We start from the raw sequence: 68,122 nt of genomic DNA on the forward strand, positions 1-68,122 counted from the left end.
AAAGAGAGCAAAAGGAAAATAATGCGTAATGGATCAAAACAAGACCAAAACCCAGCAGGGCAAATATTAACTCCTATGGCTTCATGTCTGGCACCCGGGGAACACAGTGCTGTGACATCTACTTCCACAGGCTTGGGCAGCCCCACCAGCCTGACTGCCTGAAGCTCATATGGCCACTCTCTTGGGCTGGCTCTGCTGGCTGCCTGCAGCTTCCCTCGGCAGATCTTCCACATTCCTAACATCTCTAACCTCCTGAGGCCTCCACTGTAGCTTCAGTTTTACACATCACCCTGTCTATGGGATTCTAACCCTAACATATATTACCTGTTCTCCCAGGCTTTCCTTTAATCTTGGAGGCAGTCTCTACGACCCCATAACTCTTGATTCTGTATGCCTGCAAAACCAGCATCACATAGACAATGCTAAGTTTTGTCACCTGTGTGAACTGTCCCTGGATCTGCTCTCACTATGGCTGTAGTGGCTTTTCTGAGTGCCCTGATGGCTGAGCATGGAGAAATAAACCTGGGGAAACAATTACCTAGGCAGCCCTGTGCGAGCAGGCTTCCCTGGCACTCTCTTCTCACATAAAGTATTTGAAAAAATGTACTTTTACATCCTTGGCCCTGTGATGGGGGGGTCTTGCTGATTCCTGAGATGCCCTCAAGACATATTTCCAATAGTCCTGGTGCAAAGTCATTGGCTTTATATTCTTTCTCCTACCTCTGGTTTATTTGTACAGATATTACAGGATGACATCAGCCCCTGCAGATAGGGGGCTGGGGGTCACATCAGTCCTTCTGCCCTCTCATTCACAGACAGAGGCCTTTACTATGGAGACTTTATGGGGATCTGGGCACCTTTGGGAACCTATGTACCTTTGGGAGCCTGATCTGGAGCCTAGGCCTTGATCTTTGAGTGGCAGAGCTTGCAGCCCTTAGTAGTGTGGGCACAAGCATGCTTCCTGAGCTTGGGGTGGGCAGTGCATGCCAGTTTCTTGAATTACTTATATATTATGGACATAAATCCTTTACCAGATGAACCATTTGCAAATATTTTTCCCATTCTGTGGGCTTTCTCTTCATTCTGTCATTTGCTGTGCAGAAGCTTTTTGGTTGGATATTATCTCATTTGTCAAGTTCTGCTTTTGTTTGCTTTGCTTAGGAGTCATATACAAAAAATCATAGTCTGTACCAATGTCTTCAAGTGTTTCCCATAAGCTTTCTTCTAATAGTTGTGGAATTTCAGGTCTTTGATCCATTAGGTCTAACCACTAACCACTTAGGTCTTTGTTCCACTTTGATTTGATTTTTTTGTACAGGGTGAGAGATAGGGGTCAAGTTCCAATCTTCTCCAGGTAGAGACCTAGTTGTCCAACCAAGAAAGCTGTACTTATTTTTCTTTTTTTTTTTTTTTTTTTTTTTTTTTTTTTTTTTTTTTTTTTTTGGTGTCTTTGTTGAAAACCAGTTGACTGTAGGTTCTTGGGTTTATTTCTGGGGTTTCTATACTGTTCCACTAAACTGTGTGCCTGTTTTATGCAAATACCATGCTGTTTGGATTACTATGATTTTATAGTATGTCTTAAAATCAGGTTTTGTGATACCTTCAGATTTCTTCTTTTTGTTCAAGATTATTTTGGTTATTCAGGGCCTTTTGTGCTTCCATATGAATTTTAGGATTTTTTTTTAGTTCTGTGAAGCATGTAATTGATGCTTTGATGGGGATTTTATTGAATCAATAAATGGATTTGGGTGGTATGGACACTTTCACAATAGTAATTCTTCCAATCCATGAACACATTAGGCATTTCCATTTTTTGAGGGACCTTCATTTCCTTTCACATTCTTTCACTTCTATAGTTAAACTTATTTCTAGGTATTTTGGGTAGCTACTTGAGACACAATTTCTTTCATTTTAATGGATGATATTCAATCCCTAGACCTTGAATAGAGGTTATTCTAGCCCAGGATCTGTAGTGTTAGGACTTCAGAGCTTATATCTTTTACAAAATACTGACCATTCAAGAGTAATGGGCTGCAGATTACAGCAGAAAGCCTCCCAGAGGACACCCAGTATTTAAGGATTTGAATGGGTAACTCTTCTGCCCAGAGACTTTGGTCTTTTTCAGTTCCTTTGACCTCCTCTATGTGTGCCGTTTCATCTGCCTGACTACTATCCTGGTGGAAAATGTTTACTCATAAGAGAGGACTGATATTTCAGGGTGAGTGGGCAGCAGGCACATGTTATGTCAGAGAGGAATTTCAGCATCATCAGATCATACAGGGTAAGACAGTTCTCTGCTCTCCCGGAGGACAGATCTTGCCTCAGGAGCAGCCCTGGATCTTGTGGTTTCCCTTTACATTCTAAATTCAAAACAGTTATTTTTCACACTTGGCAAAACACCCCAAACCAAGTTCTTCTCAAGACATAGTTGAACTCAGAGAGAATAAAAATAAAAATGAAAGAAACTTTCATGTAGACCGGTTGAAGGGGGAAAAGGTCTTGACAAGGTTCTGAGCAGAAGAAAGAGAGTAGGTGAGAACCCAGTGAGATCACCTCAAAGGGTCAAGCCAGGGCTCCTCTCCAGCTCAGTTTGACCACAATTGCTCTGTTTGTATGCACTAAAAGGATGAGGTGGATGGAGAGGCAGAGGAAGCAGAGGGCCCCAATAAAGCAAGCAGAATTCACCTCATGTAAAGCACATGAGGGAGAAGGCTTTTGAATCCATAATTCACATAACACACATAACCCATCTCTGACCATGACATACCTCAGTCCAACCCTGCAGCAATTTTCCATTTTCAGTAAGAAAAATTTCAGGATCCAAACATAAAAATAAGTCCCTGTACAAATCATCTGCCTATATCTGCAACATTCCTTCTGTACAATCTGACTTGTACAGAAGTCCAATTTAGGAGCTAGCCATCCTTGACTTCCTTTAGGATCCAGCCATCCTGGACCTCCTTTGGTTACCTGTGCGCTCCCTGCCATCACACTGTATATTCTGTTTCTTCTTCCTGGAAACACTTGTAATTCCACACAGAAGCTGGAGCTGAACAACTAGAAACTGGCTGTGGTGGTTTATTTAAGGGGGTACATCAAAGGCAGGAATAAGGTTTCAGGGGTGGAATCTTGCTTCATGGTGTCTTGCAGTCAGCAGGCTGACTGGCATCTTGGCAGGTCACCCCCTTCTCAGAGGGGCTGTGTGGGACCTGGGCAGAGCCTGAATAGGGTTCACAATGTCTCTGGGCAGTCTGCCAGAGGAAATGTCCCCTGGAACTTCTCAGACACCAGATTCTCCTATTCATTAGGCTGTGACGCCGATATGGTCCACACACTGATGGCTCTCGACAGGGGTATATATTTTGTATCTGGCAAGTGGAGTCTCTCTCTCTCTCTGCTTCCTTATCATCATGAGAGCCACTTCCCTCCACCACTGTCTTCCACATGATGTTCTGCCTCACCTTGAGCCCCTAGGAATGGAGCCTGCTACCTACGGATTGAGACCTCTGAAACTTGACCCCCATGTAAATTTTTCCTCCTCTACAGCTGTTCTGGTTGGGTCTTTTAGTCACAGCAGTGAAAAGGCTGACTAAAACAGTTTATTTGAAAAAAGTCATGAAATTTTTATACATCAAATTATAATGAATACAAATCTATAAAATCATGGTGAGAAGTGAACTGATTATATAAACTTTCCTGTGGGAGAATTATAAAAACTTGGAAAAAACTATATCTATATAAAGATACTGAAAGCATGTAAAAGTAGACAAATGAAGAGAGTTTTTCTTAAAAAAAAAAAAAAAAAAAAAAAAAAACCCTGCAGGTATTTCTATTAATATTGGGCAAAAAGGAGCCTTGCTTCTATTTAGCATTTAGTGAGCTCCTAACTAGCAAGGTAAGGAAAAAAAAAACAGGTTTGAGCATTGATAAGAAAGAAAAATAATTTTCAGACAGATTATCAGAAGTAAAAGTAGAGCAATGGGTCTTAATACAAAAATCAACATTTTAAAAAGCTATGGCACTTCTATAGTCTGACAACAAACAAAAACCAGAAAATTAAAATTAAAAAAATAAATGCCAGAAAGCTTCCTTGTGAAATCAAAATGGCAAAACAAGGAGCAGAATTACACCCTCCTTGCCCCATGTGAAACAACCCAGAAAACAGGCAAGATGTGTAAGATAACGGTGCTCAACACACTGAACATCAGGTAACAAAAGAATCATCACTGAGAGTCAAAAACAAGGCAAGACCACAGCTGCCCAGGTTCCCCCTTGAGTTTCCCCAGCCACAGCACAGAGACAGAGAGTCTCAGGCCATGTGACGACTGCCAAGGCCTCCTGACTCCTGGTGTTCCTGATTTTATAGACACTCCTCACTGGAATGTGGAAGGGACCTGCAGCCCACTTCTGACCTGCAGGCGGTGGCGGACTTGAAGGAATGCCACTCCAGTCCAAGTCCACCTGGCTTCAAGACCTGCTCCCTCTCCTGCTGGCAGGGAAAGCATCTCCACACTGAAAACTTCCTGTGGACAGGGCCAGTTGGCTAGGAACTGTAGGTGGTCTCTAAAACTTGAGTGTCACCTCCAGTTAACAGCCAGTGAAACAGCAGAGTCCTGCGTCCTAGAGCCACACAGAAGTGAATTCTGCCACTAACCGGAGGGTGCAGGTCTTTTCCCAGCCATGCCATGCATAAGGCTTCAGCCTGGCTGCAGCCTGGGAAAACACCAAAGCAGAAAATGCAGCTAAGCTGAGCTAAACTGCTGACCCACAGAGATTGTGAGATAGAGTATGCTGTTTTGGGTTGCTCTGTTTCTGGTAGTTTGTTCTGCGGTATTAAAAAACTAACGTGTAAAGGGGAGAGTCCAGCAGAATCCATGATTTGAGATGATGATGCTGGGATTCTGGAAAGACAGAAGTGGCCAGAGTTTACAGAACAGAGTATGAGGAGAGGAGAGCACTGTACAGAAAGAGAACTGCAGACACCTGTGGAGAGGGCCCTTGAGTCTTCAGTGCAGTACTGATCAGCATGTGCATGTGATAAAACTCCCTGTGGTCAAGGAAAGAACCACCCCAAGATGTTAAACCAATGAGAACAGACAGTACACCTGATCTTAACCAAAAGGCAGAGAGGCAAACACTCAAAAGTGTTAGAGGAAATAGTGTCCTGAACTTATGTGGGAGCAGGAAAGACTTCTGTCTTACCAAACATAAATGCTTATGATTTATGGGGCATTGAGTAGAGTGCACAGAAGACCCGTGCCTCAGTGACAGGGAATAGTTAGTCCAAAATTGAAAATTTCTCAGGTCTGCCTAAAAATATTGAAAGCAAGGCCTAAAACATCAAACTATTTCCACATAACTCAATACATTCCAGGAAAAAAGTCCAAGAATATTTATAAAAGTACAAAAATATTTAGCACATATCATGGTTGAAGCCAGATGCCTGGCATTAAATAAAATTACCAAACATGAAAAATAACACCGATTAATCAAGAGAACGTGATATCAACCAAGATCTAGCATAAATGTTAAAATAAGCAGACAAAGGTATTGAAACAATTAATACAGGTGTGAAATATATGGTCAAACCATTAGGTAGGGAAACTAAAGACATAAAGAGACTCAAATTTAACTTCTGGAAATGAAAACATGATATAGATGTGAAAAGTACACTGCATAGAACTACTAGACTACTAGAAAAAGAAAAACTTAGTGAATTTGAAGACAGAGCAATACAAACATTTTAACAGAGAAAACATAGAGGAAAAAACAGCCTCAATGGGTCAACCCCAAGTAGACCAATGTTCAAAAAACTGGACTCACTAAAAAGAAAATATATTAACAGAAAAAAATGTCTATTAAAAACAATGGCCAAAAATCATATAAATTAGAAAAGAACCATAAACCACACTCCCAAAAGGGTCAAAACACCTCAAGCAAATAAAACACAAAGAAATCTATGTAGAGGTACATTGTAATAGCTTTCTCAAAACTAGTGATAAAGGGAAAATCTTTAAAGAAGCCAGGGATAATATATATCTTGCATTCAGAAGAAAAAGATAAACTTGGCAGCATTTTTTTTTTTTTTTTGCAGAATTAATGTGAGAGAGCAGACCTGAAAAAAACATTTTTAAAATATTGGAAGAAAATCTGTCAAAATTAAATGATCTTTCAAAATTATTTTTCAAAAATGAAAGCAGATATCTTTGCAGATTTACTAGAGCTAAAAGAATCCATCACTAGCAAAAATGAACTATTAAAAAAGTATTCAAGAAGGAGAATGATATCAGAGAGAACTTTGGATCTATACAAAGGAATTAAGATAATCAGAAATGGTAACAACATGGATAAATATTTAGGATAGTTTTCTTATTAGTTAAATTCCTTTAAATATAATTGACTTGAAGCTATAATAATAATATAAAGTGAGATTTACAATATATGTAAAAATAAATTATATGCAATGATAAGACATAAGTCAGAAAAGGACAGATTATATTATTTAAATATTTATACCTCTACCAACTGGATTGCCTTGGGTAAAAAAAAAATCTATCTTCTCTGAATCTGTTTTCTCACCTGGAAAAGATAGACAATGAAATTATTATTTCAGAATTAAATGAGGTCATCAATGTAAAAGAAAATTATGCTCTATGTTCAGCAGTATTTCACTTAAAAGTAGACTGAGGCCAGTTGAAAGTATTTTCCCCAAGCCCTAAGTCTACAGCTTCTCCCTGAAAGGAGTTTGTCCACACATCAAGCACCCCAACTTCTACAGCTCCTGTGTTTAATGGAATTCACTGGTAAAGCTCTGGGATCTGGACTTTTATTTGTGGAATGCTCTTTCATTACAAATTCAATTTTTAAACAACACATATTAAGGCTCTTCTGATTTTTAGTATTTTCTCTTATGCTCATTTCAATAAGTTGTTCCTATAAAGGAATTTGCCTTCTATATTAAAGTTATTAGATTTTTTTGCATGAATTAATAAAATCTAATTATCCCCTTAATAGATACAAGAACTACAATATCTTTCCTCTTTGAATTCTGATATTGGTGATTTGTGCTTATCTATTTTTGATCAACCTAACTGGAGCTTTATCAATTTTTTTAAAACTTTACCAATGGGGCTGGGGATGTGGCTCAAGGGGTAGCGCGCTCACCTGGCATGCGTGCGGCCCGGGTTCGATCCTCAGTACCACATACAAACAAAGATGTTGTGTCCGCCGAAAACTAAAAAATAAATATTAAAAAAAAAAAAAAAAAAAACTTTACCGTGATCTAACTTTGATATTCCTGTGTTGTATTTTCTGTATCCTATTTTTTCTGTGTGTTCTTTTTTTAAAATAATATTTTAGTTGTTGATGGACATAATACCTTTATTTTATTTATTTATTTTTATGAGGTGCTGATGATTGAACCCAGTGCCTCATGCACACGAGGAAAACACTCTGCCACTGAGCCACAATCCCAGCCCTACTGTGTGTTTTTAACAGTGTTTTTGCAGAAGTTTTTATTTTTATGAAATCCAACTTATCAATTTTAATCTCATGAACTTGATGTTGGTGTTGTATTTTAAAAGTTATTGCAAAATCCAAGGTTACCTAGATTTTCCCCAGTATTATCCTCTGGGAGTTTTGTAGTTTTGCATTTTACATGTACATCTATGATCCATTTTGAATTAATAGTCTGGAATCACTTGTTGCAAAGACCATCCTTTCTCCATTAAATTACCTTTGCTCCTTTGTCAAAAATCAGTTGTATATAACATAATTATAGTTACAGGTGGATTTAAGTCTATCCTCTTGCTCCTCATTTTCATTACCTAGTCTTTTCTCTGTTCCTCTTTATCTCATTCTTTGGTATTAATTGAGTTCTAAAAAATTATTTCCTTTTATCTCTTTTGGCTCTTTTTTTTAAAAGTGGTTGCTGTAGCACCTGAAGTATTTATCTTTAACTTATTACTCTCTCCCTAGAATATAAAGCACACCACTTCAAATGAAACAGAATCTGATATCAGTGTGCTTCCGTTGAACCCCTACCCTTCTCATTTCATACTGACATTTTCACTTCTTCATGTGTTAAAAACATCACAATAACAGATGTCCATATGTAGAATAATAAACTTGACCCCTATCTCTCACCCTGCACAAAGTCAACTCAAAGTTAATCAAAGACCTAGGAATTAGACCAGAAACTCTGCAACTGTGAGATAAAAATATGGCCCAACACTCCAACATATTGGTACAGGAACCAACTTCCTTAACAAGACACTTAAAGCACAAGAAATGAAACCAAAAATCAATTAGTGGGATGGTATCAAATTAAAAAAGATTCTGCACAGAACCTTTATTTATTTATAAATAACTAGAGCCTTCCTTCTATTTATTCATAGTTTTTTAAATTAGTGATATATATGCAAAATTCAATATGGTAACTTCATATATGTATATAGGATAGTTTGATCAATTTCATTCCCGCCTCCCTGCCTCTTCCTATCCCTACTCCCTCCCCCTCTCTTCCTTTCTTCTACTCCTCTGATCTCTCCTTTATTTTCATGGGGTTACCTACCCCCACCCCCCACCTTATTTTGGCCTAGCTTCCACAAATAAGAGAAAACACTTGGCTCCTGACTTTCTAAGCCTGGTTTTTTTCACTTAGTATGATATTCTCCAGTTCCATCCATTTACCAGCAAATGCCACAATTTTATTCTTCCTTTCGGCTAAGTAAAACTCCATTATATATACATACCACATTGTCTTACTGTTTTATCTATTGATGGGCATCTGGTTCCATAACTTGGCTATTGTGAATTGCATTGCGATAAACATTGATGTGGCTGCACCCCTACAGTATGCAGATCTTACTTTTTTTTTAGAGAGAGGCAAGTTTTTATTATTTATTTTTTAGTTATTGGCAGACACAACATCTTTGTTGGTATGTGGTGCTGAGGATCGAACCCGGGCCGCATGCATGCCAGGTGAGCGCGCTACCGCTTGAGCCACATCCCCAGCCCAATATGCAGATCTTAAAATGTCTTTTTTTCATATTTATTTTTTAGGTGTAGATATCTTTTTAAAAATTATTTTTCAAGGTTAATTTTGCTGAATATAGAAATATTTGTGGATCCATTATTTTTCTTCATCCCTTTAAACATATTTTAATGATTTCTGGCTTGCATTTTTTTTCTTACGAAAAAAGCAGCCATTATTTTTATGTTCTTCCCTTTTGTGTAATGTGTCTTTGTTATCTGCTTGATTTTAAATTTTTATTTCTTTCTTTCTTTTTTGATTTTCAGAAATTTGACAGTAAAGTGCCTGTGTTTATTTTTATTTGTTTGTTTTTCTACTTTAGATTCATGAATTTTTTGAACTTATAATTGAGGATATTCATCAAATTTAAATATTTTTGTTCCTTTGATGTTAAAATATTTCTATCCCATCCATTCTTTTCCAGTGACTGCTTGATATTATTCCAGTGATTTGGGGTGCCATGTTAATTTTTTCAATTGTTTTCCTTTTTGTGCTTCTGTTTGAATAATTTCCCTTGATCTGTCTTCAAATTTATGCATCCTTTCTTCAATGTCCAATGTGCTAGTAGGTCCATCCACTTAAGTTTATTTCAGATAGTATATTTCCTAGTTCAGAATTAAATCTTTGGGGTTTATATTCTGTCCTGAAATTCTTCATTTCTTAGCCCATTATATTTATTTTTCTATGAATTTTTTTTATCATATTTATTATGATTTTTAAGTCCTTAACTGGTAATCCCACTGAATGGATCATCTGTGAATCTCATTGTACTAGTTAATATTCTGATTCTTTTTTCCTGATTCTTCGTATGTCATATAAACTTTTCTTGTATTTCAGACAATAACACTGATATCTGAAGTATGTGCTGCTCTCTTCAGTTTATGTCCTGGGGAAAGCAAGTTCATTTATCTGATGATCAGAGTAATCACCCATTTGCTCTAAAATTTGAGTTGAAACAGTCAAGGCCATGCCTAGGTTAGGGCAAGATATTTGATATCCGTACCTTTGTCACAGCTGGAGGTAGATTTGTAGGAGAAACATTGCAGACTCACCAGTGGATGGGAAATGCTTCTGTCTCTTTAAGTTTTCATCATCAGGCCCTCCCTACCTTCCTGAGCTCTGGGGTCTGAGTGACTTCTTCTGTGAGCTGGGCCAAAGGAGCTTCCTGTGCTCACATCAGAAGGGAAAGCAGGAGGTCCTGCTTCTCAGAGCCACTCCAGAGCCTGTCACCAGGAAAGGTGAGCCTAAGTCTAGAGCTGGAGGGAGGAAGGAAGGACCTGATCCCTGGGGAGGGTTCCTGCTGTGCTCCCGACTCTACTAAGCACTGTGCAGCCCACAAGGGCCATGTTTTGTCACTGTGCAGAGCAGCCAAGGTCGTGCTCCCAGGTTATAATAGATGATCCGAATTCCAAATAGAGCAAGTTCAGAGAAGGTTGGGGAGCATCTTCCCCAAGCACACACATTATGGGAATTATGGGAACTAAAACCTGTCTCTTCCCACGGTGAGTGCTGGATCTGCTTCCAAGAACAAAGCACAATTTAAAAGACATGAAACGTCCCCAGGTTGTATATTCAGCAAAGGCAAAGGATATTTCTGTGGCCCGTGAGCAATCTAACCTTGGGGCAGCGAGTTACTATGTGGAAACCTGGGTACACCTGAACTCTCCACCTCACTGACCACAGCAGGGGCCTTCAGGAGACATCTAAATCAGGACCTTGGTCTCCTATCCCTCACCCTCAATGTCCCTTAAATATCTGTTCCCTAATTCAAGCTTTTCCCACTCCAGCTGCAGAGACACCTCAATGTCCTCATCTATACGATGAAAGGATTTGAAAAATAACTGATTTCCAACTCTGAGTTATGGACTGACTACATCAGAAGGATCCCATTCTTTGAATCAGAATCTCTAATGGTGGGTGGGGGAAATGTGAATTTTGACAGAACACTAAAGTCATTTGAAAAACAAGTTTGGGAGGAAAGAAAATAATGAATTTTGACTTCTCCTAAAGTATTAAGAATATAGATTTGCACGTTTTATATTTGTGAATAATTAAGAACCACTTTCACCTCAGATGTCAGTGGGGCCTATTTCTCTCTTAAAAACTATTTAAAATAATATCAACCCCATTTGAAACTCTGTGGAAGTCCCACTGGCCTGGGTCCCCTCCAACATGCTCTACCACTTTCAGCTTTATCAGAGACTTCATCATCAGCTAAATTCTTCATCTTGTTCTATAATCTTGTGGCTGTTTCTTCATTTCCTGTTGATTACAGGAGTTTGTGGATTTCTATATGCAATATAATTAGCCACACAAATCCTATGGGCTGAACATGGAGACCTTGGGGAGGTGGCCAGGGAGCTCCTACAGCCTAGAACACCTTAGGGTTGAACGCAGCAAATCCATTCTCATAGACCCTCAGCCAGAGGCAAGCTGTTCAGCCCTCTCTCTCTCTGCTCTCCTTTGTGTTGGTGCCCAGGGGACAGAACACACACCCTGCAATAACCAGGGTGGCAGGCATAAGGAGGCAGAATTTGAAACGATGGGGAAATGTAGATAGGAACTCTGAATGAAACATGGGAGAGGATGGCTGGTCATAGGAGTGAGGGCACAGAGGGGGTTGGAACTGCCCTAAAGTCAGCTCTTTGTGGAGTAGCTGAAAGAGCAGGGATTAGCTGGAAATGAGGCTGGAGATACAGACTGAGGGAAGACCATGCATTTGTGCTCAGGGATTTGTGAGATCATGGAAACGGGACCAGAGTGTCCACTGTATGAAATAATGCTAGACTTGGGCATATCCCTTTACTTTAAAAGCTTCACACTTAGTGGTTGAGGGCAGGTCCCAGGCCCCCCAGCCACAGAGCACAGGTAGATGTGTTTGGACAAGGCAGGGCTTTGGCTGGAAGACAGCAGAGGCTGATTCTGCAGGTAGGCTTGGGAGGTGACTCTCTTCCAGTTTCCAAAAGAAGGCTTCCCATTTTCTCCTTGCTCCTTCTCCAGTCCAACCACCCTAAAGTAGGTCTGTAAGTCCCTTGGTAAACTTCCCAGTCCTCAGGATTTAACTAAGTGTCTTCTGGCTGCTGAATCCTCTGAGAATTTTTTATATCAGGAGCTCATGACATTGACCTTGAATTATTATCTGGGAAAATTAATACCTGAGGCTTAGTATAAATTACACAGAGTAAATGTGAAAACTTGCCTTTGGCTGTTTGCATTTGAGTCCCTGAAAAGAAAAACCCATTGAATGTTCTCATGGGTCTAAGCCACCCAGGTGCTGGCCCTTCTGTTGTTGTTCTCCAAAAAGTATTAGCACAATTTACTATAACTCACAAAATGTAACTGCCTCCTCTCTGGACACCTGCCCCTCCCCAAAGCACACACCTGTATGTTCCCACCCTCACGAGCAAGGGCCATGTCTTATAACAGTGACATCCTCAGTTCTTTGGACTTTACCTGGCACAACGAAAAGGTGGTTATGCTATTCAGAGGGATAACACGTGAATGAGCCAATCGTGTTTGGGACTTTCAGGGACATCTGAGAGGGTGGAAGATGGCAAGAGATGAAGAAGACCCCTATGGTAAGAACAGATCGCAGCAATGCATCCTGTGGTTCAGCTCAGGGTAAGAGGGGAGTGGGCTCACTCGTGACCAAATACACGTAAGTCCCAGAGGGGTCTCCAGCCTGGGGTGAACTGGCAAGGCCCTTGGCTGGAAAGCAGAGGAGCTGCCCAGTGGAAGTTGGTTGAACTGATGTCGGATTCTAACCCTTGGTCCTCCAGTGTCAGAAGACCACACCGGGTCCCGGCAGGAGCCTGAGCTGAGGCTCATCCTGGTGGGCAGGACGGGAGCCGGGAAGAGCGCCACCGGGAACAGCGTCCTGGGCCATAGGCACTTCCTGTCCAGGCTGGGAGCCACGTCGGTGACCAGAGCCTGCGCTGCTGCCAGCAGGCGCTGGAACAGGTGGCGCGTGCACGTCATCGACACCCCCGACCTCTTCGGCTCCGACGTGCACAACACAGACCCCGAGTGCTTGCAGAGAGCGCGCTGCTACCTGCTGTCGGCGCCCGGGCCGCACGCGCTGCTGCTGGTCACCCAGCTGGGCCGCTTCACCGCCCAGGACCAGCAGGCGCTGCGCAAGGTGAAGGAGCTGTTCGGCCAGGCCGTGGTGGCGCGAGTCGTCCTCGTCTTCACCCACAAGGAGGACCTGGCCGGCGACTCTGTGGAGGACTACGTGCGCTGCACGGAGAACCGGGCCCTGCGGGATCTGGTGGCCGAGTGCGAGGGCCGAGTCTGCGCCCTCAACAACCGCGCCACGGGCAGCGAGCGCCAGGAGCAGGTGGAGCAGCTGCTGGGCCTGGTCGAGGGCCTGGTGCGCCTGCGCGGGGGCGCACACTACACCAACCAGGTGTACGGCCTGGCGCAGGCGCTGCACGGCGCCGACCCGGAGGAGAGGCTCCGCAGGGTGGCCGCGATGCTGGCGGCTGGCGTGCAGAGGCCCCTGGGGATGAGGCTGCTGGAGGGGCTGTGGCAATGGCGGAAGTCCCAGAGGACCTGCTGGAGACTGGGCCTGGCCCTCCTGCTGGGGAGCGCCGTCCTGGTCTATGCACTGCTCTTCCGGAGTTCATGGATGACCTGAGTGACAGATATTGCAAGTCTTAAAATTTGTAGTAACTTAGCAATAAAGGAACCGACTGCTTAAGAGTTCAAGGGGAATATTAAAACTTCATTCCAAAGGAATCCTGTCGTTTTCATACTCAGAATTTTAGTGACATGAAAACAACTTTGATCACTAACAACTTTGCAAAGGCTAAAATCTCACTTTAAGTCTCCTTTTTAACAATATGTATGAAAATTTTAAAAATAAAGTTTTCTAACTGAAAGTCTTCCTTAAGACATTTTCTTCATCTTGCTGAATATTTCTTGTCTTAGAAAATAGTGAAGTGACCCATAGCTTGCACAGGGGACAAATGCATGGCCCTGGGAAAACAGGATTTTTATCTGGGGATTTTTTTTTTTTCACTGCTTTCGCCTTAGACTTCGTCCGTTTTGACCTCTTTTCTTCCCAAAGAAATAACTTGCCTAAAACTGTGCTTCTTACATATTTTTTTACCATAATGCATTTTAAAAGCTTTACAAACACTTCCACATACTCATATTTAATGTGGTTAATGTTGACAGCCTCTATTTCATTTTTTAATGCCCATAATGAGGCAAATGAAATACCCTGGTCTAAAGAATGCATTTGGGGGCACTTACTCATTGTCTTTCATTTGCATATGCCTTGTCCCTCTAATGAGATTGTGGATGCCTTAAAGGAAAGGTTTTTGGTCTGCTTCTGGCAAGTTCTATCTGGACTTCCACTCACCAGGCCTCTTATGGTGTATAGCCTCAGAAGATGATGGTAAGTTTAGGACACATCAGATATTTAGCATATGATTTATGGCATCTCTAACTCTCCCTCCACCCTTGGGTCTGCTATGGGCTCAAATAGCTGCCCAGTGTCTTGACCTGGGCATTTCTGAACCCTCAGCTCCACCTCTTGGATTTACCCTCAGAGGACATCTGCTTCTGCTATGGAGCATCTTGGGCACATGTGGCCTCTTTGGCACATCCTGAGCCAGAAGACTCTTTGCTCACCCTCATCTGACTCCTCTTAAACCTAAAAAGAGTAGCCTATGACCTTGCCCAGACACAAAGGAAACAACGACACTGATAAAACAGAAATGCCTGTGTTTTATACTTTTCCATGCTCTTTGTGCCTGCTCTTTAATTTTCAGAAGAGCACGCTGAGCTGGTCAGGGCATGGATTTCCTTCCCTTCCCATTGTCCAAACTAGAAGACCAAAGTGCATCTACTGATAGCAAAACTGACAGAAGAATGACGGCCCACCTAATACAGGATGTCTTCACCTGACCTCTTTGGGTTTAACTAATTTACCTGTAAGCCCAGGCATTTGATTTGCAGGACATCTGTTTCTTTAAAAGGATTATTTATACCCTACACACTGGGCCCACTCAAGATCTTCTGCAAGGAAAAAAAAAATTTTAGAGTGAATGTAGATGAGGAAAAGAAACCAGACTTCAATATTTTGCTTCAGCCCCTCCTAACTCTGATTGGAAGTTCCATGTCCACATTTCCTGCTAGTCTTGTTCAGGGGGACTTCCTATCCCAGGGCCAGAAGAGGCACGAAGGGGCAGAGGGACATGATGGGGGAGAACACCCATGAACAAAGTGTTCAGGGACCACAAGTGACTCATTTGACTGGTCTAAGGGTTTTCCCAGGATGTTGGACTTTTAGTGGTAAATTCAGTCGTGTTCTGGGTAAGTTGGAAGGGTGGGTCCTCCTGGGACCCCAGCACGATGGCTCAGGAGAAAACATTAAATGCTGCACTTCATCTCTGCCTGACTTCACCTCTTCCTCTATCAGAAGAAAACCATTATCAATCATTTTCATCCTAACTTCTGTCCTGAATTGGAGATTCGAGGCATAAACTGAGGGCCCCTTGATCACTCTAAGTGGGTAGGGAAGATGGCTGCTCAAAATGTCCGAGAGATATGGCTGTGATTCCCTGAGCTCAGAAAAGCTGATTCTCACATGGCAAGCAGTCATCCACCCTGAATGCCTACTGCACTCAGGCCTTCGGAACCTCTGTCAAGTGACCAGAGCATGCTGACAACTGAGCATGTTCGGTGCTTTCCACCCAGAGAGTCACATGAGGAGCACTGGAGGCCAGCATGGGGTAAAGACCTTCTGCCATGACTGAAGGAGGCTTGGTAGAGGAGAACATGGAACACAAAGAAGCAGGTGGAGAGTGATTCTCTCTCTGTTCAGGCTGAAAGGGGATTGACTTTAGTGTCACACAGAACAATTGTTGGGAAAACGGTCATTTCCTAGGTGTCCAGGGTTTCCCGTAGTTTGTTGCAGATCTGAATAGATGAATGTCAGGAAGGTGTGGAAAAGAGCACGATGTCTCCTCCTGGAACCTTCATGTCTGGATAGCTGCATGTACCTGTCTAAGTCTCTATCCTAAGAGTAGCCTGCTAAGATTGCTGTTCCAGAATTAACTACAGAAGGAAGTGAAGGAACTGTTGGAGCATTTACTAGTAGGTTTTATTCATTTATTCAGTAAGTATTTTGAGCATTTTTTAGGGCTAAGCACCTTGACTTAAAGATAGTCACTGACCTCAAAGGAACCCGTGGTTCATCTGGGAGACTGCTAGCAGTCAGTTAGTACTTTTCCTCATTGACTCTCTGGGGCTCTCTGAGCTGGGAGCCCAGGAACTGCTAGAAAGGAACACTGAAGACTTCTAGAGAATAGGAAAACTAAACCAAAAAAAAAAAAGAACAATGATAATTCCTCCTGATGGAAAAAACAGCAGAGAAGAATTACCTCCTCCCTTCTTAGAGCATTGTTTAAAAATAAAACTTGTAATTAACTGTTGATTCTTCCTCTTTCTCTGCCCCTTTGATATTTAAAAAAAAAAAGGTTTTTTTCCCCCCTGTAGTAGGGATTGAATCTGGGGGTCTGTATCACTGTACTACATTCCCAGGCCTTGGTAGCTTTATCTTTGTAAATTTTGAAACATCTCGCTAAATTACCTAGTCTGGCCTCAAACTTGCCATCCTCCCACTCAGCCTTCCTAATCACTAGTATTTTGGGTGCCTGTCACCAATCCTGGCCTTTTAAAAGTTTTTGCCAATTTGAAGAACTAGCACCTGGGAGGCATCTCTGTGAAGGCAAGCGTTGAGAAAGATGGCATACCCCCATCTCCCTATCTCCCTGGGAAAGCAGGAGCCTAACTTAACTTAGGTGGGGGCCTAACTTGCCCAGTTTCCTCTCTCCAGCTTGTCATACGGGTAGAAATTTATTTTCCTCTGGATAAAGGCAATTAGCCAACACACAAGGTCACCAGGTGACCTTTATTAGTGATAAAGGATGCTGCCACACTCTCACTTGAGGATTAATTACAGCTTATCTTGAGAACACACGTCTCATGGGTGGCATCTGCTTGGCTCTGTGACCAATCTCCCAGTGGATTGCCTGGGATGTGCATCACATGCTGGCTTAATGCTTATGTGTAATAAAGCTGTTCTCTTTCTCGCCCACTTTCATGGGGAGGTTTTCTGGGTTGACAGGAAACTTTTATTTTCCCCATCAAATCTTGGATAATGATCATGATGTGACTCTAAACCTAATTTCAAAATCAGAAAAGGGTACAAGACCCAGATTTTCCAGGTAAGGGAATGCGGGTCTGTTTTGGGAAAGAAAATGTTAAATTTGGTGGGGAGGGGGCCTCTCTATAAATTTTTTAGTAGTTACTTTGAGAGGGTTATGGAAGAATCAGACGGACGAGGTGTGACCTAGATCACTTAATATCTACTTTTTCATGTTGTTTTGGTTTTTTAATCATGTCAATGTTGTATTCAAATGTCAAAGTTAAGAGTCCCCAAGATTCCTGATCACACTCACTCTTTGAGGCTTCTCAGAATGCAGCCACCAAGCCACATGAGAAGACCACATGTAGGCCCTGGAGTTGGCAGTCCCAACTGGGGTCCAGGGTGACAGCCAGGGCCAACTGCAGCCACACGGGGAAACATCCCCACATGGCAGCTCAGCAGGTGGAGACTACAACTCTGCTGCTCACGGTGGTGACGGGTGGGTTCAGGACTTTGTGTGAAAGTTTAACAAGTGCTCCATCCTGCCCGATGGTTACTTCCCTTCAGCAGCAGAGACATGGCAGTGTTCTAGCAGAAAGCTCTGGAAGTGGTATTTCCATGAAATCAGGAACGTATCAGAAAGTGCTAAGTGTAGTGCCAGGGAGAGGCCCATGTCACCAACTTGGAGAACCCCCGTTGGAAGCAATGAGTACGTCCCTGATCCAAAGCTTCACAAGAGGAGCCACACAGAACATGAAACCCCACACTGGAAACCCCTGACTACAGAATAAGGCAAAAAGCCACAAAATAAAAAGCACACAAACAGGAGACCACAAACGAGAAAAGTAACACAAGAAGCTGAAAACAGGAAGCGCACCACAAAACACCTCCTCCAGCTGCCAGCAAGAGGCTTGAGAAGGAGGCAGGGGCAGAGAACCTAAGAAACAGAAACAAACAACTGAAAAGACAAGAGCAGCCGGCAAACGGCTGGGGAAAAATCACTGGGAGAAAATGCAAAAGGAGAAAGCCCTTCTCCAGGAGCTGGAAGGTGCAGAATCAGTATTGAGCTATTCATGGGAAGCAAGGTGAATACTGTCGTCAGTTCAAATGCATCCTCTGGTTAAGCCTGTGCAGTACCCTGAGCATTCTTGTGCCCACACTTGAAGTTCATTTATACTTCACCCAATATTTTGACCCTGTGGGGTTTTTAAATACTTATTAAATTGATTTCCTACCATTCTCTATAATGGGAGGTGAAGGGCTTTTTAACCAAAGCTTGACAGACTAACATGTTGGGAAACCATGTAGTTCAGCATGTACACCCCTCATGGCTTAAACCGATCAGTTCAAACGAACCCCCCTCTAGTACTAACCAATCACCCCTACCCAACTTGTTCCCGCCATTGAATGTGCTAATCAATGCTAAGAGTTGTTGTTTGACTTTCCTGCGGTGTGAAATGACTTGCTGTGTGATGTTGTGATGCATAGAGTGTCCCCCAAAAAAACCTATAAATCCTCACTGAACAAAGGACCGGGACTCACTCCCTGGGATCGCTGTGTCTGAAACGGTGGTGAGTCCAGGCTCGAGCTTGCAATAAAGACTCTTGTGTGATTGCATCAGATTCGGCTCCTGGAGGTCTATTGGGGTCCCACGAATCTGGCATTACATAAGGACCCAGAGAGCAGGTTTCCAAGCAGCCACAACTAGAAGAGCTTTCTTGAAAGCCCCGGGAGCCTGCCATGTGTGAGGGAAATGGAGAGGCGAAAGGAAAGCCGAAGTCCATCATGATTCTATTTGTTTCTAAGTTATCAAACATTTTTATCATAAACTGATGACGGATTTTGTCAAATGCTTTTTCTGCATCTCCTGAGATGACTCTGTGACTTTAGTTCTATGAACATGCACTGTATTACTATACATATCTTGTTGTTGTTGTCACAGTGCTGGGGATCAACTCAGAGCCTCGTGCATGCTGAGCTCTATCCCCACTCCTACCAAGATTTATATTTTAATCCAACACTGGGTTTCTAGGATAATCCTAGGTACATCCATATAGTATATATTCTCATGGTAAATTCTTAATTTATACATGACTGCATTCAATTTGCTAATATTTTGTTGAGAATTTTTATGTCTAAATTATAAAAGATACGGGCTGGGGATGTGGCTCAAGCGGTAGCGCGCTCGCCTGGCATGCGTGCGGCCCGGGTTCGATCCTCAGCACCACATATAAACAAAGATGTTGTGTCTGCCGAAAACTAAAAAATATTAAAATTCTCAAAAAAAAATAAAAAATAACTTATAAAAGATAATTGTCTGTAGCTTTCATTTCTTGTCATGTCTCTGGATAATACTGATCTCATACCATGCAGTGTGAAGCACTACTTCCCTCTTTATTTTTGAGATTCTTTGGAAAGTATTGGTATTAATTCTTTAAATGTTTACCAGAATTCACCAATGAGTCCATCAGCCACAGGGCTCTTCTTTATGGGCAGTTGTTTTTGAATGTTATTATGACTAATTCATTCTCTACTTCTATGGGTTTATTCAGATTTTTTTGTGTCTTTTTGAGTCAGTTTCTAATTTCACCCCTTTGTGGTAGAAAAACATGCTTTGTATTATTCAATTATTTAAATTTATTGAGACACGATTTACACCCCCCCCAAAAAAAAAAAAAAAAAAAAAAAAAAACGCTGGGGATGGCATTGAGAGCCTCCTGCTTGCTACACTGTGCTACATCTTCAACCTTATTTTTAACTTTTTTAAAATGTTGAGACAGAGTCTCACTAAGTTGCCCAGTTTGGCATTGTTATGGGCCAGAATATATGTGCCTTGACCAGACAAACTCCATTTTAACCTGAGACTCCATTTCATATAAGAAATCCCCAAAAAACAAATGCCGAATGTCTTCTCTGATATAAGGGGGGTGACTCAAAATGGGGTTGGGAGGGAGAGCAGGGGAGGAAGATTACCTCTAGATAGGGAATGGGGGTGGGAGGGGAAGGGAGGGAGAAGGGGAAGAGCATGGATGGTGGAAGGAGACCCTCATCCTTATACAACATACAGGTATGAAGATGTGAATTTGGAGTCAACATACCTTATATATAATCAGAGATATGATAAATTATGGTATAAGGGTGTATTAAGAATTGTAACGCAAAAATAAATAAGTAAATAAGAAATCCACCAAAAAAAGAAAAGAAATGTTTCTCCCATGTGAAAATCCCACCTCTGCCCCTCCTCTTAAGCACACCCTGTCTGGCAACACACAGCAGCTAAAAAAATGTTTATTTTATTCTTATACAATATATTATTAGGAAATACTTTTATGAGATAGATGTTCCCTTTTTAGTTCCATTTTCTAGGGCAACGTACTCTTAAGTAGGTCATTCTGACCCACCTCCTATATTGCTGTGGTTTTGACTTACTGGTAGCTTGAGGTTTAGGGCTATCGAAGATGTACTCTAACTTCTGCAAAGGGTAAATGGGTGCAGAGTCGACTTGGCAAATAAAGATCCATGCCCTGCTCCAAGACTGACCTGGTGTTTTATTTCAAACGCGCCACAACAGCATCAAACTTGTCAACCTCCTGCCTCAGCCTCCATGTAGCTGGGATTACAGGCATGTGCCACCATGCCTGGCTTGTTGAGACTTAAGTCATGATCCAGCATATGGCCTTTCCTGGATGATACTCCGTGAGTCCTCGAGAAGAATGTACATTCTACTGCTGTTGGGGACAGTATTTTACAGATGTCTGTTGGTCTACTGGGTATACAGTGGTCTTGAAGGTTTATTTTCTTGCTGGTCTTCTAATTATTTTGTCTCATCTCCATGTATGTTTGAACTGTTTAGTTCTTCAGTTTTGTCAGTTTGGGCTTCATGTGTTTGGGAGTTGTTGTTAGTTGCCGATGTTTTATAATTGTTTTATTTTCCTAATAAATAGGACCTTTTTTCATTGTAAAATGCTTTTATTTGTGACTACTAACAATTTTTATATTCCATTTTATCTAATATTAGTATAGCCACTTAGATTTTCTTAAGTTAGGTTTTCATGTTATATTTTTCCCATTCTTTAACTTTTTATGTCTTTAGATCTAAAATATGTCTTCTGTAGACAGAATAAAGTTGGATCATGTTTGCTTTTTTATTGTATTTTTTTTTCTTTTTTTACACAACTGGAGCACAACTTTTCATTTCTCTGGTTGTACATGATGCAGAGTTACACCATTCGGACAATCATACACATACATTGGGTAATTATGTCTCTCTCATTCCCCCATCTTTCCCATCCTCACACCCCCCTCCCCTACCCTCACTTTCCTCTGCCCAATCCAAAGTCCCTCCATTCTTCCTTTGCCTCCTCCATTATGGATCGGCATCCACTTATCAGAGAAAACATTTGGCCTTTGGTTTTGGGGGTTTGGCTTACTTTGCTTAACATGATATTCTCTAACTCCATCCATTTACCTGCAAATGCCGTAATTTCATTCTTCTTTAAGACTGAGTAATATTCCATTGTGTATATATACCACAGTTTCTTTATCCATTCATCTGTTGAAGGGCATTTAGTTTGGTGCTTTTTTAACCTGTTCTGCCAATCTCTGACTTTTGATTAGTTTAATCCATTTATACTTAATGTAATTACTGATAAGATAGGATGTGTGTTTATCATTTTGCTCCAGGTTTTTTATATGTCTTATGTCATTTTTGTCCTATTCCTCCACTACCACTTGCTTCTGTGTTAGATGTATCCTATTATATTTTAATATCCTTGTCATTTCTTTTACCATATTTTAAATATTATCTTCTTACATCTTCCTAGTGGTTATACTGGGGATTGCAATTAACATTTTAACCTATAACAATTGTAACAACCTAGTTCAGATTAATTCTAACTTCATTAAATAATATACAAAACTGTGCTCTAATATAGCTCTGTTCTGTCTCCATCCTTTGTGCTGATATTGTCATATAAATTGTGTCCTCACAGAGTGCATACCCATCAACACAGATTTATAATTATTGCTTTATATGATTGTCATTTAGTTAAATGTGGAGGGAAAGCTAAATATAAAAACTGCATTCAAACTGTCTTCTATATTTATCTATGCAGTTGCCTTTACAGGGGCTCTTTATTTCTTCATATGAATATGACTTAGTGTCCAGTGTCCTTTCCTTTCAGCCTTAAGGACTCCCTTCAGCATTTCTTGTATACCATTTCTGCAAGCAATGAATTCTTTGTTTTGTTTATCTGGGAATGTCCTAATTTCTTCCTCATTTTTGAAGAACAGTTTTTCCAGATTAAAGAATTTAAGGCTGAACAATGTAAATCAGTATGGAGTTTCCTCAAAAGACTGGGAATGGAACTACCATTTGACATAGCTGTACCACTCCTCAGTATTTATCCTAAAGAATTAAAGTCATCTTATTACAGTATATATACATACCCATGTTTATAGCAGCACAATTCACAATAGCCAAACTTTGGAACCAGCCAAGGTGTCCACCAACAGATGAATAGACAAAGAAAATGTGGTGTATGTGTATACACAATGGAGTTTTATTCAGCCATAAAGAAAAATTACACAAGTCATTTGCAGGAAAAATGGGTGAAACTTATGTTAAGTGAAATAAGCCAAACTCGGAAGGTCAAGCTTTGCATGCTTTCTTTCTGTGTGGAAGCTAGAGAGGAAAGGGGAAAGAAAGGAGTTGGGGGAATCTCATGAAAATCAAAGGGAGATCAGAAGAGTAGAGGAAAGGGAGCAGGGGAGGGAGGAGGGGAGTGAAAGAGGAGACACTGGGGAATAGTATGGGCCAGACTATATTGCTGTATTGTGTGCACATATGACATCTGACACAAATCCCGCCATATGTACAACTATAATGCACCAATAAAAAAATAGTTTAAAATAAAGAATTTAAGTTTGACAGTATTCTTCTTTCATCACTTTGAATGTGTCAACCTACTGACTTCTGGCTTCTGTGGTTTCTGATGAGAAAATGGCTTTACTCTTATTCAGGAACTCTTTTATGTAATGAGTCACTTCTTTCTCACTGTTTTCAAGATTCTCTCCATCTTAGTTGGAGAAGATCATGCTAAGTAAAGTAAGCCAATCCCCAAAAACCAAAGGCCAAAGGTTTTCTCTGATTATTGGATACTGATCCATAATGGGGGTGGGGGCAGGACATGGGAAGAATGGAGGAACTTTGGATTGGGCAGAGGGGAGGGTGGGGAGGGGGAGGGGATGGGGCAGGAAGGATGGTGGAATGAGACCGATACCATTGAAATGTTGTGCTCTATTTGTGTACAGTGAATTGAAATGCATTCTCTAAGTAGAACAAATTTTTAAAATGGGAGAAAAAATAAGTAAGACTAGTCCCTTAATTAAAAAAAGAAAAGAAAGAAGGAAAAAAAGATTCTTTCAATCTTTGTCTTTTGATGGTTTACGTCCAGGCGTCCACATGTGGGTTTCTCTAAATTTATCCTACTTAAGTTGATGGAGCCAGTTTTAGTTAAATGTGTATATTAGTGTTTTTCACCCAATTTAAGAAGTTCATAGCAATTATTTCCCCAAATATTCTTCCTACCTCTTTTCCTCTCTTCCATCCTTCCATAATTCCTTTTATGGGTGTGCCGGCATTAGAAAACGTCAGTGGTGTTCCCCAGGATTCTGATGCTGCTTATTTTTCTTAATTCTTTTTCCTTTTCATTCCTCAGACTTATAATCTCAATTGACTTCAGTGACCTTCAGGCTCACTAATTCCTTCAGTATGTTTGACGCTGCTGTTGAGCCATGTAGTAAAATTTTCATTTTGTTTCTATTTTTCAACTTCAGAATTTCTATTTGGCATTTTTAGACATAATTTGTCTCCCTTATTGCTGTTCTTGTTTTGTGAGCCATCATTCTCATTCTTTCCTCTAGTTCCTTCAACATGGTTTCCTCTAGTTCTTTGAAGGTCAACAAATTACGGATAAAGAAAGAGATCCTTAAATTCCTGAAATCAACCAGTCCCCGAGTCTTGGCCAAGGGCTCTGGGTGCTTCTTGGGACAAGCCTGAAACACTGGGCCTTTGTTTTCACTTTCTGCTTGTGAAGAGTCTCTGGGTCAATGAGAAGTGAGATCTTGAAGCCTCCTCAGGCCTTCTGAGCATTTGCCCAGCCCGAGTCACATACCCTGTGCGCTTCTGTGGCCTCCTAGATTCCAGGAACATGTCGGAGATTTCCAAGGCCCCAGTGCTATCTCATTCCATAGCTTTTCCTTTCAAGTTTTTATCGTTATTGTTTCCTGCAACTGTTCTCTGCTGCCTCACGCAGCCATGCTGTTAAAGAATTATTTTCCAAAAGAACCCCTGGGAAGGAGACTTGGTCCTAGGCAAGCTTCGAGTCAGGTCAGACAAAAGCCACACTTGCAGTGGGGTCCACGGGGAACCACAGACAGGTCCAATGCCTGGCATCTCTCTAGGAATGGGCCTTGAGGATGCTTCTACTCGGTTCGGCTCCTTTCAAAGGCTGGTAGTTTTCATAGTGATGGTCACTGTTGGTTTTCAAGTCTCCTGCAGAGCTGGGGGCATGGGCCGGGAGCACACGGAAACACTTCAAAACTCACTGTTCCTACTGTTCTTCTGCACTTACGGCTTTCACTCCAGGATAGTTTCAAGCCTGAGTTGGTTTAATAGCCAAAGCTCTGAAAAGTTGACATTTCTGACAGTGTTCTTGCTTTAGAAGAGATGAAGGATTTCCGAGGACTTCCCTTTGCCATTCCCATGGACAACACCTCGAGATTATACCATAGCCTTATAAGAGCTCCTGGCTGCAGTGTGAAGTGTGGTTAGGAAGAAGCAAGCCTCAAAACAAGTTCAGTCCTAAGGAACAGATGCAATAATCCAGACAAGACATGTCGGCAGCCATGGAGTGGAGATAGAAGCGGGGAAGGGGCAGCTCTGGAGAGAGAGAGAAAGTCATTATAATACACATTTTTCTACTATTTATTGAAAGAAAAATTCAAGTTTCCTGGGAATTTGGTTGTGGCACCATTCCCAAAGTAGGGAACCACAGAAGAAGGGGACAGGTGGCCAGTGGAGTGGTGCTGTGGAACATCACGGCTTGGTGGGAACAGAAAGAGTCAAGAAACACCAAAGCTGTCTGGCAGGGTCCACCCTACTCTGTAGACCTGGCAGTGTTGACACCTTGAAGACAACATGGCGGCCACCAGGACTGAGGGTCACCCTTGGTGACAGTGCCTGACCAGCAGTAGCACAGAGAAGAATTCAGACCAGATTCCAGAAAACATAGTAAACACCAGAGAACAAGCCAGAAATTATCAAGAGCTCCTGCAGTTCACCTGCTGGGCAACCTCAGAACCCTTCTGGGGAAACGCAGATCCTGCCGGAGGCCTGGAGAGCACAGGAAGCGGGGTGACGGCTAGGCAAGGTTCAGAGTTACCATCGATGCGACCTCATGATAACTTCAGGTTACTGGACAGACTCTGGGGGCCTACGACCTTGGCCTACTTGGCCACTTTTAATCTGTGGGCCAGGAAGCAGGCCTGCCACACGGCCACCCACAAACATATGCAAGGGTGGTGTTAAGTGAAAAGAAATGACAGGAAGCGTGTGACTGTGGGGAGAAAGGGGCGGGCTGTTCGCAGCCGGCTTTCACGCGGGTCTGTTGAGTGCACCCTGCGTCTGTTCTCAGAACTGCGAGAGCAGAGAGATGAAGGGGGACGCTGCCCAGGATTCTCGTGCACGTCACTCCAACTTTCATGGAAAGTGGCAGCTGAGGCCCGCTGAGGCCTGCTGGCTGTGGAGCAGGACAGTGAGCCCACGGGAGAGGCTGACAGTGGCTTCACAGGTCAGCAGATGTGACGATGGAGAGGAGGCGAGAGTTCCTACTGACACCCCAGAGGTTCCACTGGGATAGGAGAAAAGGGGCTCCTGATCAGGTGGTCTTGGAGTTCTTCCAAGGACGTGAGCTGCTCGCAGATCATGCCCGAACTCAGCCTATTCCCCTTTAGGACTTCAGCCAATTTTTATAGGAATTTGTATCTTTTTTTTTTTTTTTTTTTTGGTACTGGGAATTGAACTCAGGAGCACTCAACCACTGAGCCACATCCCCAGACCTATTTTGTATTTTATTTAGAGACAGGGTCTCACTGAGTTGCTTAGTGCCTCGCTAAATTGCTGAGGCTGGTTTTGAACTCGCCATCCTCCTGCCTCAGCCTCCCAAGCTGCTGGGATTACAGGCATGCACCACCACACCCAGCAATTTGTATCTTTTTTTTGAAGAGGAAGGGAAGCCTTGGGGTGAAATGTGAAAAAGAAGCACACGCTTGGTACAAAACAGGGACACTGTGGAAATGGAAAGCCACCTCCTTTGAAGTTGTCTCTCCCACCCTATGACCCAAAGAGGTCTGGACCATCTGGACATGCTGCAGTACACCCCACTGATCCGCTGCCTCCAGGTCTCTCAGAATCAGCACTATGACATTTGGGGTCAGAGCCCACTCGTGAGGGGCGGTTTGGTGCACTGTGTAATGCCCACCAGTATCCCTGGAATTTACCCACCACGTGCCAATAGCACCTACCCCTGTTAGGACAACCAAAACAGACTCCAGGAAATGCCAAATGTCCCCTACAGGGCGAAATCACTCCCAGTTGAGGACCCCTGCATTACACCAACCACATCAGAGTAAAGAGGCAGGTGGGCACCAGGTGGTCAGTAGGTTAATGGTATTGCTAAGACATATGCTTGAGAAAGTAGATCAATTCTGGATGCCAGCACAGAGGACTCCCTAATGAGGATGGGGTGCTATCTTGTGGGATGCAGGAGACATACTGGATCAGTGAACTCTATGTGGTGCTCTGTCCCCAGTAAAAAGAATACTTTGAAAACCAGAAGGTAGGAGAGGCCACACCTACCTGCCAGGGTCCTGCCCTAGCAGGGTCCAGGGGTCCTGAAGGATGAGTGGCATTGGCACAAGGAATGAGACAAGGAGTCGTTCCATTGGAGCAATCTCCAGAGAGAGAGCTCTAATGCAGTTTTCTCTGGGTCCTCTTTTTTTTTAATTCTTTTTTTTTCATCCATTCATTTATTCATTCAACAACGCATATTGAATGCATTCTTTATGCCAGAAACTATGATAGGGATTGGGGATTCAGAACAGAAAAGATTATGCTCTTACATTGCTCACAGCCTTGTAAAGACAGAAACAAATCCTTTTAGTAATGTGTAATAGCTAATTTTGACAAGTTCCTTGGATAAAAATTATGGAGTTATGAAATCATTCAGTAAGGAATCTGCATGATGTCTTTGACAGTTCAAGAAGACTTCCCTGGAGAAATGATAGCTGGGCTTCAATCTGAAGGCTCAGTTGGGTGAAAGATGGAAGAGAACTTTCCAGGCAGTGGAACAACCTATGTTAGGACACTGCAGAGTAAGCCTGCAGGGTAACTATGTGTATTGGTAGGTAGAAATTCAGGTAAGTGTTGATGTCTTGAGTTTGAAATCCACAGTGCAGGACATGGGGCTGGAAACAATCAGAATTCCTATGTTGCAGTCCTGAAACAGAATTTCATCTTCAATATTTCTCTATCCTATCACATTTTAGTATAATTAGAGAGGAGAAACTAATCAGCACCTTTCATTATTTGTTTAGAAACCTCAGCTAAATATGAGTTTATTGTTTGCATATGAGTGCATCTACTGTGCACCCAAAATAAAATTCAGCAAGTCTTCTGCCACATTTTAACCAGAATTACCTTTCCTCCAGACTCTAATAACATGACCTCATTCCCATCTGAGGTCTCAGCAGAAGCACCTGTAACATTCACATTTCCATGAACAGTCTTTTCAAGGCAATACAGGATTTTCTATCAAGTGGCTCGAAATTCTTGCAGCCTCTACTCATTACCCAGGCTCCAAAGCCACTTCCACATCTCTGATATATTTTGCATCAGCACCTGATTTCTCAGTTCCAAAATCTATATTAGTTTCTTGGAACTTCTATAACTCAGTACTGAATCGGAGTAGTTTAAAACAACAGCAAATTATTATCTCATGGTTTAGGAGGTTAGAATCTCCAAATCAAGGTGTCAGCATGGTCATTCTCTCTACAAGAGGACACTTCCTTGCTTTTTTCTTTTTTTAATATTTATTTTTTAGTTGAGCACAATATCTTTATTTATTTTTATGTGGTGCTGCAGATCAAACCCAGGGCCCCACACATGCTAGGCTAGCGATCTACCGTTGAGCCACAACCCCAGCCCTCTGAGTCATCTTTTATTGCAATTTTTCTCATCATTATGGATTCAGAATATGTCATTGATTATACAATTCCCAAATTTTGCCAAGATGTGACATTTCCTTAACAATCATTAGGGGTATAGAAAAACGTGATATCAATTTACATTTTTCCAGGACGTGACATTTCCTTATCAATTATTATGAGTACAAAATCATTAATAAAATGCACCACTAATTTGCACTTTTCAGACTTCCCAAGATGTGCTATTTTTCCCAAGATGTACTATTTTCTTATTAACAGATGCCAAACTACATAACCAGACTCTAAGTCTCCTAACCTATCATTAACCTTTAAGTTTAAAGTACATCTGTACTTTATTTCTAATCTAAAATTCCCACCTAAAGAAGTCCCTTTAAGGGCTGGGGTTGTGGCTCCGTGGTAGAGTGCTCACCTAGCATGCACAAGGCACTGGGTTCGATCCTCAGCACCACATAAATGTAAAATAAAGATATTGTGTCCACCTAAAAGCTAAAAAATAAATTAAAAAAAAAGAAGTCCCCTTAAATCTTATACTTAAAATATCCTAAAGACTATAAACTATTCTTAAAGCATCTTAAGAACCCATACAGATAAAAACTTAAGAATTCTATACTTAAGACTCTAAATAAAATAATATTTATAACATTATTCTAAAAATATGTCTTATAAAGTTACTTTAATTAATTTCTAAATTTATTCTCATAAAACTGGTTGAGCTGCTTTCTCAAAGAGTCTCTTTGTCTCCTAGTCAAGGTACACTATTTCTTATATCTTTGTCATCTCTCTCACTGAAAGACAAGTTCTGAACATCAGTCTACTTACCACCAATATTAACTATGCTCATCATAAGTCCATATGTGAGGTAAAAGAGGATTTATAGAAAAGAGGAGAATGTATCTTGATATGCCTTAACTTTCCTAAGTGTATAACATAACTTTCCCTTAATCAAATAAAACTACATATAGGGGGCTTTGTGCGATATGCATAATAATTAGGCTTTCTAAGAGGCCAGATATATGGGCTTGGGTTCTTAGTTGATATAATCAATGTGGTGCTTAAAGTTCTCATGACCTTTCTGAGAATGATTGTTGTCCATTATCAGTTTTGTCCTCAATATGCTGAGATAGAGGGGCTGGAGTTGTGGCTCAGTGGTAGAGTGCTTGCCTAATATGTGTGAGGCCCTGGGTTCGATTCTCAGCACCACATATAAATAAATTAATTAAATAAGGGTCCATCAACAACTAAAAAAATATTTAAAAAAAAATATGCTGAGATGGAAGAGCAGCCTTCTATTTTGTCCTCCATATGCTGAGGGGTAGTAGAACAGCCTTCAAGGCATGAACTGCCTGTTACGTTCTAGCCATCTGAAACTTAGTGTGGTTTAGCATTTAACATACTCAGGCCTCCTGTCAGGAACATGAGCATGACGATGAAAAGTCCCAATTACCTAAAAAAGGGTCTCATGGTTTTGGTTTCCCACTAGGATGGCTTTGCCAGCACTTGTTCTCACTGTGACCTTGTCAAGACAGTGGGAGGGGGAGCGCCTTCACCACCTACCTTCATCCAAATTATCACAGAAAGACTTTGCCTCCTGTCCCTGAGCTATGCAGGGGAGATTTCCCATCTGCAGTAAAGACCCCAGGGAACTCTAAACTGTGGCTGCCAGCTGGACCCTTTGGATTCCTTGTGTCCAGGAAACCAGCGGTCAGGAAGAGCAGTCTCCTCTTGGTGGGCTCACCTGACCCTGAACAGCAGGAGGAAGGACTGCTATGATGGGGGACATAAAGAAATACATGTGGAACTGCACTTGGGCAACTCTGGGCAGTTCCTTGCCCAACTGTCAGCAACGCAGCCTAGGAAGAGGGTCATCCAAATGCAGGGCGTGGCCACCAGCCAGTCTTGCCCCAGAACTCCCTGTGGAGCTGCGCAGCCCAGGCCGCGTCAGACCTGAGGCTCTCCTGCCCCTCCCCTGCCTCCCTTTGCGGGTATCAGATCAGCGACACCATCTGGTTCCTCTTCTTCCCGCTTTTGTCCTTCTCAGGAATTACCCCCAGTAAGCCCTTACTCCCCTGTTGCACAGCATTGGATTCTCAGAACAATTGACACAGCGGTATCGTGGCCCCACCCAGGAGGGGACCTAAGGAAAAACAGCAGTGTAGATTAGATCCTCCCTGTGAGAAGATGCCACATGCTTAGCCCTGCACCCGCAGCCTCGTACAGCGTCACCTGCTCAGAGTGGTAAATGGGATCATCTCAGGTGCCTGTTCGTAGAGGCTTGCTCGTTCCCTAAATCAGAACATCAGGAATCAGGAGAACTTGAAAGTATCATCTAATTCATTTTTATTTGGTTCAGCTCAATATATTTACATTGTCTAGAAGTTATCATATTTAGAGGTATGTGGCATCCACAGTGTTAATGGTGACAGTCCATGCTCTTATAAACAGGTTAACCTTGAAGGTGATCTAATATTATCATGAGGAGGCAGGCGACATGATCCAGTGGTGGAGGAATGAATAAAGGGGTTAATTGAGAACATCTGACCCTATCTACCTGGGAGAAGTTTCCACATTTCTCATCTCATACATCGCTCACCTCAGGCAGCTTCCAACATAAGCTGCTCAGCCATGGCTAGAACACCACCGTCATGGAACCCAAAGGCAAGCGTAAGTGTGGACACCCAGGAGGCTGCACAGAAGGAGTGAAGCTGGACACTGGATGCCCATCAGCCCCACCCTGCTCATTCCTGGACTTCTCCATATGGACAAGAAGCCCCTGATATGCTTAAATCATTATTATTTGGGTTATGTGGGTTTTAATCTATCTCCTAAGCCTCAAAGAGTTTTCAATTGCTTTCTGTACAAGAAATCTAAGTTAGAATTTTAGAACTTTGTAAGATTCTCTAATTTTGGCAGTATTACCACGCTTCTGATTTTTACTCTGATCTATTTCACTGTGATGTTTAGAATATACTCTCTTGAAACCTCAAAGACTCATCTCCTCAGGACAGGAAGGAGGGGAGAGTGTCCCTCTTTTCACCCAGGCATAGAATGAGGAGAGCACTAAGAAACAGCTCCTGTGTGAGTAAAGGGACTAAGTCCCTAAGTCCTAGCCCTAAATCCCAGCCCAGGGGACACAGCAGGGCCAGGGAGCGAGTGGGTCGGGCAGACAGACTGAGCCACACCGCGGCCTGCTGGAGTGGGCCCTGCTCAGGGATGTGCTGGACCCTGCCCTGCTCTATCCATCTGGAAGCCCAGGTTCCTGTGGAACTCTCCGTATTCTGACCCCATGTTGGCCTGGGCCTTGGTCTCAGTGTCCATCCCGACTCCATCCTACCTACATTGGTGAGGTGATTCTGGTTCTGACCCTTTATACTAGCCTGATGGTGTTCAGATTTTGCAGATTCCTCCACCTCTTCCCTCTTTCCACTTACAGTCCCGTGTTCCCTGCCCCAGCTTGACGATTTATTCACCTACAAAGCCACAGCATCACAAGGTGGAATGCTTTTGCCTCTCAAACCTCAAAGCCCTTGAGCCACCCCATATCCACCAGTCCTACTGAACCCACCCAGCAACTGAGTTCCTAACTGAAGGGATCCCAGCCTTTCAGTACTAAACATGCCTTCCGTAGTAGACTTTTGGGATTGTTCTCTTCCTGGCTGACATCGATTTGGGGATATCCATAGCTTCTGAGGCTCTCTCTCAGCTTATTGGCCATTGCCAAAAGAGTTTTCACCTGGGCCACTTGGGCTTCGTCAGTCTCTTTGTTATTAAAGGCACAAACTCGCCCCTTACACCTTTTAATTATATTCTTAAGGGCTTTGTTATCTGTGTTCTTGACATACTCTTCAAGCTCCTCGCCCCCAAGATCCTCCTTCCGGGTGAACAGCACAATGGTGTATTCCATGACATCCTTTCCAAAGATGGCCTCCAGATCCTTCACTGCCATTTTGTCCTGTTGAGTGAACTGCCCCAGCTGGAACACGAGGACCAGAATCTTGGTTCCTTCTTCACAGAGGGACAAACAGTGTTTGACCTCCTTCTCTAAACAGGATGGATCCTTTTCAATACCAAATATCTGGTAGAATGATGGCGTGTCCACAACCACAATATCTTGCCAGTCCAGCGTTCTCCTGCCACTCTGACATGCCTTGGTGACTGGCTGGGCTTGGAGCTGAGAGAAAAAGATGGGTTTCCCCAAGATGGTGTTCCCAGTCGCGCTCTTGCCAGTACCACTCCTCCCCACAAGGACAATACTCAGGGTTTCTGTGCAAAGGAAATTGGAAAAGATTCACCATCATGGGCTGATATGGAATTCACCTTTCCAAGTTATTTACAAGGCAGTCTACACCATTAAGCAGAGCTCAGACAGTGTGAAGGCCTCCTGCTTACCCAGCAGGTCCGTCCCCAGGCATGAGAATGGCTTGTCCCAATTCACACAGACAGAGAACTCAGCAGCGGGACTTGGACCATGGTCTACATTTAGTACCCATCCATGAACATGGTACTGTTCCCATCTCTGAATCCACTCTGCTTCCTTCTCCCAATACCTCCTCTGACTCCCTGGCACCTGTGAGGGCCACTGGCCTCATCTCCTCTCCCTCAGCTACATCTAGTCTACACATCTTAACTCGGAATTCTGCTCCTATTGTAATTATGCCCCCCCCATTGCCAAATATGGCTCATCACAGCAAAATCTTTTTGATGGATTTGAAAAACTATTCTACAGAATTGACTTTTCCTGAAAAAGTAATCATGTATACCATCAATGCATTACCAGTTCCTCTGTTGAGTCATGCTAAAATTCATTTCTCATTAGAAACCATGTTGAACCTCACTGTGTCTTTGATGAGTCCAGGAAGGCACATCATACTTATAATCATGAATATCCACTAATACTATTCTATGTAGCATCAGAGACGGAGCAGAACAGGTTTCCCTCTAGGTGAAATTTGCAGGTGCACAGAGCTCTTTCAAACATGAAAATGCAGAGGGGCTTTTCCTCTGCATTTGCACTGATACTGTGCCCTTCACAGTGCTCTTCCATTGTGAATTCTTTGTTAAGTTACATCCATCTCAAAGCAAAGAGCAGGGAAAATTCATCCCATGCTCTTCCATCCAGGAGAAAATATTAAGCTGCTTTTTTGGAAGTTGCACTCTCGTAGTTATGCCTGCATAGTCTGTAACTATAGTCATGCTTACATAGCTTCTGTGCCTGCAGAGGACCTGGTTTTCAAGCATCTCTGAGACCTGGTACGACCTCCCCATCCCAGTGTCTAGTGCTATGAACCCATCGCCATCAAGACCATTCTTTTATGTCGCTAGGTCAGCCCCACTCCTGTGTTTTTCAGGTTGCTAATATGCTCCCTGGATGTCTCCCAGCTTCCCGCCCTGCTGTCCAAACCCTACCCACTCTCCAAAACCTGTTCAAATTGGACTTTCTCCAAACAGCCTCTCCTGATTCTCCCACATCTATTCTTCTTTAGGAGGCTCCCAGCACCTGGCCCTCCGTGGGAAAGAGGAAAGGGCTCAGTAACAGTGACTCTTTGGGTCTTAAGCTATTCATGGTGGGGATGTCTGAATAGAAGAGAATGGGATAAGTAAAAGAGAGAAGGCTCTTGTCTCGTGTCAGCAGAATGTGTAGCACTGAGTAAGTGAGGAGCCCTTCTTCAGTGGGAGGGAGCAGTGTGACTGGGCTGCCAACACCCATCTCCCACCACAGGGCTGTCCAGCAGGGCCTTGGGGCTCCCTGTCTTGTCCAGTCCTTGGCTCCTGACTGCACTAGTATCTTATACTTAGTGTTGCTATTATGAACAATTTTTTGTTACTGGGAATTGAATCCAGGGGTGCTTATCACTGAGCCACATCCCCATCCCCAGCCCCTTTTTAGAGACAGGGTCTTGCTGAGTTGCTGAGGCCCTTGCTGAGTTGCTGAGGCTGGCTTTGAACTTGTGATCCTCCTGCCTTGGCCTCCCAAGCCACTGGGATCACAGACGTGTGCCACTGCAGCTGGCTATTCACACTTTCTTTAAAATGGCCTCCTGTCTCCAAAAGGGTAAAGAACCAAGAAAGAAATCTGGCTTAAGGGAAAAGCAGAGTAAACCAAAAATCCAAAATTATCTCATCACCAGCACTGAGTGCAGAGCCCTGGGCAACAGTACACTGCAAGGAAAAGAAGAGGTCGAAGGTCCACACCTTCCCTCAAGACCCTTAGCATCCAGGTTGGAAAGATGGGATAAGCATCATGACCGAATGAAAGACCAGTTCAGGAAGTGTGAATGGGAAAGGCACAACTTAGAACAACCTGAGAAAGACAGGAGACAGAGAAGAGAGGAAGACCACAGACCGGACCTGTCCTTTCTCTCCCCTCTGCTCTTCAGAATGCCTAAGGCTCTTATACATTCCACATATTTTTAAACACTCTATATAAAAAGGTTTCCCACGTGAAGTTTTACCTTTTTCTCTGAAGACGCAGGGCTTGCTGCCATTCTGCTGCACCATCTTTTCGATCTTCTGCAGGAGCCCGTCCACCTGGCCCCACTCTTCCTCCCCCGTCGCCCGGTAGTTGAAGGCGCTGTATCTGTTCCCACATTTCTGGATGAGGTCATAGGCAGGTTTATTTTCATTTCTTAAGAATGTATCAAGATCCTGATCCTCTAAATCCTCTTTCCTGGTGAGGAGAGTGATTGTGTACTTAATATATTTTTCTCCAAAATGGCTTTGGATGGCTTTCAGCACCTCATCATCTTTCTTGTCATAGGAGCCCACCGGTGTCACCAGCAGGAAGGCGTGGGGGCCTGGAAAGGTGTGCTTTCTAAGCTCTGATTCAGAAGCCTCTGAGGACGAGAGGTCTGGAGCATCAATGATGCAAACCTTCCTCTCTCCCCACGTCCTGCTCTCAGACCTGAAGCTCTGGGTTACCGACTGCTCCCTGAACCGGGTCTCAAAGACCCGCTTCCCCAGAAGGCTGTTTCCTGCCGCACTTTTTCCAGCGCCTCTCTTCCCTACCAGGAGGATCCTCAGTTCTGACATTCCTGGGTCCCACTCAGGTCCTGTGGCCTGCATCTGTCTCTCTCCTGAGCCTGTGGGACAAAAGGACAGGTTCAGAGTCTCTTCCTACAGTTTATAACACCTGAGGACAGGGCCTACGATTTCTCCTCCCTGTCCATTTCTATAGAGTGCACTGGCCAGTAGACCTCTAATCCCCACCAGAAGCTGTCCATGAAGGCAGAAGCCATGAAGGAGACACAACTAAACCAAGAGACATACAGGGGGCCTGAGACTTACTAGGAAAGCGAACGTGCCAGAGTTGGCCTTCAATGGATCTGGTCCTTCAAAGTAGTATTGAAGCATGAGGTCCATAGGCTAAGATAGGAGCAGGAAAAATCTCATTTTAAAAAGCCTTTTGGTGGTATATTTATAAATTAAAGACTATTCAGAAATTTTTTTAAAAGTGAACTACTGATGTACCACATGGATGAAACTCAAAAGCAGGGGACTAGGATGTGGCTCAAGCGGTAGCGCGCCAGTCTGGCTGGGCACAAAATCACGAGCCACTCAAGCAGGAACAAACTTCATTTTTGAAACTGCCGCCAATGCCCCGTATGCTCCCGCTCCCGGCAAGATTGCCAACAGACCCACCACGTTCTCCCAGACCCCAACAGGAAGTCCCTCCTCCGGAATTCCCTCCTACCGCACTTCCCCAACCAATGGGAACTCTCCAGGAGTCCCGTAGCAGGCCGAGGTGGACAGCAGGAGACCAATATCCATATGAATGCAGATCTTAACATAATCATATCATCTCAATGGCTAGCTAGCATCAGCTTTCAACCAAAAATGCCATGCATCATATTACTTGGCTGTGGCTCTTAGCAAATAAATAAATATTAAAAAAAAACAAAACTCAAGCATGCTAAGTGAAGCCAGGGCAAAGGTGCACACCTGTGGTCCCAGCTGCTCAGGAGGCTGAAGCTGGAGGATGGCAAGTTCAAAGCCAGTCTCAGCAACTTAGCCAGGCCCTAAGCAACTTAGTGAGATGCTGTCTCAAAACAATAAATTAAAAGGGGTGGGGATGTGGCTCAGTGGTAAAGCAACCCTGGGTACAATCCCCAGTACAAAAAAAAAAAAAATGCTAAATGAAAGAAGCCAGACACAGACCTATGTGCTGTATAATTCCATCATATGAAGTTCGGAACAGGCAAAATTAGTCAATGTTGATAAGAGTCTGGGCAGTGGTTGTCTCTGGGAGGCCATAAGAACTTCCAAGGCAATGGAAATGCTCTCTGCATCTGTGTAGATGGTGACCACTGTGTGTAGAGATGGCAAAGGCTGCATTTTACTCTGTGTAAATTATGCCTCAACAAATTGCTGTCAAAACCTGCAACCTGTGCCCTAAAGCTGTCTCTGCACACATCCTCTGCCCCCACCACTTCTCCTGGAAGCCAAGGTCAACACCAGACCTACATACTGAGCAAAGAGAAGGGCCTGCAACTACAGAGAGCACTCACGGAGTCCCCAGGGGCACAGCACACAGCAAAGCAGCTGAAATGCTAGTGACACCCGAGCAAGTCGCGACCCTGGGGCTCTCAGAATGCACTTGGGTAGAATGCCTCACAGTGGAAGGACCAAGGAGACAGCATCTGGACAGTGGTCAGCATCTCAACGAGCATATCAGTGGCCACAGAAGGCTTCAGGGCAAGGAGGGACTGTGCTCAGGCCCCAAGCTTCTCCCCCTTCTCTCACACTTGTCCTCTCATCTCACGACCTTCGGGACATGGGTGTGTGTGAGATCTCCTTCCTCCCATTTTAACCTAACTCCTCCTAGTTATTCAGGCTCCTGTGCAAATAGAACTTTATGAGAGCTCATTGGAAATGACTCCCCTCAAAACACTCAAATTTGCTCCCATATATTTTACTTTATGACTTTTTGAAACACCGTGTCTCCCTCCTCCACTACCTACCCGCATTGCCCAGGAGTTGTATCAATGAAATTTTGAATCCCCACGGCCTGAGTTCACATCTGTAAAATGAGACACTGATAACAAGACACCCTCTTCACAAGGCGGCTGTGAGGAATAATACGTGTGTGTATATAGCTATGAAAATTGGATGATGTTATTTCCCAGCATATAATGTCACTGCAATTATTATCATTATTATCAAAATTATAATTGTATTACTTTGGGGCATTCCATGAGGACAGGAACCTTGTCTGTCTTACTCACCACTGAGTCTTCAGGACTAGCCCAGAAATAACCTAATAGTGCATCAATAAAGGGATGTGTATGTCACACCATGAAACAAATGGCAGTTACTGAACAGAGAGAGGCGGGGCTGCATGTGACTCAAGCAGGTGTGCAAGATGTATCATTGATGGTGACCGCAACATGGATACCGTACTCCGCCAGTGAGTTCTGCAAGTTGGTATTGTCCACGAGGAGTGATTTCTGCCTTTCCCTTATGAGCAAATCTTGGGTAGTGCTATACCCAGGACCCGGAGAAGAGACAGGGTTAGTAAGGAAGCCACAAGAGGTGTCAACACGCCAGCCCATAGGCACAGACAAGGACTCCTTCAACAGGACCCCAAAGCTCAGGAAATAATTAGTCAAGAGCTAATGGGGTGGCTCTTGTTACATTGTGTGCATGTGTGAATATGTAACAACAACAACAACATCAAAAAGCTTCTGCACAGCCAAGGAGACAATTAAGAATGTGAAAAGAGAACAAGAACCTATAGAACAGGAGAAAAATCTTTGTTAGCTACTCTTCTGCTAGAGGATTAATATCTAGAATATATACATAACTCAAAAAATCTCAACACCAAAAACCCAAATAACCCAATTAATAATTGGGCAAATGAATTAAACAGACACTTCTCAAAAGAAGAAGTATAAATGATCCACAAATATATGAAAAAAAGATGTTTGACATCATTAGAAATTAGAGAATGATAATCAAAACTACACTGAGATTTCATCTCACCCAGTCAGAATGGCAGTCACCAAGAATACAAACAATAATAAGAGTTGGGGAGGATGCGGAGGAAAAGCAACACATTTAGACTGTTTGTGGGACTGTAAATTAGTACAACCACCAATAATTATGGAGACTCCTCAAAAGATTAGGCATGGAACCACCTTATGACCCAGCTATACCACTCCTCAGTATTTACCCTGAAGGATTAAAGCCATCTTGAGCTGGGCGCAGTGGCACATGCCAGTAATCCCAGCGGCTTAGGAGGCTAAGGCAGGAGGATCACGAGTTCAAAGGCAGCCTCAGCAACAGCAAGGCACTAAGGAACTTAGTGAGACCCTGTCTCTAAATAAAATACAAAATAGGTCTGAGGATGTGGCTGAGTGGTTAAGTGCTCCTGAGTTCAATCCCTGGTACCAAAAAAATAAAAAATAAGAAAAAGAATTAAAAGTCATCTTACTATAGTGATACATGCATGTCCATGTTTATAGCAGCACAAGTCACAATAGCCAAACTAAGGAACTAACCTAGGTATTTATTAGTGGGTGAATAAATTTTTTAAAAATGTGGTATATACATAACCCAATGGATTTTTATTTGGCCATAAAGAAAAAATGAAAATACGTCATTTGCTGGACATAGTTTCTGGATGGAACTAGAGACCATAATGTTAAGTGAAATAAGCCAAACTCAGAAGGTCAAGAGTCCCATTTTTTTTCTCATATGTGAAAGCTAAAGAGGAAAAAGGAAAAGAAAGGTGTTGATTCAGGGGGAATCTCATGATAATCAAAAGGAGATCATTAGAGGAAAGGAAACAGAAGGTGGGAGGTGGGGAGGGGAGGGGAAGTGCTGGGGAGGAATAGCGGCCAAAATGCATTGTTATATTGTGTGCATGTGTGAATACGTAACAACAAATCCCACCATTATTCACAACTATAATGCACCAATTTTTAAAATGTGGAAAGAGAAAAAAAAAGCCACAAGAGGCAAGTCCAGCTCCACAGCACATCAAGGAGGCCAGAGACACCCACACTGAGCCCAGGAGCTGCCTGGTGCTACACTGACTCACAAGGATTAGGAGTTCCCTGGGGACAGTGTGGGCGCCCACCTGAGCAAGGTCTTCAGGTGCATTTGGGCTTTGATTCCCATGGATCACTCTTCCACTTTGCTCTGGCTGCATAAGGAATTAAAAGAATACAGACAGAAGCCTAACGTTCTTAAGGGATCAACTTACCACATGCATTGTCCTTCTCCTGACTCGTAGCTTCCTTTACACAATCCTAGGAAACAAAGGGGGAAATGACATAGCACACACATCTGTAGTCTCATCTTCTCACAAAACAAAGAAATGGAGACATAATTATGTAATTCAGAGAAATCTGCTGAGTAGGATGTTGTCAAATCGGGTCCTGGTGTGTCCTTGTGGAACCATCCATGGTGGACGTACCCTTCTCCCGCCTGGCGAATCCTATACTTGCTCCCAAAATAAATGCAATGGTATAGTCTTGAGTCCACTGTCCTTAAAACCTCCTGTGCTTCCTTCTCACCTCCTTTGTCAACTACCCAGGTCAGCCAAGGAAGCCTCCCCTCTGCCTTCTCACAGGGTCTCCCCAATGTCTTTGACACCTTCATCATCCCCCTCCCTCAGTGCTCTCCACTTAGTTCTGATGATCAGATTTCTTTCACTTCCATAAACATTTCAAATTCTTTAGGGTTCTTTAAATGCAAAAGATCGTTTCAATGCAAAAGCACATGATATATATTGCATGCATGTATAAATATGTAATAACAAATCCTACCATTACATACAACAATAATGCACCAATAAAAAATATGGAAAAATGTGCATGATATATAAGTGAATAATCAGTCCATCTCCAACATACCAGAAAAGTAACAGCTATTAGCTGATGTATGTCCTTGTGTTTATCTGTGATACCTGAACATGGAAGAGACTTGCTAGGCTTTCTGTTCTGCAACCTGCCTAATAATACAGGCTTTACATCTGCACAAGTCAACATGGATACACCTACCCACACTTTTTAGTAAATAAAATGTATTCCATGGTATGGACGTACACAACTGATACAGTCATCTCTTTACTGATCACTTGTTTCCGGTTATTTCTGATCTTACTGTTTTGAAAGTTGCCATGATAACTATCCTTCTACATATATCTTTATACTTACAATTTTTTTCCTCTGGATTGCTAAAGTCCTTAATTTACATGTCCATAATTTACTGGCCCTCATACACTTCTACGATGATATTAACAGTTCACAAATATGAACACCTACTGAGTTTTAAAGGTTTAACTTCATAAGCATCTCATTTAACCCTCACAGCAGTTCCTGAGATGCACATTATTGTCTCTGTTTTACAGAAGACAAGTCTGAGATACTGTGGTCAACAAAACAGCTGTTTTCGGTCCTCGTGGAGTTTGTAGGGAGGCGACCGCTGCAACCACATCCCTAGGAATCCCTTGATGTGGTGGTGTGAGGGGGGCCACAGGCGCAGAGGAGTGGGGGGCTCACACCAGGGACTCACAGGGAGGAGTTCCTGGGGAAGTGAAGGGAAGCTGCGGCACATGGGCAGAACCAGTGCCAAGAGAACTGCAGGTCTGAGACTCTGGAGTGGACCTGACCAATACGAAGGCCAGTGAGGCCAGCACACAGAGAGCAGGGGCCAGGCAAGGGGCCAAGCTGAGCTGAGGATTCTGAGCCTCATCTTAAGATGAAGCAGTTTAAACAAGGGGCTCATGCAGGAAATTCATCCTGTGCCCCTTCTTATCCCAGAACCATGTGATTGACCCTTGGGGCCAAGGGAAAGACAGTCATAAAGGGGAGTGAGCCAGGCCTAGAAGAAAAGAGAACAAGTTGCTGAGGTTCTCGTGAGCCTCAGGGTCCCCGTCGGTGGAACGTCTCCACATAGAGTCATTGCAAACACTTAGTCCTGTATGTGTCTGAAATTCAGTAAGTGCTCAATAAATGTCAATTGCTCCCGTTTGGGATTATTACTCATCAAATCTAAGAAGCCCCTCTGACCAACACTTTTCTATGCACACCTCGGGCTGCAGTTATGACATTTAGTCTTGCAGGGTCCTCTGTGCCAATGTTCAGCTACTCACCCTGAGCCCGTAAGGGCTGTTTCTTTGCATAGGTCTCCACTGCAGTGTTAGTTCCTCAAAGGAGTGACACTCCTATAACTTCAGCTTGGTTGCAAATACATGTTTCTTTTGTGTCCAAAGATTAAACATCACTGGATTTTGTGTGTGAAATGGATTGAGCAATGAGACCCAAAAGTGAATGAGAGGAAAGTCATTAGAAGGTTAAAATACTACGGGCAAGAAAGGATGCTGGCTTGGCCCAGATGGTGGGGGTGGCAAGAAACCTCTGGAATCCAGGATCACCTTGATCACACAGGACTTGGTGATTTCTTAATCGTTGGACGTAAGCCAGCAGTGATATAAAAGCTGACATCTAGGCTTAGGTGTGAAGACTATGTGGGCAGCACAACCCCTTGCTGAGCTGAGAAGGACACAGAAGTGTGAGAGCTTTAAGCACGAAGACCAAAATTTGGGTGTGAGACAGTGTCAGAGAGCCCAGTGGAGATGCCAAGGAACCAGGTAAAGGGGTCAGAACTGGGAGGAGAGAGCTGGGCTAGTCACTCATGTCACTCATGTGGGAACTGTCCACACAGATAGAGCTCAAAGCCATAAAGACTTGGGATCACCTGCAGAGAGTATAAAGAACTCAAGAAGGGCCAAAACCAAACCCTGAGGACCACTTTTAGAGGCCAGCAACTGGAAGAGGACTCTGTAATCTTTGGAGTAGCCGGAAAGAGGAGGAAAAGGCAAAAGACGGGGGTTTTACTGAAGCCAGGGAAAGAGAGATTCTAAATCTTTGTGTATCTAATAATATGAAGGGTTAGGAGAGCTAGGCTTAATTTGCTCCTTCACTTGTTAATAAAGTCCAAAGCCCTCAGTCTGATTCCTCTTATCACTCCAGATTACGTATAGATCCCTCGGTAAGCAAGAGCCGTGTCCCATCACACATTGCAATATGCCATTCATTTGTACCCATCTCATCCATTGGCTAATCCTTACCTGGAATCTGCCACCCTCGGTTTTGAAGTCCACGCACTGTCCTCTACACTCATCCACCAAACACTGGATCTCGCACAGGAGCTGAGACACCTGGCTGTGCCGCTCACCATCACCTGCCTTGTTGTTGAAAGCGCAGTATCGGCTCAGGAAGTGCCGAGCCAAAGATGCCTTAAGAGACGGCTCGTTTTCAATATAATCCTGCAGCAGGTCATGCCCCAGATCATCCTTCCAAGTGAAGACGATAATGACGTGCCTGCTGGCTTCAGGTCCAAACACTCTCAGCATGCCCTGGATGGTCGCCTTGTCCTCCTCCGTGTAATGGCCGATGGGGATTACCAGCAGCAGGACATGGGGGCCGGGAGCACAGAGCTCCAAGCACTGTTGGAGACTGCGTTGCTTGGTTTCGGCACAAGCCATGGAGGAGAAAAGGTCAGGGGTGTCGATGACCACCACCTCCCTCCCTCTCATGGTCCCACTCTCTCTCTGGCACATCTGAGTCACCAGCCGATGACTGAACTTGGAGTTGAACACAGTGGTGCCCAGAATGGTGTTCCCAGTGGCACTCTTTCCCGCACCGTGCTTCCCTAGAAGGAGGAGCCGCAGAGGGGACATCCCACAGCCCTGCTCCAGCCTGCTCTCCTGGTCCAGGTGCCCACGGGTTCTGCAGGGACAAAGCCATGTATCAGAGCTGCACTCACCCAGGACAGGGGGACAGCGAGGAAGCCCATGCTCTTCTCCCCCACAGGATTGAGCCCCTGAAGACTCAGGCTAGACTGCTCCCAGGGTCTTCCTGAGCTCTCACCCCCCAAACAAACCTAAAGAGCCCTTTAATTCTTTCAAGGCTTTTATCATTCGGAACAGAAGGAGCAAGATACGTTAGAAACTCAGCAAACAGGCAGGTTTCAAAGTTGAAGGAAATTTCCTAACTAGACGTTAAAAATACAGATTTGCTCCATATGCAACAAAATGAAACTGAATCCCTTTCTCTCGCCATGCACAAAAGTTAATTCAAAATGGATCAAGGAGCTTGATATCAAATCAGAGACACGCCGTCTGATAGAAGAAAAAGTTGGCTACGATCTACATACGGTGGGGTCGGGCTCCAAATTCCTTAATAGGACACCCATAGCACAAAAGTTAATAACTAGAATCAACAAATGGGACTTACTCAAACTAAAAAGTTTTTTCTCAGCAAAAGAAACAATAAGAGAGGTAAATAGGGAGCCTACACCCTGGGAACAAATCTTTACTCCTCACACTTCAGATAGAGCCCTAATATCCAGAGTATACAAAGAACTCAAAAAATTAGACAATAAGAGAACAAACAACCCAATCAACAAATGGGCCAAGGACCTGAACAGACACTTCTCAGAGGAGGACATACAATCAATCAACAAGTACATGAAAAAATGCTCACCATCTCTAGCAGTCAGAGAAATGCAAATCAAAACCACCCTAAGATACCATCTCACTCCAGTAAGATTGGCAGCCATTATGAAGTCAAACAACAACGAGTGCTGGAGAGGATGTGGGGAAAAGGGTACTCTTGTACATTGCTGGTGGGACTGCAAACTGGTGCGGCCAATCTGGAAAGCAGTATGGAGATTCCTGGGAAAGCTGGGAATGGAACCACCATTTGACCCAGCTATTGCCCTTCTTGGACTATTCCCTGAAGACCTTAAAAAAGCGTACTACAGGGATACTGCTACATAGATGTTCATAGCAGCACAATTCACAATTGCTAGACTGTGGAACCAACCCAGATGCCCTTCAATAGATGAATGGATAAAAAAAATGTGGCATTTATACACCATGGAGTATTACGCAGCACTAAAAAATGACAAAATCATAGAATTTGCAGGGAAATTGATGGCACTAGAGCAGATTATGCTTAGTGAAGCTAGCCAATCCCTAAAAAACAAATACCAAATGTCTTCTTTGATATAATGAGAGCAACTAAGAACAGAGCAGGGAGGAAGAGCAGGAAGAAAAGATTAACATTAAACAGATACATGAGGTGGGATGGAAAGGGAGAGAAAAGGGAAATTGCATGGTAATGGAGGGAGACCCTCATTGTTATACAAAATTACATATAAGAGGTTGTGAGGGTAATGGGAAAATAAACAAGGAGAGGTATGAATTACAGTGGATGGGGTAGAGAGAGAAGATGGGAGGGGAGGGAGGGGGGATGGTAGAGGATAGGAAAGGTAGCAGAATACAACAGTTACTAATAGGGCATTATGTAAAAATGTGGATGTGTAACCGATGTGATTCTGCAATCTGTATTTGGGGTAAAATTGGGAGTTCATAACCAACTTGAATCTAATGTATGAAATATGATATGTCAAGGGCTTTATAATGTTTTGAACAACCAATAAAAAAAATTAAAAAAAAATACTTAAAGGTAAATGAGAACCTGGAGACAACATTTCACTTTTAAAAACTAGGAAAAAGAGAGCAAAATAAACCAAAATAAATAAATGGAACAAACAGAGTCCACAAATAGGCCTATACATTTAAAAAAAAAAAAAAAAACCACCCTAAGATACCATCTCACTCCAGTTAGAATGGCAGCCATTATGAAGTCAAACAACAACAAGTGCTGGCGAGGATGTGGGGAAAAGGGTACACTTGTACATTGCTGGTGGGACTGCAAATTGGTGCAGCCAATTTGGAAAGCAGTATGGAGATTTCTTGGAAAGCTGGGAATGGAGCCACCATTTGACCCAGCTATTCCCCTTCTCGGTCTATTCCCTAAAGACCTAAAAAGAGCATGCTACAGGGACACTGCTACATCGATGTTCATAGCAGCACAATTCACAATAGCAAGACTGTGGAACCAACCTAGATGCCCTTCAATAGATGAATGGATAAAAAAAAATGTGGCATTTATACACAATGGAGTATTACTCTGCATTAAAAAATGACAAAATCATAGAATTTACAGGGAAATGGATGGCATTAGAGCAGATTATGCTAAGTGAAGCTAGCCAATCCCTAAAAAACAAATGCCAAATGTCTTCTTTGATATAAGGAGAGTAACTAAGAACAGAGTAGGGTCGAAGAGCATGAGAAGAAGATTAACATTAAACAGGGATGAGAGGTGGGAGGGAAAGGGAGAGAGAAGGGAAATTGCATGGAAATGGAAGGAGACCCTCAGAGTTATACAAAAGTACATACAAGAGGAAGTGAGGGGAAAGGGAAAAATAATACAAGGGAGACAAATGAATGTCAGTAGAGGGGGCAGAGAGAGAAGAGGGGAGGGGAGGGGAGGGGAGGGGGGATAGTAGAGGATAGGAAAGGCAGCAGAACACAACAGACACTAGTATGGCAATATGTAAATCAATGGATGTGTAACTGATGTGATTCTGCAATCTGTATATGGGGTAAAAATGGGAGCTCATAACCCACTTGAATCAAAGTGTGAAATATGATATATCAAGAACTATGTAATGTTTTGAACAACCAACAATAAAAAATTTAAAAAAAAAAAAGAGAAAAAAAAAATACAGATTTGCCAGGCTGGGGTTGCGGCTCAGTGGTACAGCGCTCACCTAGCATGTGCAAGGCCCTGGGTTTGATCCTCAGCACCACATAAAGATAAATAAAATAAAGACATTGTGTCCAACTACAACTAAAAACTAAATATTTTTTAAAAATACAGATTTGCCTACTATACTTACCAAATCAGAATCTCAAAGGAAGGAGGAGCCTAGAAAACTGAATTCATCAAATGCTAAGAAATAATTATTAGCCAAGTTTAAGGAATCACTGCCTTATAAATATGAATTAAATTTAAAAAAAAATAGTAAAAGCTAGAATAGATTAGCAAATATAACATAGGGAATATTTGATGCTCTGAAATACTATTCCAGGAAACAGAGTCTTCACCTATGGGAGCATGAGCACCCTGTGCCACCTGAAGCTGACAGAGAAGCAGGGGGTGGTGGGCGTGACCACGGGCTCAGAGTCTGAGCTGCTTCACCTTTGGCTCTGCCACTCACTGCTGAGACCTCAAGAGGCCACTTAGCCATTCCAAGCCTTCAAGAATATTTTTATAAGACATCATCTTATATGAGATAACATATAAGAAAATGACTTGTCCAACAGGTTGATGAAAAAAATGCTTAACATCACTAATCATCAAGAAACGCAAATCAAAACCACAGTGAGGGGCTGGGATTGTGGCTCAGCAGTAGAGCACTCGTCTAGCACGCATTCGATCCTCCCTGGATTCGATCCTCAGCACCATGTAAAAATAAATAAATATAATAAAGGTATTGTGTCCAACTATGACTAAAAAATAAATATTTTTTTTTAAAAACCACACTGAGGTATCATCTCACTCCAGGATGGAGTGAATGGTCATTATCAAAAAGACAGAGAGGGAGTGGAAAAGAGGAGGGAACCTTTGCAGACTGTTGGTAGGGATGCAAATTAGAATGTCCATTATGGAAAACAGAATAGAGGTTCTCCAAAAAGTTGAAAGTTGAACTCCCATATGATCCAGCAAACCCCACTACTGGTTACACATCAGAGGAATGAAATCAGTACGTCAAAGAGACACCTGCGCCCCCGTGTTTACTGCAGCACTGCTAGCAGGAGCCAGGAAACAGAAACAGCCTGAGGCTCCATCAGCTGATGACTGAATAAAGAAAATGTGGCACATATACACTATGGAATCTATTCATCCATGAAAAGGATGACTTCCTGGCATTTGTGACAATGAGGATGGAACTAGAGATCATGATATTAAATGAAATCAGCCAGGCACAGAAAGACGAGTACCGCATGATCTCCCTCATCTGTGGAATATGAAAAAGCTGATCTTACAAAGATCGAGAGCAGAACAGTGGTCTTCAGAGGCTGGGAAGTAGAGAGGAGAGAGGTTGGGGAAGGGCTGATCTGTGGGTTAGGTAAGAACAGGAAGTTCTTGGGGGCAGGAAAGATGGTGGAATGAGATGGACATCATTACCCTAGGTACATGTATGACTGCACATAGGGTGGGACGCTACATTGTGGACAACCAGAGAAATGAAAAGTTGTGCTGCAATTGTGTACAGTGAATCAAAATGCATTCTGCTGTCATAGATACCAAATTAAAATTAATTAATTAATTAATTAATCAAAAGAATAAGAAGTCCTGGTATATATATATATATATATATATATATATATATATATATGCATATATACAAATATGCATATATACAAATATACACATATACACACACATATATATATATATCAGTAATTTCAATTTCAATTTATTTATTTAAGTAACTTTAAATTTTTTTTTAAATGTCACAAGGGGAATGTGCCTCACGATTAATCAGGCCCCAAATCTCTCCCATATCTAACTTAGATGAGACTCTGGACTTGGGACTTTTGAGTTGATGCTGGAACAGGGTGATTCTGAGGGCTTGGGGGATGGAATGAGTGCATTTTGCATGTGAAAGGGAAATGCATTTAGGGGTCAGGGACAGAATTCTAAGGTTGGAATGTACCCTCCAAAGTTCACATGTTGGAAACTTAATCGCCAAGGTAACAGCGTTAGGAGATAGGACTATAATGTAGATTAATGCCATTGTCATGAGAGCAGGTTAGCATGAAAGTGGACTACAAAAATGAGTTTGGTCCCTTCTTGTCCTCCCTCCTGCTCCCTCCTTGCTCTTCTGCCTTCCATCATGGGATGATGTAGCACAAAGACCTTTGCCAGCTGGGGACGCCTTGATCTCAGACTCCTTAGCCTCTAAAATGGTAATGAATCTCCAGAACTGGGAGATGTAGTTCAGTGGTACAGCACTTCCCTAGCACACATGAGGCCCTGGGTTAGATTCCCCAGCACCACAAAGAGAAAGAAAGAAGGCAGGGGAGAGAGAAAGAAAGAATCTCTTTTCTTTACAAATTACCCAGTCTCAAGCATTCTCTGATAGTAATACAAAACAGACTAAGACGCCCATACACCAAGCCAAAACTTGAGTGTGTAGAACAGCCCTCCAGCATTAAAGGGAAGCAGTATGTGTGTGATAAGGCACAAATGGGTCCTGAAGGCACAAGTCCTGAAGGCTGCCAGGTGCCCTGCTCCTGTTACACAGCCTTCTCTCTCCCAGCCTGCACCTGGGAACTCACAAGGAATTCCCTGCGGTTGGTGACAGAGAAAGGGAGGGGAAGACCGGGGCCTGGTTTTACAGATGGTTCTGCGCAAGATGCAGAACAGCTGCAGCACTACAGCCCCAATCTGGGACATCCCTGAGGACAGTGGGGAGGGATATTCTCCCCACAGCCAGAACTCCGAGCTGTGCACTGACTGTGCATTTTGTTGGAAGGAGAAATGACCAGACATGCAGTTACATACCAACTCACAGGCTGTGTGGCCAGTGGTTTGTGGGGTGGCTGGGGACTTGGAAGGAAGTAGAACACTGGACACAAGGGAGTTCTGGAGAAGTATACGACAGACCTCTTAGAATGAGGGAAAGGCCTGAAGATATTTGTATCCCATGTCCATTCTCACAAAAGCTGACCCAGCAGAGGAGGACTTCAAAAATCAAAGTCAGTGGGCAGGATGATACCAGTCGGCCTCTTTCCCCAGCCAACCGGCTGTCACCCATTGGGTCCATGCTCAGAGTGGCCATGGTGGCAGGGATGGAGATTACACATGAACTAGTAACACGGACCAGTACCTCATAACCAGGATTTATGGTCCAAAAGTTGGGAGTCGCAGTCAGTGGGGACTGACACCATGCAGTATCACCCCCAGTGACCCACTAGCAAAATGAGGTCCTGTCTCCAAGACTTATGTTCTGCTGGCCCAGAGCTCTTAGTTTCAAAAAGCAGGAGACACAACAATTATTCCCAAGGGGGCTCTGGGTTTGGGCATCCTTGAAAAGCTTCCTATGATGCATCTAGAAGCAATTCCCACCACAAAGAAAGACTGTCAGAGAAGCTGCCAGAGCCCAGCAGGTCAGTTGTCAAGAGGAGAAGAAGGCTTCACATGTGAAAACCAGGTCAGCTTAAATGGAGGTGAAACCACAGTTTTCAGCAAAGTATTATCCACCTTTAATGCCCCATTCATAGTATCTTTTTTTTAAGAGAGAGAGAGAGAGAGAGTTTTTTGATATTTATTTTTTAGTTTTTGGTGGATACAACATCTTTATTTTATTTTTATGTGGTGCTGAGGATCGAACCCAGTACCCTGCGCATGCCAGGCAAGCGCGCTACCACTTGAGCCACATCCCCAGCCCATTCATAGTATCTTAACTGTGCAAGGGCTGGGAAGTGCTAGAAGAGTGAATGAGGGGAATCAAGACCCCTGTCCCTGCTTCTTGGTGAGGCTGGAAGTCCCCACAGCACCCATTCACTTCCTCCTGGGGGCTGCTCTATGGCACCACCCAAGCTCAGAGCATTCCTGTGGAGGAACCTTCCTTTCTTCCTGTTCCTCCCTTTCCACCCTGCCTTCATCTCAGCCTCCTGCTCTTCCTCCTCCTCCTCCTCCTCCTCCTCCTCCTCCTCCTCCTCCTCCTCCTCCTCCTCCTCAGGCTGAGCCCCCTCCCTGGCACTTCTCCTTGTAAGAGGGCTGCTGAATATGGCCCTGTGTCCCTCCTGCCCCATCTGCCCCCTGCAGGGTCGAGCAACACGCTTTGAACCAGGAGGAAACCTTCCTAGAACCTCGTAAGTGAGCCCAGCACCATCACCCCTCATACACGCACCAGTGTACACACAGCCACGGGCCCAGCACACCTACCTCAGTCCTGTCCCCTGGTCCCTGGCAGCCTCAGAACCCCCGAGCTCCTCCTGGCTCCATTCCTCCATCTGTGGGAGCAGCTGCTGGTTCTCCAGGACAGAAGAAGTAAGTCCTAAGGAGAGCAGGAGCCACGGGTAAGGACAGCAGGGGAATGACCAGTTTCCAGGGCTAAATCCCCCTGACAGAGGATTTCTGAGGGTTTCTGAGAAGGAAGAGGTTTCTAGAAATAGGTCTCACATCAGCAGAGGCACAGCTGCAATCAGAGAGGCAGTTCAGAATGCCAGGTCCCAGGGCAAGCGCCCACGCTGGGAGAGGCTGAGGGAGGGGCCTGGCTGGGGACACACACAGATCTTCTCTGGGACTGGTCACATTCTGGGGCCACCACACAGCAGAAGGCTGTGGAGCTTAGCCTCTCCCACAGCTGCAGACTACAGAGATGGTAAGAGAAACGCCAGCAGAGGCTCAGCTAGAATCTGGGTGCAGGAGGGTTTGAGCTGAGTCTGTTTGGAGTGGCTCAGAGCAGGCACTTCCTTCCCCCCACTGGTCCCCCCCACCACCTATCTCACCCTACTCCTCTCCCAAGATTTAGGTAAAAATATGAAGAAATTGTTTGCTTCCTCCCACCAACTCTCTGATCTCAGCTAACCCAAAAAATAACCTTTACAATCCCTCCCAACAGCGTCCCTAACCTGCCACCCCCCAAGCCAAGGCCAGCTGCCTCTCCGGTGGATGACAGCTTTTCCCAACTAGTGAAACATGACCTCAGGGTCTCACAAATAAAACTCCTTCTTCAAGATACCACAACGTGTCCCAAAGCCCTATCCCAACTTCCTAAGGTAGTTGAACACTTTTATTTTTAACCTTACTGGAGCAAAAACTGCATGAGATTTACCATCATCAACACTTTTTTTTTGGTGGGTGTGGGGTGGGTACCTTGGATTGAACTCAGGGTCACTCAACCACTGAGCCACATCTTTAGCCCTATTTTGTATTTTATTTAGAGACAGAGTCTTGTTGAATTGCTTACTCCTTTCTTTTGCTGAGGCTGGCTTTGAACTCACGATCCTCCTGCCTCAGCACCCTGAACCACTGGGATTACAGGCATGTGCCACTGTGTGTGGCTCATCATAAACACTTTTAAGTGCATAGTGCAGCTACCTGGAGCACATTAACACTGTCACACACCAGATTTCCAGAATTTCTCCCCTCACATCACAGGATTCCAGGCCGATGGGCTCCAGCCCCCACTCCCGACCCCCTCCCTTTTCACCTTTCTACTTTCTGTTTCTGTGCTTTTGGTGACTTCTGAAACCTCCCCTGTGGACTCCTACAGCACCGGCCCTCCTGTGCCTGGCTTAGTCTGCTGAGCAGACCACCCCCAGGTTCACGCAGGGCAGCAAGACCTTCCCTCAGGAGCAGGGACCATGATTCCATGAACTTGAACTCAGACTGGCTTTTTAAGTGTCTGAAGCCAAGCTGCACCACCCTAGAAGAAGGAGCGTGGGGAGGCTGCTGAAGTTCAGGGGGGTTCTTCAGACACCCAGTCTCCACAGGAGTCAAAACCACAGGCTCTGGGGCGTTGCTTAGCCTATCACCTCCCACCGGACAGTCTCCACCTGCCAACCTGGAGGACTCCTTAATCATGAACTCAAAATAAAACCCAATCAAGCTGAGATGACCTAAGGAGGGTTTGGGGGACACTCAGACTACACCTTGGTGGGAGAGCTGGTGACGGCCCACAACCTCCTTAAGCCATTCCAGAAGAATTCTCACCTTCCTTGAGCACTAGGTCAACAGACATAAAACTAACTCATTAAAACCATCAGACAAATGCCTAGACCAGCACAGTGCGGCCCATCCCAGCAGTTACTGCCAGAGGTCAATTAAAAGGCACCGTTAAAGGCCCAGCAAGACAATGATCCCCAAAATGGAGAAGGGAGAAAACTGAACAGAGAAAAAGCTCACTCATTCTTAAATGAAATATTAAGTATTAGGGGAGTACTTCAGATAAAACCAGACCTTCAGACAGCTCCTAAATGATTTAGCAAAGTGATTATTTGCTGAGTTGACCGTTTTACAAAATGATCTTTCATCAAATTAGCTCTTACAGCTAAAATTGGTTTTTCCTGTGGAGGGAAGTCATGCTACCCATCTGGTTGGGCCGTGGGGAAGGATGGAGGTTCCCTGCCACCTAGCGGCGGTGCCAGGAATGACAGGCGCAGAGAACGTTCCCTGCGGCGGAGGGCAGGACTCTGCAGGCAGGTGCACACGCTCCACCCATCCGTGCTCTCCGCAGCGGCAGGAGGGAGAGCGACTGGACCTCGGGAAATGGAATAGTCAGTAAGATAGTTTTGTAGGCAAGGAGTTCACCTACACCAGGCACTGTGTTAGACTCAGCGGCGCCAAGGGGCACGAGACACTCCCCTGAGAAGCAGCTCACCGCCCAAGGACAGGAAAAAGACTCAACTTGCAGCTATGAAGGTTTAAACCACCTGTGCTGTGGGTGCATACTGAGAGCATGCTGGGAGCCGAGGATGCGCTGAAGATCCTACCAGGTGCAAAAGCCACCAAGTGGGGGAATAAACAAATACGTAAACCGGCCATTTACTGTGGCAGGTGCTGAACGAGCAAACTGTGAAGTCCAGGAGAGGCTAAGCTGCACAGGTTAAGTACCTCACCTACACCGGAAAGGGCAAGGAGAAATTTGCCTGTTGGGAATGGAGTGAAGGGTGTCTGGGGCAGAGGGAGAAGAGCGATCCTAACAGGATTCAGGGTGCTGAGAACAGCCTGCAGTGTGCGGGGAGGGGTCAGTAGGGGAACCAGGGAGAGGCTACTGCAGGGGGCCCAGCTAGAAACAAAAACAGCAACTGAATCACCAGAGTGGAAATGCACAGTGGGAAAGAATACAGGTCATGACATATTTAGGAGACAGTAAACAAATTTAAAAGAAAAATGAATTCAGGGTTGCATTACACGTGTTCCCATATAGAAGGGAGTGCTATTCACAGCATAGACGTCTTTTTTTACTTTGAAAAATATTATTACATGTTGTTTCACTGCAAAGATAGAAATGTGTGTGTTTACTACAGTTTGGGCAGATGGCAGTAAAGTGTCTTGTAACTAAATTTGTGTATTTTGACAATTTTCGGATGGAAGTAAATGTCCTTATTCAAACAGAGTCCATGTTTGTTACAGTAACAATAATGAAGAAGTCGCTGGCTTTTTCAGATTTGCATGAAGAGTAGCAGTAGCAGTCACCCCCAGCTGACTGGCTGTGGAATAGCCTTGGTTGGCCCTTCCCAGTGACCTTCACAGAGACAGGGCTATGCACAGCGGGTGTTCTGTGGGGACATGAGCACCACAGCTTGGGGACACTGACGTTGAGGCCCCTGGAAGCAGGACAGGCAGAGGATTCAGAAGGTCATGCTGGTTCCTCTCCCCGGGTGAGACCCCACCCTCTCACTGAAACGTTTTCAATTCTTCTTATAAGCATGAGCGACCATAAGGATCCACCAGCCGAAGCAAACACGCGGAGAAGAAGACAAGGACAGTGATGCCCTTTCCTGAGGGCTCGGGGCCATTCTGGAACCTTGTTTCCTAGGAAGCTGCTGGGAACAGGGCTCAGGGACCCAACATCCAGGGCAGGTACTGGGCAGAGTCCAGACTCCACGTACATACCAGGTGGGGAACAGGGGTCTGGAGAGGAGACCAGAGACAGGAGACGCCCCTTCGCCATGAGGCCCCCAGGTCTCTCCCTCTCTGGCCCAGGAAGAAAGCCCCGGGCTCCAGCAGCAGCAGCAAGGCCTGTTCAGAGCCTCCTGCGCTGGCCTCCCCTGCGTTCAGAGAGCTTTCCTGGGCCCCTCTGCAATCTCAGGTCCTTGACCCAAGAACCCAGGAAGCATAATCCCATCGTCACTGCCCCAACTCAAACAGGAAACCCCAGGCTCCTTCCAGAGGCGCTCTTCCTCCCGAAGCCCTCAGATCTACTTGGGGGACAGGTGGTTTTGTTGCTGTAGTTGTCATTGTGACTCCTGGGGTTTTCTCTCAAGCAATTTCCAAAGGAACCAGAGAAGGACAGAACTCGGGGAGGCTGAGGGGGACTACCAGCCTGGGTGCTAAGGACACTGCACAAGCCTGGAACCACCTGGCTCCAGGAGCCCAGCCGTCCTCCAGGGAACGTTCCCCGTGAAGCTCGGGTGTCCTTTCTCCTCTCTTCCCTCCGTCCCTGTGGATACTCCCCACTCCGTGTACTGCCCCTTACACCTTGCCCTCCGCCCCTCCCCACCAAGTTCCTGCAAACACCCACAACTTTCCTGGTGACAACCAGAGCAGGAATCGGGGGTCCCACCATCGGGGTCAAGAGAACATGGAGCACAAGTCAAGGGCACGTTCTCCTGTTTGAGTTCCTATAACTCATGAGATGTACCGATTCTGGGCCCGAGATGGACCACCCTGCTTATCCTGTGAGTCCACCACTGTCCTTGACGACACTTCAGAAGTGAAATGCCCCAGCCCCGCCTGCCTGCTGCAGCAAAGGTCCCCCTCGGGGTGGAGGTCCCGCTGCACAGCAATGGGAAGATGCGCTCAGGACATGCAGAGAGAAACCAGGGCCCAGGACCCGACCCTGCCATGTCCCTGCCTGTGCAGGCAGTGGGAAGACCTGAGGGGGAGTCCTGCCACCCCCTCCACCTGCCCCCATCCTACAACCCCAAACCTTTCACAGGCCTGTGCCTGGGAACCTTCCAAGATCTCATACCAAAAGGGACGCAGAGGCTGCTGGGGCAGGAAGACTGAGCAACGTCCCACCTGCTCGCATCTTGTTCCAGAGGACGAGTTCTCCCCTCGCCCCTCCTGCTCTGGTCTTCTCCCACCTCCTCTGGTTTTGACCAGTGGGTCCTTCCCAGTCTCACTCTGCCAACAGCTAAGGTGGGACCAGCTAACCAAAATGGCTTCCCTTTTCCTTCTTAACCTGCAGACAGGACATGGGAAGATGTTAGAATCCATCAGGGAACAATTCAGGCCTCTCTCGGGGTCTCTGCTCCCTCCTTGCTGTTGTTCCTCGTGATCTGAAGTGGCTGAAATAGTCTCGAGGTTTCTGCCCACATGTCCCCTCCTGCTGGTGGCCCTGCCAGGTATCAGAGGCTCTGTTCTCTTGGCCTAGAGAAAGAGGCAGAGCAGAAAGAAGAAATAACCAAACAGGCTCCATGACTTGGTTTCCAACAAGACTCGCCCCGGGTGGAGGATGGGGAGTAGGGAAGGGGGTGTTGAGAACCCAGGGGACCAGATGTAAAGAGAGGACGACTCCCTCTGAGTCTACAAAGAGGTTTGCCCTTCCCTCCACCCTGTGTGACTGGAGAAAGAAGAGAGAGGGAGCCCAGCAAGGCCAGAGAGGGGCCTACAGCCACCTGCTAGCAGCACAGCAAGGGGCGGCCATGAGTGTGCAGCCTCAGGGCTTTCCAGACCCCCAGCTCAGCACGGAAGCTGCCGAGACAGGCCGAACCCAATGCCTCTGAGGGCTGGGACAAAGGTTGGTGGAGCAGCAACTGGCGCTGGCCTGATGCCTCACACCCTGGCACCGGGGGAGAACCCAGAACCACAGCACGGCTCTGGGGAAGGGTGACCAGGGAGGAACTTCTTATTTCCTATCACCATGCAGATGAAAAGGCACAGCCACTGCCGCGTGACATCTGGGTTCTTCTTCAAGGCAAAAATAAACGCAAGCTTGTCAATGGATTCCAAGTGTGTTTTTATTTTTGCTTTTCTTTCAGGGACCCAGCAGTCTAAGAGCCTAGGATCTCCATCCGCTGGTAAAAGGAGCCTGAGGCTGAGGCCTCTCTGTAGCCTTGGGGGGACCCAGGTGCCACCATCCCCCTCCAAGCCTTCCTGGACTTGGGCTCTTGCTTGCAGACAGTGGGGTGCACGTTCCCTCCTATGTGCCTCTCTCTTTACTTCAGAAGGGGAGAGAGAACTTGCCTAGGAAAACAAACCAGATTCTTCTATTAACTACCATCCCCACCCAACGACCTAAGTTTTGTTTTATTTTGGTACTGAGGATTGATCCTAGGGGTACTAGGGGCACTTCACCACTAAGCCACATCCCCAGGCCCCCCCCCCTTTTTTTTTGAGTCAGGGTCCTGCTAAGTTGCTGAAGCTGGCCTTGAACTTGGAATCCTCCTGCCTCAGCCTCCCAAACTGTTGGAATTATGGGCATGTGACACCACACCTGGCCTGGCTTTAAGATTTTAAAAATATAAAAACAGTTTTGTCCCCCCTGGAGTGGCTCAGTTGAGGCCACTTTACAGGAAGGGGTGGGCTCCCCAGAGGAGAGCGGGGCCATGACAGGAGAGAGAAGGGACAAACCTCTATTGCCAAACACAGCCTGTTCCTGACACCACAAAGTCGCAGGGGAAGCCCAGCTCAGGGATGTCCCAGGGACACCAGGCTGGACTTGGGGAAAAGGACATGAGTGGGCACTTCAAGGCCTGTGCGGCTGAGCTGCTGTAACATGCAGGGCTGCATCCGTGTCTCTGGGAGTCCCTGACTAAGCACTGCACAGAGGGAACCCATGGCCTCCTCTGACTTAGGGATATTAGAACCGGACACCCTGGCCCCCTTGAGACAGGCTCACAGGGCAAGTGTTTGAGGCTCTGGCACCGCTGTTAGTGACCTCAGACTTCCACTGCTAGCTCAGTGGCAGTAGCAAGCTGCTGTGCCAATGTTTTTTGTGAGTTGAGGTGTGCGTGGGCCACATGATGCTGCACCCAACATCACTCAGATGACACATGGTGACCGAGGTCACTGGTGAGTCAGACATACCACCAACTCTGCTCCTGAGCCCTGTGCCCACCACAGGTTGCCCCCACTCTGAGAAAGAAGACCTCTCACCTTCACCCAGAGCCCCCAGCCCAGCCTTGGGCTTTCCCATCTGACAGCATGTACCCCGAGGTTGCTTTTTAAAATTTGCACAAAAGTTTTATACCCCAAGTTATCAAAGCCTCTGTAGGAGGGACTCCCACGTACAGGATCCCCTCATGGTAATGCAGAGAGAGCCACACTGTGGCCATCAGTATACAAGTGACGTCAACTGTGCAGCCACTTGGTGCACACAAAGGTGACACAAAGCATACGGGAAAACAGGCTAGAACACTCGAGAGGCCTGACCAGCTGAGCACCAGAAGGAGCCCAGACACAGCCTACTTCTTGGCTGGTTGTGCTTCAGTGCTCCTATCCTGTGCGCCAAGAGCTGCTAGTGCCAGGGTCTGCCATATACAGGTGACCCATATATGCCACAGCCAGGCCAGAGCAAGTCTTCCCAGAGGCATTCAGGTAGACATGTGGAGGCAGTGAAGGGTAATTAACGCTCATCAGAACTTTTGAGGTTAAAATAAAAGCTTCCCACTGCAAATTGGTGCAACCAATCTGGAAAGCAGTATGGAGATTCCTTGGACAACTTGGACTGGAACCACCATTAGACTCAGCTATCCCACTCCTCGGTTTATACCCAAAGGACTTAAAAACAGCATACTACAGGGACACAGCCACATCAATGTTTATAGCAGCACAATTCACAATAGCTAAATTGTGGAACCAACCTAGATGCCCTTCAAGAGATGAATGGATAAAAAATACCTGTGGTATTTATACACAATGGAATATTACTCAGCATTAAAAGAGAATTAAATCGTGGCATTTGCAGGTAAATGGATGGAGTTGGAGAACATAATGCTAAGGGAAGTAAGTCCAGTCCCAAAAAACCAAAGGCTGAATGTTTTCTCTGATAAGTGGATGCTGATCCATAATGAGGGTGAGGGGAGCATGGGAGGAATGGAGGAACTTTGGAGGTAGGAAAGATGGTGGAATGAGATGGAAATCATTGCCCTAAGTACATGTATGAAGACACAAATGGCGTGACTCTACTTTGTGTACAACCAGAGAAATTTAAAATTGTGCTCCATTTGTGTACTATGAATCGAAATGCATCCTGCCATCATGTATAACAAATTACAACAAATAAATTAATTAATTAAAAAATAAATATAAACTTCCCCAAGAGCCTCGCTCACAGATAGATGATGGCTTTGAGACCTCCAGCCATGAGTCTCTCAGGGCTCTATCAGTGCCAAGGACTGACTGACAGACACTCTCTAAGGAGCAGAAAAGAAAGCTAATACCAAGCTGTGACACCCAGGTCCTCAGCACCTGGCCTGCGATGATTCCTACCACCACAGTAATTGATTACGTGCATCCCAAAAGCCTGATGAATTGTATATGGGCCAAAAGTCCCTCTGCCCTTAAGAGCTCAGTGCAGTGGAAAGGGCAGAACTTCAGGGCAGAGACCTGGGCTCAATTCCCAGTGGGATCCAGGAGCAATCCCTGAACTTCCACCCAGGCCCCTCTCTCCTCCTGACTACCTGAGGCAGGTGTGCTCATGGCCAGCCTGCCTTTTCCTCTCCACACCTGACACCACTCTCCTGTGGGTGCCTCTGGCTCCTGGCTCTCAGCCTGTGTCCTCATTTTCCTACCCGGTTCCAGGACCTCTGTGCGTGGCTCTCTGCTGCCACCCTCTGGCCCTCGTCAGCTACACCTTCAAAGCATCTGGGCTAGCAACCACCTTTGGTCAATTACATTTAAGAGACTTTGTCAAAAACAACAGACCAAGAAGCTGGGCTCCAAGGTGCACACCTGTGACCCCAACGGCTCAGGAGGCGGAGGCAGGAGGATAGCAAGTTCGAGGCCAGCCTGAGCAACTTAGTGAGGTTCTAAGCAACTCAGAGAGATCCTGATTCAAAATGAAAAGGACTGGGAGTGTTGCTCAGTGGTAGAGCAGCTCTGGGGTCCATCCCAATACCAAAAACAAACAAGGCAAAAGAACCACAGATCAACAATCACAAAGAAAACTAAAAACCAATCTCTCTTCTGAATATACATACAAGAATCCTCAAGAAAATACTAGCCTACTAAATCCAGAAACATAAGAAAGGAATTATGTACCATGAAAACATGGGATTTATCTTAGGAAGTCAAGGTTGATTTAACATCTGAGAATCAACTAACGTGACACATCATATCAATAAAGTCGAAACACACATATATATGATCAACTCAATAGGCACAGAACAAGCATTTGACAAAATCGAGCTCTTTTTGTAATAAAACACATTATAAACCAGAAGGGGGCATCCTCACCTCAACCTAAGGAAAGGCATCTACAAAACCCACTGCTGAAATTAGTCTTGCTATGGAAAGAACGTGTGCTTTCCCCCAAGGTCAGGAACCACCGGTCAAGGGTGTCTGCATTTGCCACTTATGAGGTCTGAAACTGTACGGGGTGTTTGTTTCTGCGTTCCTAATAACATACCATCTTTTTAAAATAAGAGGTTGCAAAATATGTCAACAAGTCTAGAAAATAACCCATTTGCTCAGCACCCATCTTCCTGAAATCTCAAGAATTTGCCCTTTTGTTTCAGATCTTTAAAAAAAATAAAGGAAAAATGTTTTAGAAACTGATAAAACTCCAGGGGCACCTACAGGCTGCTTTCAACATTTATTATGACAAATAATGCCGTGATCAACATGAATGCATGTGAGTCTTCCCTAGAATGAAGGCTGTAAAGTGAAATTTCTTTGTCATACAGCATGCAAATTTTAAAATTTATTAGATTTCATCCTTACCTTTCCCGGGCCAGGTTGTGCATGCCTGTCATCCCAGCAGCTTGGAAAGCAGGGGAATCAGGTGTTGGAAGCCAGCCTCAGCAACTTAGCAAGGCTCTAAGCAACTCAGCGATACCCTGTCTTTAAATAACTTTAAAAAGGGCTGGGGCTGTGGTTCCGTGGTTCTGTGATCGAGTGCTGCTGGGTTCAATCCCTAGTACAAAAAAAAAAAAACACACAACAGTTCATCTTCACCGAGACTTGGTAGCATCAAGCTTTCTCCTGTCAAGCTGACGGCTGTGACAGGATGGTAACAGGTTGTGTGATAAGCTGTGAAGCTTTAACATCTTTTAAGATGTTTACAAGTTTCTCTTCTGTGCTTCGCCGCTTGGTAGCCTTTGCCCAATTTGCTGTTGGGGTGCTTTTAGTTTCCACATGTTCTCTCTTCTATGCCCTGTGTTTTATGTTCTACATTTTTACATGTCCTATGTGTGAATAATTTACTAGTTTTATGCTGTACAGATGTCCTTGCAAAGACTGCAGCTTGTCTTTTGAAGTTGCTTATGGTATCTTCTACAGAATTTGGATCTGGTCAAAAGTATCAATGTTTCCCTTTGTGGTTAGTCCTTTTTGCATGTTCTTTAAAAAAAAATGATATCCTTCCACCAGGTGCAGTGGCCCACACCCATAATCCCAGTGATTTGGGGGGCTGAGGCAGGAGGATAGAAAGTTTCAGGCCAGCCTCGGCAATTTAGCAGGACCCTAAGCAACTTAGCAAGACCGTATTTCAAAATGAAAAATAAAAAGGGATGCTGGAGATATGGCTCAAGGTTAAGCACCATTGGGTTAAATCCCAGATACCAAAAAATATGTATAGTCGTTTCATTCATCAACCAAATACTCCAGGTACCACCCAACGTTACTGCCAGTGGAAGGGTGACCGATACATTTTTTGGAGGGTATTTTGGCAAATGGTGTTAACAGCCTTTAAAAATGTATACATAAGATAAATGTCTTGTGCTATTAGGGATTCTACCTGAGAATTTTATTCCAACACTTGTAGAAATGATATGTCCACTTCTAAGAATTTATTGTATCGAAAGAACTGGGGATGAATCCAAGCACAGAGCCATAAGTGTGTAGTTTTAATTATGAAAATCTTAGACAATCTAAATTTCCTGAGGAAGGCCTGGTTATAATGAAACCGCCTTGCCTCTGACCACTTGCTGCTGCTATGACAGAATGGCCTGTACTGTGTCATTATGAATGGCGGGTGTTTGGCTCACAGGTCTGGCGGCTGGAAGTCCAAGAGCCTGGTCCCAGATTCTGATGGAGGTCATTGTCTACATGATATAGTGGAGGGCGGGCAAGCAGACAGGGCGGAAGAGACAAAAGGTGGGGCTCATTTTCATCCTTTCATTAGGACCACACTCTTGGGGTAACTGCCCCACTCCCTATAGTAATAGCATTGATCCATTCATGAGGGTGGGACCCCAGAGCCTAACCACCTCCAAAAGATCGTGCCCCTTCCTCTGCTGTGACAGTGGTACCTCCTAGACCTTGGGAGGAGGGGACCCCCTCCCTCAACCCCAGGAGAGCGAAGAGGCAGAGGAGGGAGGAGCTGGGAAGCCCCCCAGCCCCAGGGCCTGGCGTCTCCTCACTTCCTCTGGCCTGGCTCTCGCGCTCTCCTTTCTTCCTTCCTGAAATTCCCACAAAGCCTGGATTTTTCTTTGACTTTTTAAAAGTTGACATCTCCTAATCTATTCTCCTTCCTTCCTTCCTTTTTATCTTACTTTTTTTTTTTTTTGGGGGGGGGTACCAGGGATTAAATCCAGGGGTGTTTAACCACAACCCCAGTCCTATTTATTTGTTTATTTATTTTGTTAATTCTTGAGGCAGGGTCTTGCTAAGTTGCTTAGGGCCTCGCTAATTGCTGAAGGTGGCTTTGAACTTTCAGTCCTCCTGCTTCAGCCTCCTGAGTCACCGGGATTACAGGCATACACCCCCATGCCTGGCTCTAATACGTTCTTTTGTGTGTGTGTGTGTGGTGCTGGGGATTGAACCCAGGGCCTTGTGCATGCGAGGCAAGCTCTACCAACTGAGCTAAATGCTCTATTCTTAAAGGAAAAAAAAAGAAATCCATGACTTTATGGACAAAGACAGAAGTTGGAGAAATGCTAAGAAAAATACATCTGGCCAGGCATAGTGACATGTGCCTGTGATCCCAGCAATTTCAGAGGATGAGACAGGAAGATGGCAAGTTCCAGGCCAGCCTCAGCAATTTAGCCAGGCCCTAAGCAACTTAGAGAGACCTTGTCTCAAAATAAAAAAGATTGGGATATAGCTAGTGTTATAACCCCTTGGCTAAATCCCCAATACCAAAAAGATAAAGAACACATCTGGCTGCAGTCAGTCTGGGTAGGGCCTTCAGGAGCAGTAGGCCTTGGGCAGGGGTGTATCCCTTATAGGTTCAATTATCTACACCCAGATTATACTTAATTGAGGTACCTACACAAAGAAAAAAAAATCCTTTAAAATTCATTTTTCTCCAAAGAAACCTACAGACCTAAGGACATATACACTGTCCTCCTGGACAAAATCACAACAATGTTAATACACTTAACATTATTGAACTGAACACTTGAAAATGGTAAAACAGTGTCTTAGTTTGCTTGTGATACTATAATAAAATACTTGAGACTAGGTAATTATAAAGAACAAAAATATATTTATCACAGTTCCAGAGACTAGAGGCCCAAGATCAATATACCAGCACATTCACTATCTGGTGAGAATTTCTCTCTGCTTTCAAGATGTACCTTCACTGGGTGCTGCATTGTATACATTTAATCCCAGAGACTAAGGAGGCTGAGGCAGAAGGATTGTGAATTCAAAGTCAGCCTCAGCAAAAGCAAGGCTCTAAGCAATTCAGTGAGACCCTGTCTCTAAATAAAATACAAAATAAGGCTGTGGATATGGCTCAGTAGTCAAGTGCCCCTGAATTCAATCCCTAGTCCCCCCCCCCCCCCCCCCCGCAAAAAAAGGAGATGGCACCTTCTTGTTGTGTCCTTACATTGAGGAAGATGGAGGGGCAAAAGGTGCCCAGCCCTTTCATAGCATTGCTGATCACTTCCTAAAAGTCTTACCTCCTCACAGTTTTTTCTCCCCCCCCCCACCAGGGATAAAACCCAGGCCTTGTAAATGCAAGGCAAGTGCTCTATCACTGAGCCACATTCCCATGTTGAGACAGGGTTTTGCTGCATTAAAGCTGACCTCAGACTTGGGATCCTCCTGCCTCGGCCTGCAAGCTGCTGGGGTTACAGGTATGAACCACAGTGCCCAGCCAGAGACCCCCTCCGTTAATATTGCTTCGTTAGTGATAAAGTTTCCACATGAATTTTGGAGGGAACACAAACATTCAACCATAGCAGAAGGTGAACTTTATGTTGTGCATATTTTCTCTCTCACCCAACACTGTCAACACAAGGTCCATCTTGTTTCATCTGTACTCTTCCCCCACCCTTCTCCAGAAAGATCCGGAGGATTCCAGGCTCACCTGGAGACCAGAGGCTGCCTCTACTGGAAGCTGACGTCACACTCCATCTCTTCATGCAATCTCTAGTCATTTCTAGTGTTCCTCAGAATTTTTTTAAATTCAGGCAAACACAGAAATTACTTCCAAAATTGAGAAAAAAAAATAAGCAGTCATTTAGCCTTAACTCAGACAATTCTGTTACAGCTGGTCCTCAATATCCAAAATACTCACATGGGCTGGGCACCCTCACCTGCTCCCCCACCTGCACCCCAACTTAGTATTCCAAAGCAGCCACACCATCTCACCAAGGGATCAGCTGAAGATAATAGTTGTGTCAGAGAGCTGAAATTCTCCAAATTGTTTATATCATTTTGTTTTCTCTTAAAAACATTTAGTTCAATAACAACAACAGCAGCCAGTCTCAAACATTCCCATTTAGAATTACATTTTGTTTTGTTTTGTTTTTTGTTTCGTTTTGGTAGCAGGGACTGAACCCAAGGGCGCTTTACCAGCTGAGCCACATCCCAGCCACATTTTATTTGGAGACAGGGCCTTGTTATGTTGCTTAGGCCTTCACTAAGTTGCTGAGGCTGGCTTTGAACTTGCGATCCTCCTGCCTCAGCCTTGTCACCGTGACAATTTCTAAAATTGTCATTTTAGAAAGCCAACTGTTGCTTCCTGTCAGACTATTATGTGAAAGAAGCCAGTCTGAAAAGGCTTGTACTGCAGGAATCCAGCTACGGGACATTCTAGAAAAGGTACAAATACAAAGTGCAAAGATCAATGGCCGCCAGGGCTGAGGGGAGGCAGAGATGACCAGGTGGCACGCAGGATTCTTAGGGCAGCGAAACTCCAGTGATGCTTCAGTGGTGGACACACCTTGTTATACGGTCGTCCAAATCCATAGACTGTCACAGCAGAGGGAGCCTGGAGTCAGTCAGACTCTGGTGATGGCCCTGGTGGATGCTGACTGCAGGAGGCCCAGAGCGAGAGGCAGTGGTTCCTGGGAAATCTCTGCGCTTTGTGCCCGATCTCTCTGTGAACCTCAAATCAGCCTAAGAAATGAAATCATTGTTTCAAAGTTGCTTCACTCTCAACCTTGCAATGGACAGTGAAGAGCCTTTGAAGCAACTTTGCTTGTTTGGTGATATTTGGAAAGCTGATCTGATTCTCTAGTAAATATAGAAAAGTTGATTCATCCTTTAATTCATTCAATCACACACTAAAATTTGGATCCATTATTTAATTTCCCTCTCCCAGTGACCCAATTTTGAAATCACCCCATTCATAAATAAGCAAGGGATTCTCTCATTTTTTTCACCTTCCCCTCCTCAGCCATCCTGACCTCTTAGACCAGAGGAAACAGCCCCAGACCATGATTTCACATCAGCCAAAAACCTGTCCCCCTTCCCACAGTAGTGAAGCTATTTTTAGGAGTATTTACTTGGAGGTGAATTTTTAAAAGGAAAAAGGATGGTATAGGAACATACATTAACTCCCCACAGAAAATGTCCACATGTCACGTAGCAGAAAGGAGAGTAGAACAAACCCCCAGCTGCCCGTGACCACCTCCGAGATCATCAACACAGCCTCAGCGTCCTTTCAGCCCAAGCCCGGGTTATTTCCAAGCACCTCTAGACCGCATTTCACTTAGCACCCACCTCTGAACCATAAGGCTCCTTGTACCAACAGGGCATGACCCCTAACTATAACTGGGGAAAATTCACACCACCATATTGTCAAATGTCCAAGTGGGGCCCACACTTCCCCAACAGCATCTTCGGATTCTACATTTCACAGATGAGAGCAGCCCACAGCTTTCCAGGGGTTGTTATTAGCTGTCCCCCAGCTATTATTAGACCATTCCTCTCTCCTGAGGCAGCACGGGGGGTCAGGAGAGGCATCCCACTTAAATGTTTTAGGATAGTTTTGGTTTTGTTGTTATTGCTGTTTGTTTATTTTTTATATATTTTATGATTTTTAGAGCAAAGAAAAAAAATTTTGGTTTTTTTTGGTACTAGGGATTCCAGAGTCAAGTCTTTCCACTAAGACACATCCCTGGCCCCTTGGTTTGTCTGTTTGTTTGTTCATTTGTTTATATTTGAGACAGGGTCTCACTGATTGTTTACCGTCTCACTAAGTTGCTCAGGTTGGTCTCTTGCCATCCTCCTCCCTCAGCCTCCACAGAGCCGCTGGGATTATAGGTGTGTGCCACCACGCCCGACTAGAGCAAATTTTCATTACTGACTTTTGGGCTAATTCTCATTGTAAAGTTACTCTATGCTTCCTTTTAATTTTCTTTGAAACCAGAAAAGAAAGAAATCTCTGTATTCCTTTTGTCTCCTCTGAATCAGCCAACAACCTTCCTGTCATCTATAAGGGACAACGTATTTTTATGACTCCCTTCTTTAGAACACTCCAGAAGCTCATGATTCTGCACATTCATTCATCAACAAATATGTCCTGAAAGTGTGCTCCCTCAAGGCGCTAGAGGGTCCAACTCACAAACGCCAAATCTCCAAATGTGCGCTAGAGGGCGCCACTCTCCCATTGGCGCCCGCTCCTCAAAGCCCCTTGTCACGACCTGGGATGGTACTCAGCCTAGAAAGATTCCCTTCGCCTGCTTCACACGCTCACCCACACAGATGAAGAACTTCACACCACTTGCAGTTTAAAAGCGAAATAAATTCCATCCGTTGGAAGCATAAACAAAAAAAGAAAGGCAGAACCTGCCCAACTGCCCCCAAACAGGTCTATTTTCCAGCAGGCACTGTGGGCAGGGAGTCTGTGCCTTCCTAAAATCATGACAGCTGGGTGCTGTTTTCAACACTAAAGTGCCAAAAGAAAACTTCGAGATTGAGATCAATAAGTCTTCAATTAAATGTCTACGCGATGCAGCCTTCCCACTTTATTAACTGGTAAGGATAGTCTCAAAAGTATTTTTATTCCATTTTAAAAATTAATAGATTTGATTTTCTCATATTACCAATCTTCTTCAGTCCGCCCAAATAAAGGCCAAGAAAACAGCCAGTTAACAGAGTGAGCATCTATTCAGAGCCTGAGGTGTGCCAGGCCTGGGGTGGGCAGCTGAGGCAGGGTCCCTCCCTTCCTGGAGCTCACATTTGAAGGGGGAGATAGGTAATGAACAAGCAGACAGATAAATAGACATGGCAATTGCTATAGTTTGCATTTCTTTTATTTTCTTTTAGTGCTGGGAATTGAACCCAGAGGTTCTCTACCACTGAGCCCAGCCTTAAAAAAAAAAAAAGTGGGGGGGGGGGGCGTGGTTTGCTAAGCTGCCTAGGCTGGTCTAGACCTTGGAATCCTCCTGCCTCAGCCTCCCAAGTAGCTGGGATTGCAGGTGTGTGCACCATGCCTGGCTGTAGCTTGGATATCAGATGGCCCCCAAAGGCTCACAAATTGGATGTCCATGGCCTGGGGGAGGGGGAGAAAACTTTAAGAGGCGTGTGCTAGTTGGAGGCCTTCCAGTCATTAGGGGTGTGCCCTGAGGGGATAGTGGGACTCCACACCCTCCTCTTCCTCTTTTTTTGCTTCCCCACCCTGAGGTGAATGGTTTTGTAGCCCCCTTAACATCTGGCCATATCCAACAAATATATGAAATAAATATATATCCAATAAATATATGAAAAAATGCTCAACATCATTAGAAATTAGGGAAATGTCAATCAAAACTACTCTGAGATTTCATCTCACACTAGCGAGAAGGGTGGTCATCAGGAACACAGACAATAAAAAATGCTAGGAGGATGTGGAGAAAAAAAGAACACTTTTATACTGTTGATGGGACTGTAAATTAGTGCAACCACTATGGGAATCAGTAGGAAGGGTCCTCAAAAGACTAGGCATGGAACCACGCATGACCCAGCTATCCCACTCCTCAGTATTTATCCTTAAGAATTAAAGTCATCTTACTACAGTGACACACCCATGTTTATAGCAGCACAATTCACAACAGCCAAATTATGGAACCAGCCTAGGTGTCCATGAAAGGATGAGTGGGTAAAGAAAATGTGGCCTATATACACATTGGAGTTTTATCCAGCCACAAAGAAGAAAGAAATATTGTCATTTGCAGGAAAATGGATGGAACTTGAGAACATTATGAGAAATAAGCCAAATTCGTCAAAGGTCATACAGTTTCTCTCATATGTGGAAGCTAGATAGGAAAGGGGGAAAGAAAGGTGGGTGGGAATCTCATAAAAATTGTAGAGATCAGTAGAGGAAAGAAACTAGGATGGAAGGAAGGGCAAGAGAAGATACTGGGGGGTAATATTGACCAAATTATATCATCATATTGTGTGCAGTAAGAATATGTAACAATAGCTGGTAGCGGTGGCACACGCCAGTCATCTCAGTGACTCGGGAGGCTGAAGCAGGAAGATCTCAAGTCCAAAGCCAGCCTCAGTGACTTGGTGAGGCCCTAAGCAACTTAGCGAGACCCCGTGTCAAAATAAAAAATAAAAAAGCCTGGGGATGTGACTCAGTGGTTAAGCGTCCCTGAGTTGAATCCCAGGTACCCAAAAAATAAAAGCGAGAAAACCAAAAGAAATAACAACAGTAACAAAAAATGATCTGGCCACGTCTTGCTACCGCCCCACAGGCCCAAAGCAACAGGTGTTTGT

The 68,122-nt window shown here is 44.5% G+C and overlaps 2 protein-coding genes and 2 pseudogenes across 3 annotated transcripts; 1 reads left to right on the plus strand and 3 right to left on the minus strand.

The window, feature by feature from the left end:
• Positions 1-7,266, minus strand: part of LOC114079711 (poly(rC)-binding protein 2 pseudogene) — a 9,588-nt pseudogene extending 2,322 nt beyond the window's left edge.
• LOC139702953 (U2 spliceosomal RNA) lies at positions 4,968-5,135 on the minus strand (annotated as a pseudogene).
• A 2,917-nt stretch (positions 7,267-10,183) lies between the features above and the next one.
• LOC114081415 (GTPase IMAP family member 1-like) lies at positions 10,184-13,914 on the plus strand. 2 transcript variants are annotated; one of them, XM_027922928.2, is made up of 3 exons: positions 10,184-10,272; positions 12,564-12,655; positions 12,814-13,914. In XM_027922928.2, the coding sequence occupies exons 2-3, from the start codon at positions 12,595-12,597 to the stop codon at positions 13,668-13,670; spliced, it is 918 nt and encodes a 305-aa protein (XP_027778729.2). In that variant the 5' UTR covers positions 10,184-10,272; positions 12,564-12,594; the 3' UTR covers positions 13,671-13,914. The 2 variants fall into 2 exon arrangements, with proteins under 2 accessions (XP_027778729.2, XP_071467025.1); XM_071610924.1 differs by having other exon boundaries at positions 10,190-10,272; positions 12,564-12,612.
• Positions 13,915-30,798: 16,884 nt separating this feature from the next.
• On the minus strand, positions 30,799-50,759 carry Gimap8 (GTPase, IMAP family member 8). The gene is made up of 6 exons (XM_027943293.3): positions 50,531-50,759; positions 50,294-50,405; positions 42,550-43,210; positions 39,679-39,724; positions 34,928-35,554; positions 30,799-32,738 (listed from the first exon to the last, which is right to left on the minus strand). The coding sequence occupies exons 2-6, from the start codon at positions 50,359-50,361 to the stop codon at positions 32,056-32,058; spliced, it is 2,085 nt and encodes a 694-aa protein (XP_027799094.2). The 5' UTR covers positions 50,362-50,405; positions 50,531-50,759; the 3' UTR covers positions 30,799-32,055.
• Positions 50,760-68,122: the final 17,363 nt, after the last annotated feature.

Source organism: Marmota flaviventris, chromosome 1, assembly GCF_047511675.1.
Source record: "Marmota flaviventris isolate mMarFla1 chromosome 1, mMarFla1.hap1, whole genome shotgun sequence".
Taxonomy (NCBI): Eukaryota; Metazoa; Chordata; class Mammalia; order Rodentia; family Sciuridae; genus Marmota; species Marmota flaviventris.

Coding starts and splice junctions, on each gene's coding strand:
- Gimap8 (XM_027943293.3), bottom strand. CDS start 50,361: ATGGAGGAATGGAGCCAGGAGGAGCTCGGGGGTTCTGAGGCTGCCAGG. Junction 43,211..50,293: donor GACCAGGGGACAGGACTGAG/GTAGGTGTGCTG, acceptor TTGTCCCTGCAG/AACCCGTGGGCACCTGGACC. Junction 32,739..34,927: donor CTGCGTCTTCAGAGAAAAAG/GTAAAACTTCAC, acceptor TCCTTTGCACAG/AAACCCTGAGTATTGTCCTT.
- LOC114081415 (XM_027922928.2), top strand. CDS start 12,595: ATGAAGAAGACCCCTATGGTAAGAACAGATCGCAGCAATGCATCCTGT. Junction 12,656..12,813: donor ATCCTGTGGTTCAGCTCAGG/GTAAGAGGGGAG, acceptor TTGGTCCTCCAG/TGTCAGAAGACCACACCGGG.